Genomic DNA, 72,089 nt, shown 5'->3' with positions numbered 1-72,089 from the left:
TGTAATAGTTAATATTTAATCTTTCAAAGCTCCAAATATTTTTTGGTGTTAAATACTTAAAAAGCCATTTGACTGGTTTTACTAACATATATCAAAAAGTGCTGTTGCATAATGTTAAATACTCAAAATCCATTTTACTGGTTATACTAACATATACAAAAGCTGTGTGATTGGTTGATATAAAAAATGACAAATCAATACTAAGACTCTAAATTAATATCCATTACCTAAGCTATACGTACCTTTTATATAAGTAGACGTATACTTTGGGTAATGAATATTTATTTCATAAATTCTAAAAGAAAGTTTATATGAAAAAAAAAATTCAAAGCGGAATGGTTCTGGTCATTGGAAAATTCAATAACAAGCAGCCCGCCCAGAGCCACTGCCAATGGCGTAGCCAGGAATTGTTCGGTGAGTGGGCTAAGTTAAAATTATTACTTTGAAATCAAATTTTTAATCATTTGTTGCGTATATGAAGTTATATAACTTGAAAGTAATAATTTGATTTTCACTAGGGTCTAGTGGTATTTCTCTTCACTTGTAAGTGGCAGGTCTCAGGTTCGATTTTCACTAAAGACGAGTTCGAACCATATTATTGCCAGCCCATTGTGGATGGAAGTTTTAATTTATTACTATTAAATTATAATAAAGGTTAAAGTGATGAGTTTATTTAACATTTATTAGCTCTTATTTTCCTTAAAAGTAGCCTTAAGATTCAAAATTTTCATTTGCTAAGCAGAATATGACAATTAAAATAAAATAGCCCAAAAGATTAATATTTTGAAACTTAAAGATTCAAAACACTCCCTATGCTATAGCCTAGGGGAGCCTTGTACTTAGCTCCGCCAGTGGCCACTGCAAACTATACCCCTGTTTAGGGCCTAAATTTGATGGGGGCACAAAATTTTTTTGCAGTAAGTATATAAGTATATAAAAAAAATTTGCAATCACTACAGTGCCCTTACATCTTCTATTTGTCTAATCGTCTTCCATTATTCACAGGTCACGGCACGACCTCCAACTCCCAAGTCCAAATTGTCGTGTCATGGTCGTTCATCGTTGCAACCCAACCTAGACGCTAGGTCCATTTCCTTTTTCGTCAGGTGGGGTCTCATCCACCCAAACCCAATGATATGCCTCCGCCTTCAACCCTCCACAACTCTGCCTATTCAATACTCTTTCTCCCAGGTCTCAGCGCCGCCACCTCTTTTCGATTTCAATATGCTCACCTTTTTCACCTTAATTTTGATTAGAATTCAGGCTCAAATGGTCATGATTGGACCCAAAATAAGCATCGGGCCTGAAAAGAGGGCCCAAAAGCATGCTGAAAGGAAGGCCAAGGCCCACGTGAGGACCCAAGAAGGTGCTAGGCCATCAAGGCTGAAGACAAGTGCCCAGCCCAGAAGTTAAATATCGAGCTAATGTGGCAAAGTCGGCAGCAAACCTACAGTTAGTTATAGGGGTGATTACAAGGAGAGTTGTAGAGAAGGGAAGGCATCTTTTAGGGGTAAAACCCTATAATTCCACAAGGGTTAAGTGTGAAACCACCACTTGCCTATCACATCAAGCAAGAGGGCCTTCATCCAGAAGGAAGGAGGTGCTATAAATACTACAACATAACACAAAGACAGGGACACTCAAATCAAAACTCTCTGTTATCCTTCTTACATTCCCCTTGCATCCTTAATCATTCCATTAGCTATAGCTCTGCTACAGCAGCCTCTTTGCAATATCAATTTACGTCTCAGCCACAACTAAGACCCCCTTCCCTCCTAGAAAATAGCCTAATCTCTATAACTAGCCAGAAGAGGTGCTTGAGAGGCAAGACTTTGAACCCGATGAGGTTTAGAATGTGCCTGAACTCATTTATTATTCTATATTGCATTAATTATACTCTTTTCCTATTTCATACTCACTTTATAGTTCATTTACTGCATTTAATATGGCTGGATCTATGCATTTACTGTCTGAAAAGCTTCATTTTGTCTCTATTTCATGCTTTCTCAATCATATCTAATTTAATGAAGGCATTCCCAATCAATCTTGAATAATTAATACTTGGTAAATAAAACTAGTAAAAGTCCTTGGTGTTAAGGCATAGAAAAGAACTTTCTACGGACTTAACTCGTCCATAACAGACCTTCGATAAAATAAGTCATCTTACTTGTGGCGTAAGCAACCAACCCAGCCATGCCCGAATGGCTTACAGTCTGCTAGTCCTAGCCAGTAGTGGCACGCTCAGCATTCAGTTCTGATAAAAAGCCTAAAGCCTAAATTAAAGGCTCTAGAAAGGCATCTTTCCTCAATTCACCATACACACAGGGGGAGTTGTGCGAGGCGCAAATCAGGGCGAACATGTCCTTTTCCCTTTCATCTCCAATTTACAAATCTGAGACTCAGACAATTAAACATAAGATGGCTGCAAGACTGCAAAACCCGAGTGGCGACTGTAAATTGCAAAACCCCGCTTAGATGATCAACTACCTGTTTGATTGCACTTCAATAATACATCTATCTCTTATCTTTGAGTTTGATTTCGAATCTTTTTATCCGATAAGGACTTCATCATGTGATTTGATTTTCCTTTTTGCTTCATATGAATTATTTCGGTGGATGGCTTATTTTTGTTGAATCATTTGGTTATTGTATTCCACTTACTTCACCATTTAGGTACTGCTGCATACTGTGTAGCTACAACTGAGGCTATAGATCAAAAAATTTATCTTGCTTTCCCTGATCAAGTAAAAAAAATTTAATTGACAGATTGAGTGGAAGATTAGCTGCAAAAAAGAATTGTTACAAATAGTTTGAATAAAGAATTTAGGTAGAGACTAATTGCCTTTTCTTTTCATTCATATAAATTGATTACGCCTTTCCTTCTCTAAGAGGTGTAATAATGCCTCAACTTTGGTTGCAACATTATATTATAGGGCCAAACTGAATGAGCTTATAAGATATGCTAAGGTGAAAGCTGTTCAATTCCAAGTACTTTGTCCTCCAGTTGTATGTTTTTTCTTCAAGTAATATAAAATGCATGTGAGGGTCTAGCCCCTAGCTTCAACTCGGTTCCATCCCCTCTTTAAATATTTATTTTTAATATATTTCGTGTATTGAATAAGGCACATATTGAGCATTCGACCCGGGCATGAAAAAGCTCAAAACCTGATGTGAAATATTCTAACACTCAAATTAAAACCCTATGATTGTAGTATATGTAAGTGGGGATCGTTTTAGGCCGGGGATTAGAAGGGTTGCTAATCTACACAAATTAAACTTTAAAACACTAAATTAGACTCAAAAACACAAAACTAGACACTTAAGACTTAAAACAAACTCAAACTACTCAAAATAGCACAACTAAGTCAAATTGACTCAAAACCGACTCTAAGGAGTTATTTGGACGAATTTAAGACTATCAAGACTCAAAACACTAAATTGAACAGATTTAGACACTTTTCTAACTAATCTAACACACTTAATTAAAAGGGGGATTGATTTGGACGAAATTAATTAAACTAAACAGATTGCAAAACAAAGTAAATTAGATATGAAATTGGGTGATTTGAATGGTAAAAACTTAGCCAGAGGATCCTTCTCCACACATGAACATATGCAACATAAATCGATTTCCAGTATTGTTTCCTTAAACCATGAATGACAATGCCCCAAATCAATTGTCAATGCACTAATTAACTTTCAGATTTCCCTAAATTCATTGAATTGAATGGACAACGCATCGCAACCAAATTATTCTTCTCAAGTTCCCTATATGAACAACATGATAGAGATACATATCAAAGATCATTAAGTTCTTTGAAAATCATAAGCATTGACAAGGCATTCGTAACTATGAATTGTATGATACTCTTGCCCAGAATTTACTTAACACGATTGTGACTAGCAATCTACACTACTTTTAATTATAAGTTCATAACGATTAGGTGAAATTCCCTTATAATTTAGCATCAAATTCATGCATGTAAACTAAGTATGCATCCTTAATCAACACACAAGAATAAGTTCTCAATCAAACAGATAAGTAAATCACATTCATGTTTTACGAAACAATAACTGAAAGTAATCAATTCATACAAAACATATGTCCATGGCTTTGAATTCACCTCTAACTAAAAAGGAATTAGTTCCACAAGTTCATAACAATTGAAAAGCAACAGAAAATAAACATGGAAACAAAACAAAGGAAGAAAGAACTCTTAGAACTCCAATGGTTGCAGGTGGCTTGCGGCACAGGTCCTCCTCTTCCAATGGAAGCCATGGTAAAGCTCATTCTTCTCCAAAGTTGCGGCAAAGGGTGTTAATTGGTGTTTTTGCGGCGGAAAGGGGGTGTAGAATTATATAGGGGGGTGGTGGTCGAAATTATGGCTAAAAACATATATTTATAGGCTATGGTTTGGCCGAATTTCTGGAGGAAAAGGCTTAGGGTTTTTGCACAAGGCTTGGCCCAATCCAAGGGGGGAAATAACTAGGGGTTTTGGCAGATTTTTAGGGTTTCTAGAAAGGTTTGAGGTGCCACTTTTGTAGGGCTTCTAGAAAGAGTGTGTTATGGCTGATTTCTGACCTTTTAAAAGGGTTTGGGGCGCCACCTTTCTAGGGCTTCTAGAAAGGTGGGTGCGGCACGTGTATAAGAGAAGATATAGACCTTCTATAAGGGTTTTAGGTCCCCTTGTAGCTGATTACTCATCTTCCAAGTCTTGAATTAATTTCTCCATCTCTTTAGCACATTCATCGCTTCATTTGATCTTCAAAAACGTCTATTCCTTGTGCTCCACATGCATGCAATCCATTTTAGCCCAAAATTGCTCTAAAATGCTTCAAAATGCACTTTCTTGCCAACTTTGCCAATTAGACCTACAAACAAACAAAAATAGCTTAAATCACTATAATAAACACAAACTAACTATGAAAATGCAAGAAAACAAGCTAACTAAGTCACATAAATATGCTCCTATCAAGACCGACTCTAATAACTAAAACTATAAACAAGCATGCACTGCGTTTTCTTTAATATCTCATATGAAATGGACATTGGACAAGAGAGCAACCATTCCATGCAGGTCTGAATAAATACTGTAAACATTGAAATTTCGTCAATTAATAGTTCAAAGTTTAATCACTTGACTAAGCCAATTCATGGGCCCACAAAATACACTTGGCTCATGACAAAGTAAGTAATTGGGAATGACATAGATTGACATCTAAGACTTCCTTTGAACAAATCAAATCAAGTAAAAAAAAGAGCAAATTAAACCTATTTGAGTCTGATTTAATTAATGACTAAATTAAATTAATTATTCTAAATTAAATTAAATTAAATACAAGAGGGGACAAATTAACTCTAATTTGATCAAATTATAACAATTGGAGTTTAATTTCCTAAATTAAAGATTCTAATTTAATTAAGAGATAAATTAAATGATTAACTAAAATTAGAAAACCAATCCCACAAATCACAGGATTCAGATTGGAGATTCTAAACTAAGACCAAATCCCTTGCCTACAAATACAAGGCTCATTCTAAAAAAAGAAAAAAAAAGAAAGAAAGCAAGTTAAAACCCTTGGAGAAAACCATAATGTTATCTGGCCAAGGTAAACACCAAACACTCAAACACTCGTGTTCTTCGTCAAGCTCGTGGATAATCAACAAGCACAACAAATACACGTTCTAGTTCATCCACAATAAATTCAAAAACTACCCAACATGTGAGACTTCTCGTGTTCCCTTTTTATCCAAGATCAAGCTTTGACAACTCTTGAAGAAAATACAAACCCGATTCAAGATCAAGTGTCCATCACCCTTGAATTGGATTCTACTTTTGGAGATCGGATCAGACGAATATCCTTGTACAAGAATAGCTCCATAGAGATTGTAACCCTAAATTCATTAATACAAAATATTATTTTGTTCATGTATTCTTCTACCATTTGTTGCAGGAATTTTCGTGTTTACAAATACAAAGCCTTTTTCATGAAGTAGTTCATGGATATTAAAAAAAAAAATTAGCAGATAATTACTTTTGTTCTTTTGTCGAAAGCAGATAATTACTTGCTTTGATAATCATTTTCTTTTTAGTTTTGAGTTAATTTTAAGATTTTAGCTTTCAGCTTTAAATTTTCATTTTTTGAAAAACTTAAAGTAATTATCAAACAAATTTTTAGCTTAAAAAAAATTGTTATCAAGCGTAAGTTGTAAAGCCTGAGAGTGCTCTGAACAATCTTTCGTGGCTTTCCACCTTGGTAAGCTCCAATCGTCATACACCGACTTCACCCTAACATGAGGAAGTACAAAGTATGTGCTTACACTCAGGAAGAGTTCTATATGTATACATGATGTTGTGAAGGGTCGCAATGAGATTGGCCAACATCATATTATTTTGAGGGATATGGAATTTGTCAAAATGTTGATTTAAAGACCTAGATCAAATGACTTTAAATCAATCAATTTATATTCGTTATGTAGTTGTTTACCCATATATTTGCAAAATGCTAACAAAAACTTGACAAAGAAGGAGGCTTTAGTTTCCATACTTGGTACTTCAATCTCATAGATTGTCTTGAAATGATTGTTTATGTACCCAAGTAGTCACATCCCCACCATCTTCTTATTGATAATGTATCATTGAAAGAATATGTTAGATATATCTAACATAATGAGGATAACACAACTAGATGTGCTTATTCCTTTGTTGAATGAATTATCATGTTATCTATTTATAATTCTTTTCGCTAATTAAATATTGTTAAGGTTATGGTTAGGTGATGTATTTCTAAGTCCCAAGTGATTTATGTAAATTAATCACAAAATATTTAATATAGGAGATTATAAATGCACCATATAAGTATTATTACAAAAACATGTGAAAGAGATTCATTTAATGACACCTTCTAAGTAAGGATGTAAACCTCCTTCACATTAGGTCTGACAATTTATTGCACGACCTGTTAACTTGACACAAACAATACAAAACTAGCAGGTTTCATATCAACTCGTTAACGAGTCAGATCGTTCTTGGGCCACCGTTGCCAATGCTACAAATCGGTACCAGCACTGCTTGCCAGCGAGCTACAACCGCAAACGAGTCCTTGGCCATTCATGTAGTAAGCAATCGACCTGGTAAGGCCTATGCCGCCTGCTACTGGGGGGCAGGTGCATGATGATCATGGCAACCGACTACTTCACCAAATGGATAGAAGCAGAGCCCATGACTACCACGACTCAGACGGACATAGAGCGTTTCATATGGAGGAACATCATTTGCCAATTTGGCATCCCTCAGTCCATCGTCACCGACAACGGCCCTACACCAACATCTACAGCTGCGTAGGCTACGCGGGCCTGTCTACTTATAAAAAAAGTAGCACGCTTACCACTGGTCTATAAAGTGTAGAGGTTAGGGCGTGAACCAAAGAAACGAAGATAGAGAAAAACGAAGGAAACAAGTTTATTAAATTTTCTAGCAAAACTGATAAACAACTAGTAAATACCAAAGGAGTTCAAGCAAAAGCAACAAAGGAAAACAAAGAAAATCCTAAAGGCTACCTAGAAGACTACTCTTCAATAGCTTGGACATCTCACGACTACTCGGTCGCCACACCTTCAGCAGCCTTGATGTTCTCAACAGCGGCATCATCTGGCGCTTTACCCTCGGTTGCCCCAACCTGGGCACCAACTTCTCCAACTACTTCACCGATAGAAGACTCAAAAGTAAAGGCGAGCAAGTCTTCTGGAGAAATAGAGAAGGTCTCGAAGTCTTTACTGGAAAACTTAAAGTTAGACAGTCGCCCATAGAGATGATTTACATAATCCAGCTTGTAGAAATCGGCTTGACTCTAAGTAAGCGAAACCTCGAACCCAACCTTCTCACCCTTCAACTACTCATTTTCCTCAAGCAGGCAAGCACGAACCCGCTGCAACTCCTCAACTTCATTCTTCAGATTGTCGTTGATCTTCAAAGCACTTTGAAGCTCCAACACTTGAGACTCAAGCCTATCAACAACCTTTTTGAAGTGGATCACTTGGTTGTAAGCAGCGATCAGTTCTTCATCCTTTGCATAAGCAGCGGAGCAGAATTCAGAGATGGAATGCTCAAGATCTTGAATCTGAGGTGTAGTACCTTCAGGGTACGTCTTTAATACCAATTCATTATATGTTGTAGGCGCGGTGCTGCATCTTTACCAAAATCAATAGTGAAAGAGATGTCCTGTCAAAATACAATGGGCTAAGTACAACAAAGCGCAAAGTTGAACTTAGATATGAAATTTTGGATTCCATAACCTCTTCAAGGGTCTCATTTGCATATAATGTATGGATGATCATAGGTATACTCAAAGGTAACATATTCAGGGTGTAGTTCGACTAGTAGACCAAGGTACCATTAAAACAACGCTTGAACTTTAGGTCAAGGCATAAATGACTTTTCCTAAAATCATTCATCTCAAATTCCATCTTCAGGTGTGAGGCAGTTTTCTCAAGCTTATCCAGAGTCTTAGTGAGATGTATGTCAACGACATAAACTATAACTTTAGCAATTTGGAATAAGACTTCATAGGTTAACACACAAGGGCATAATTCATATCCCTGACTGATCAAATAATCACTTAGACGGGTATACCTTATCCGTCGAATTGTAAGTGAACGCCTCAAACAAGTTAAGAGGATACTCCGTGGTTTGGAACTATTTGAACCAGTCCATGTAATTCTTTGGGAACTTACATGTAAATCTCCGTATCTATATCCCTATGGAGAAACACTAACCACATTTCATAATGTTGCTATCAATCACAGGACGTTTGAGAGAAAACTTGCACCGTAAGGCATGCATCATATCGCACTATTTCATTTATCCCATAACGTTTCCTTTCCCACTTGTAATACAATGGGGTTACCTTTGACAGTGTAAGAACGATAGATCCAAAGCACACTTTGGTAAGGAATTTAACCTGGATTGTAACTTCGGTTGTCCAATTAGTTATAGGTTGTCACTTAATCAACGGAACACTGTTCGATATCGTCGCTTTTCATTTATGTCTGTAACTACCATATAAGTGAAAACATCATTGATGGTAATCTCATTTCAATTCCATTTAGGTCATCCAAACTAGTATACTGGACCAAGAACTTCATGTCTCGGGAGTAATCCGAATTAATCTCATGAGATGGAAATGATTTGAGACAGCGATCAAGTATGGATTCTTTTTGTGTTGTGTCTTCCTCTTCAAGGGAAATGAATCCAGTGAACCAAATGATATGTCGTGCTCCAGGCCAAGATAGAATGATTTGTTATCCACTGGTGTACCGAACCATCCAACAGGGGCGGCACACCCTCTAGGGATATTGATTCGACGTTCGTTAAGTAAGTCTATCTTTTCAGGCATATTTGCATCTGGTATATGATCTCGTCACTTTAGTTAGATCAGAGGAATGCATCTGGAACAACATTCTAAAAGCTAGAATTCATCGCACTTGCTTATCACATTTGAGTGGTATGGGGATCGAGATGAGACATAGTGGGCATCGTCCACGCAAATTCACAACGTTCTACATGAACAAGTGATCCGTCGTGCTTCAGGCCAAGACAGATTGATTGGCTATCCGTCAGTGTACCAGACTGTCTAACAGGGGCCTCCAAACCATCCAACAAGGGCTGCACACCCTCCAGGGATGTTGACTCGACGTCCGTTAAGCACATATATCCTTACAGGCATGTTTGCAGTTAGTATATGATCTCATCACTTTAGCTAGATCCGAGGAATACGTCTGGAGCAACATTCTGAAAGTTAGAATTCATCGCACTTGCTTATCACACTTGTGCGGTACGAGGATTGAGGTGAGGCATAGTGGGCATCGTCCACGTAAATTCGTGATGTTTTACTGGAACATTGACGTTCTTATCTCCCTATAATGGTGGGAAAACTGTCTCATTAAAGTGACAACCAGCAAATGAAAGGTAAAAAGATTGCATGCAAGGGCTCTAAGAGAGCTAGTGTGAAGGAGAATCATAATCGACAAAGATTCACATCCTTCTTTGATGATCCATATTGGTACATTGCGGCATCGCAACTTGGCACATGGAATGCACACCCAAATGCGTAAATACGAAAATCATCAGGTTTGTACCCAGTAAACAACTGTAACGTTATATAGGTTGGGTAATAATGGGCCTCAAGAGAGACCAACATAACTGTGTACAAGATTGCGTAGCCCTAGGCAGAAACTGAAAACTTGGTACGTTTACCAAAATTCGGGCGATGAATTAAATTGCGCTTTATGATCACTAGGCGAAGGTATTTGGGGTGAACATGGAATTCGATGTTCAATTATAAACCCAAAACACATGCAATACTTTATCAAAAAACTGTCAATATAAACTTTCTGGCATTATTGAGTCTCCCAGACCTTAAGGGATAAGTAGGGTGGTGAATCCTTAATCAGCTAGGGGGTTTAGCATGGACAAATATGTGACCAATTTGTCGATTCATCAACCAAAACCATAAGTATTTATATAGTCGACATTTTAGTTGGATTAGTCCACATATATTCCCTTGAATCCACTATGAATAAGGGTGATTTCGTATCTTTGCGAGAAATGATATAGAAAATCAATTTCCCTAATGAGCAGGCTTGGCAGAGTGTGCTTACAGGCACAAGATTCTTACAACGGGTAAGGAGATACGTTATAGCATCATTGTTCGACCTAAGCGTCCCAAAAGGTCATGCCAAAGCAAGTAAACTGCTCAATCACTAGGCTTCAGGCTGGCCACATGTGGTGTATTCCTAGTTGGGAGACAACTCATTGGCCCCAAATCAAAGCTTCAAACTCATGTTTTGAGCTGGTGCAAAGATATTTCACTCTATTTTCTTCAATGGTTTCATTTATGATCATTGTCATCTTGAATATCCTTCAAAACTCAACGACAGGGAGAATTTAAAGTCCCTTAAATGGTGCTTCAGTACCATTCATACAATGAGGAGCGTGCCAAGGTTGGATAGACTTGAAGTCGTTGTTAGATATGTGATTTAGGTGTAAAGTTAGTGTGTGTAGTACGCATTCATCTAGACAACTAACTTTCCCACATTCCTACCTAATCACATGTTTAATTGAATTGATCACATGTATAGAGAAACATGATTCAATTAACTCATATTCGAGGACAATATCAATAAGATTATCCATAAGTAAAACATACACCAAACTTGAATCCAAGAACAAGGAAAAATGTTCACAAAGTAAACCAAAGTTACTAGGGTGGATTTGGCCAACAAGGCCATTCATGTCAAAATTCTGCTCTTCCAACGATGTTCAGTGGAGCAAAATTAATCTCACATATTGACTACGAGAATGGTACTCCTCAACAACATTGGTAGGGGCACGAACAAGTGCATAACCAATGATTTATTCCATCAAGATGGAAATAGATTTGTAGGGTTAAGGTTTAGGAATATTATCCCTTATTCTTGAAGTTTTAGGTCTTAGGTACCAAGGATCATGCTTTGGGCATGATGCCACACCTTGGCAAGCCCTGATTCTACCATATGTTTGTGGTAGTAATCAGATCCAAGAATTTGGTAAACTTCCGCTTTCTACACTAGTTGCTTTAGGAACATGGAAGGACAAGAAAAGTATTCTCTACTTAAAATTTGATCGAATTTATAAACTTCATAATTGTACTCATTCATGGATGTAATCATGGTGTGCTTCAGGCAATGTCTTTCATGATTAGACAGTCCGTAAAAGCGAGCCAAAGAGCCATGGAATCCTTGTTTGGGAGGTACTTCCGTTTGAAATGCTTCGAGCATAAATCTTTGAATGAAGATCATGGCGGAGGCTTATTCATCTCTTCCATGCCATTGTTGGCGTCAATGGTTTCTCAGCTTCTTGATAGTCAAGTGGAGATTCACGTCTTGTAACCCACATTGTGGAAGCCATTCCAAAGATGCAAAGTGATATCCCAATTCTTGGCACACCAAATCAAGTACCAGATTATGTTGAAGTGTTCAAAGAACCTTGTTCACCAAGAAGAATGAGTCAAGAAAAAGAAGTGGCTAGAGAATGTCAAGATTTCATCAAAGAAGACATATTTGAAACAACAAAGCCCAAAGAAGTTGAGATTGATGACACGAGACAAATCACACCCATCATAGTAAATCTGGCCAAATTCAAAGTCCCGGAAATGTTCAAAAATGTGGTGTTTGTCATTGAGTTTGTGTCGGAAAAAGAAAGTAAGCCATCTTCTCCAATTTTAATTTTAATTTATACTAACATGTTTCTGATTTTGATGATTCAGGCACCCACTCTTGAATTTAAACCATTGCCGAATCATTTCAAGTATCACCTCCCATTAAAAGATAAATTCCATGCTTTGGAGCCGAGGGGAATTTAAAGGAAAGATTCGTCCGGCTAAAGACGATAAATCAAGCGCTTCTTGGGAGGCAACCCAAGCATTCAACGAAGGGAGACTTTGGAATCGCTAACCCAATCAGATTTGCATTCTTACACCCTTATCTTTACTGCTTTCATTTTGTTTTGTTTAGTTAGTTATGTTATTTGGTTGATTTCTGTGAGTTTGTGTTATTTAGTTTAAGTGTGGGGGAAGGTTAAACAAAGTCTTTTTGCATTGATTTACATATTTTACATTGATTTAAAAAAAAAAAAACAAAAAACAAAAAAAACAAAAAAAAAAATAAAAAAACAAAACACACCTAAAAAAAAAAAAAACATTAAAAGTAAAAATATTTTACAATGATGTGTAAACTAATAGCTTTCATTGGTCAGGTGGTGCTTCAGTAGTCGGCGGAGCTTCAGCAGTCGGCGGGGCCACGGAATGAGGAGGTAGCGGAGGTTGATCAGTTAGAGCTTCACTACGCGGTGCTGCCCCAGAAGACGAAGGAAGATGCGGTTGGAACAAACCCACAAACCTCCGATGATCAAGTAAAATTTGACCATCAGTGTCTTGCAGCTGGTCAATTTTCCTCTTCATGTTTGTGGCATAATTGTGTGCAAGCTTGTGCAATTGTTTATTTTCATGCTTGAGTCCTCTAATTTCCTCTTTGAGACTCTGTATTTCAGCCGCCAACGATTCAACATGACGGGTTCGGGCAAATAGGCGTTGGGCCATGTTGGACACAGAACCCGCACACTGCACGCTAAGAGCCAGAGACTCCTTAACCGCCAATTCATCAGACCGTCTAGCGAGCAGTCTGTTATCTTTTGGGGTGACAAGGTTCCGGGCCACCACCGCAGCGGTCATGTCATTTTTCATCACCGAATCCCCAACGGTAAGAGGACCGGTAGGGGATATGAAAGATGGACGCCATATGTTGTCTGGTGAAGGCGGGGCTGCCTCTTCACCACGGTTCAAGTCAAAACGACGATCGGAAGGGCCAGACATTTTCAGAGGTGGTGAAGAAAGAAGAGAGGAGGACTGATCAAGATTAAACAAGTGCAAGAAGGGAGTGTTTACAGGAGGGAGCTCAAGTGTGTTGTGGAACAAAATTAGCGCCTCTATAAAAAGAAGAAATCGAAGAGGCGCTCCTCAGAAATTGAAGAGGCGTCCTCTCGCAAATCGAAGAGTCGGGGCTCCGTTCTCAAACGCCTGATTCTTTTCTCAAAAGAGGCGTTTCATTTCTTAAAGGCTGGGCTTGCTCAGAAACCACGAGCCGAACCCCGGATTTCAAAAGATCAATTTGTCCAGACGTGTCGTCACTTGTCACACGCAAATTGCTTTGCGGAAATCTCGGGCAGTTTGTCTAAGCACCAATTCAGAAATCGAAGAGGGAAATTCAACAGTCAAAGACACGCTAGCTTTCTCAAAAGCTGGGCTTCAACCCACGGGCAAATCTTCTTTTCCAGATTTATCCGCACGTGTCACATGCTACCTCTACAATCGACGATGCTCAGAGCTCGAAGCGCCGATTCCAAATATCAATGAGGAATCTGCTTTGCGGAAATTACGGGCAGCTTTGTCAGAAAGCGCGTAATATGTACTATTCATCCATCCACCGGCTGCCGACAATGAGTGAGGGAATAGTTCCGGTTGTGAAGAAAAGTCCCATAAGTATCTACCTTCGCCTTCCACAGCAAAGGCACACCCTCTCAGCACTTCTTCCTCTCTGAAATGGCTTTCCAACCAACCCTCTCGAGTCACTCAGTGTTCCTCATTCCTTGGGATACTCCTGCGAACAACCCATTCAAAGCAAAAGTATTTCATATCATAAAGGTTGAAAGCAAGAGTATCTCATATCATGCATTCTCCATGTCCTTTTGTCTTTGTTCTAACCTGCAGGACATGGAGAAATTGCTCTCTAGTACTCGTCTTCCACTGCTGATGTACTTCCAAAGAAGCTGCCACATCTACCTGAAGAACAGATAAGGCAAGCGAAAATGATACCAGCAGCATGTGGAGACAACGTGCAAAAGAAACAAGCAGAGAAGAATGCAGCTTGCACAATCATCCCAGCGGAAGGAGTCTGAGATGAAGAACTAGAGAAGCTGCCACATCTGCTTGGAGAACAAATAAGGAATTGAGCCTGCACAATCAACTCGAGAGCAGAAGGAATCTGAGTTGAAGAACTCAAAGAGCTTCAACAACATCACCAAAGAGCAAAGCTTCGCCGTACAATATCATCAAATCATCACTTGCAAGTAAAAAGCTAAGTGTCATCCCGTTCAAGAGGAAAGCTGTGGAAAGTCAACAAGCACGACCAATGATCACTTATTAGTTCTATTCATTGTCTTTTATCGTGATTTTCAATTTTTCGTTTGTAATTTTTTTTTATATTTTCTTGTGTTACTTAACTGAATTATTTCTTTTCTTTGCAGGAACTTTTGGTTATTTTCGCCCTTGGAGTTGATTGCAGAATTTTCCCTTGGGGGTCATCGCTTGATTTTACTGCAAATTAGGGAAGTTTTCAGTCCCATTGTTTTATTTTGTTTCTTATTATTTATTTATTTTATTTTTATTTGCATTATAGTGTTTTCTGACATTGGGGACAATGTCCAGTTTAAGTTTGGGGGTAAAAAGTATAAAAAATGACCAAATTGAAATTTTTTGTACCTTCGACTATGAACTGGTTTCATTTGTTTCTGTGTTGTTGCTTTTTGTTTTCTTTAAAAAAAAAAAATTTAAAAAATTAAAAAATTAAAAAATTCGGAAAATTTAAAAATCCAAAAATATTGTCTTGTTCCCCTTATTGTTCTGAATAAGATTTTTGTTAGTTTCCCGACCCAATGATATAATTGGATCAAATTTGAACCATGATCATCAAGAACTTAGTTAACATGTGTTTTGTGAAATTCCTAATTCTCTTGTTAGTTTTGTACATGTTTGACCATCTTTGAAAAACCAAATGCACATAGCCTTGTTAATGTGAAACTAAAGCATGACTTAAAGCTTTATATGTGAATTTAGTGACCATATACATCCTATGTGAGTTTTTGAGCCTATTGAAAGTGTGTGCATTTTTCATACACTCCTATTCTTTCATGTGTGATGAACTTATGTGAGATACATCTCTAGAACTTGCGTAACAATCTTTCGAAATGTTTGTCATTGATTGCATGAACTTGGAAATGATAGAGGCATTAGGTTTACCACTATGGCCCAAATAACCATGTTTCCCAAATAAAAATGATATCATTAGATTGCCAATTTGAGTCGTGTTTGTTGAGCCTTTTATTTCTTATCACCAGATATGTCTACCCTTATACCTCAAACATTTTTCCTTAACCTTTCCAAGCGAGCAATGCGAGATTGTCTTATGAGAAACGTTTGTGAAATACTATGAAGATGTTTGGCAAAAGAATAAGTGTGGGGGTATTTCATGTTTGTGATTTAAAAAAAAAAAAAAAAAAAAAAAAAAAAAAAAAAAAAGAGAAAAGAAAAAGAAAAAAAAGAAAGATTGTAAAAAAAAATATATATATATATATATAAAAAGTTTTTAAAGTTTCAGTTTAAGAGTATGGTTAGGAGGTGCTAGAAGAATTGCTGGAAAGCTTGAGTTCTTATAAATCTAAACAAAAGAATTGCTTGCAATGTAGCTTGGAACTTGTGTTTTCCTATTCTTTCGTTTCAATAACCCTATCCCTAAGCCTCATTACATCCAATAAAAGTCTTCTTGATTTAAGTTTTGCAATTATGACTGTGGAGAAGTGATCTTTATGCAAGCTTATGGTAGAAATTTCACATTTGTTTCTTTGAGCGAAACACATTAAAACTAAACACATATGTGATTGAGTGCATATCCCGTGAGAAGGTTACTAGTTTGCATATGATGATTTTAAAAATAAAAACTTGAAATTGCATTAGCATGGCTATCTCACACACTACACTTCAAGGATATTCAAAGATTACTGCTAATATTTGAATAAGGAAGATGAACTTGGATTAGTTTGTTGGTGTTAGCTATGGTTCTTGATGATTTGTTTTCTCGAATGAAATTCTATGAAGGTCACATAGGGGGAAACTAATGTTTTTTTTATGTTAGTTCTTTCTCATGTTTTCTTTGTTTTGCTCGAGGACTAGCAAAAGCTAAGTATGGGGGTATTTGATCGGATCATATTTATATATTTTTACTTCAAATTCACTCGTCTTTTCTTAGTTAGTTCCTTATATTTTTGAGCTATTTACGTTATTTTTGTGTTTATAGGATTTGTTTATGCAAAGAAAATAAAAATGGCACAAATGAGTTTTAAATAATAAATTCATCGAAAATTGCTTTAGTCGTTCTCATTCTGTCATGGGTTATTGGTAGAATTATGTCACGGATTATAGGTCATGGAAGTTAGGCTAAAATTATTAGGTATGCATTAGAAATTATATGGCATTAGAAATTATATGATATATCTAAAATTTAAGTGTTTTGCAGTTGGTGAGTAAGAGAAGAAACAAAAAGAAATAAGCCTTTGCAGCTAGTGGAAAACGAGTGGATACCAGCTAGAAGAATAAGTGCAGCATGGTAGGTGAGGCGTGAAGAAAAGGATCCAAGGACGTGCAGCTGATGAGAGAGCAGCGGGCGGACAGCTAAGTGAGAGACAGCAGAGGGGGCTGTCTTTACAGCAGGGTGAGAACGGGGGGAGATAGGGGGAGCGGGAGAAGTCAGTAGGGGGGATAGAATAGAGGTTGCCTTTGGGCAGCGTGAGGAGGGCAGGCGCGGAACAGAAAACTAATTGGGGGAGAGGACGGAGAGACGAGGCAAGTCAGTATGGGATAGAGAAAGGGTCCAGACGAGGTGCTGCCTTTGGGCAGCGAGAGGGGTTGACGCGGGTAGACTGACGGAAAGGAAAATATAAGAAGGTCGTGAAGAAAAGAATTGGGGAGACAGTGCGCCAGGAGACTGTCAGCGAGACAGTCAGAGGAAGGATAGAAACCGAGAGGTGAGCACGGGGTGCTGTCTTGCAGCCTTGACTGACAGCAGAATAAAAGAAGAGGTGGGAAGGCGTAGCGAGAAGGAACGGGGAGCAGAGACGTGTAGATAGGCGTTGCCTTTGGGCAGCGAGAGGGCAGCTCAGTGGAAACGCAGACAGAGATCTTTTCCTCTTTCGGTTAAATCTTTCCAAACTTATATTTTATTTCTGTTTTAATAATGTGTAACTAAATTTATCTTGGCTAGAGGTTAATTCAAAGCCATGAATATATTTGTAATATGAATTGATTACCTTCAGTTGTGATTTCTGAGTTGTGATTTAATTTGCTTAACTGCTTGATTGATAACTTATTTTTGTATGTCGATTAAGGATGCATACTTAATTTACATGCATGAATTTGATGCTAGAATATAAGGGAGTTTCACCTAATCGTTATGAACTTATATTCACAAGTAGTGAAGGTTGCTAGTCACAATCACGTTAAGTAAATTCTTGGCATAAGTTTCATGCAAATCATAGTAACGAGTGCCTCGTCAATGCTTATGTTTTTCTTAGAACTTAATGATTCTTGCTTGTATCTCTATTATGCAATTCATGTAGGGAACTTGTAGGGAATGTTTTGGGTTGTCGTATGCAATCATCCAACCCAATAACTTGTGGAAAAACTGAGGGTTAATTAGTGCAATTCACGGTTAATTTGGGGCGTTGAGATTTACAATTTATTGAAAGAACAACTGAAAATCAATTTAGGTTGCATATGTGTCATGTATGGAGAAGAACCCTCTAGCTAGTCTGTCACCTATCCTTTCACCTTAATTTCATGCTTTTGTCAATTCTGTAATTTATTTAAGTTTAATTTACTTCTCGTCAAAACCAAACCCCCACCCCATTATTAAATTATATTATTTAGTTAGTTTTCATTGTTGTTAGTCTTTTAATTCAATTTCCGTCCATTTCAATTCCTAGTGTTTAATTTGATTGTTTTCATTATTTTGAGTCATTCTAAGTGTGTTTCGAGTTATTAGAGTTTTTAGCCTAGTTTTGTGTCCTTGAGTCTTGTTTAATATTTTTAAATTAATTTAGAATAGATTAGCAATCCCTCCTAATCCCCGGCCTAGAACGATACCCTACTTACATCTATACTACAATTGTCAAAAGAGGGTTTAATTTGTGTGTCAAGTAATTCTCGCATCATCCAACAACATATGGGTTACTGGTGATTGGGCCATGGGTGCGAGGTGAGAGCCCAGAAAACGGTTGCGGGCCGTGCTGGTGGATGGTCTAGGGTTACAGGCCCAAAATCGAACCAAACCTAGGCCAAAGAAGCCAGGTTGTCCTTGCTTGCTACTAGCCAAATGAGCTGCAATCATGGGCAGATGTCAAAATGACATCGTCCTAGTATCTTGCTTGACGTTGCTGGGCTTTAGGCCAGCGTCAAGGTCCACAGCGGTGGTGCGGCTGCTGTGCCGCACTGTTCCCAAAAAAAATTTGAAGTTTTTCGACATCCCTAGGGTTTAGGAAACCCTAAATTGCTTCTAATTTATGTATATACTTTGACTTTCAAATTCCACATAGCATAATTGCTTATTGCATGAATAAATATATATTGACAAAATATATGAAAGATATACAATATATATATCAGAAAGAAAATATAAACATAGGGGGTTCATGCATCATGGGGAATGTTTTCATCCTTCAAGGTCGTTTCATATATCTTACCTTATTTTAAACGTACCTGATTGGCAAAAAACAACAAAAGCCTATGAATTTGTAGAAGTTCCTTCGCAGAAAGCCGCAATTGCATCTCCAATGAGTTGTATCACGTTCAACAAAGAAAAATTAAATTGAATCAATAGCATGTAGATCAATTCAAAATAATAAATTAATCATAAAAAGTGATTAAAACGCAATACTCCCCTAATTGAAGAATAAATTCTCTTGTTAGCACCGAATCAAGAGCGTGCTGATAACGTGTTGTAGGCATAATTTACTGAACAATTATGGAGGCCGTATAGAGAGAGAGGGTGCAGCATAGAGAGAAAAAGAGAGAGATGTGTAATTGTGGGTAAATTCTATTCCACACCATTGTGCCTTTATTTATAGTAGTAGGGAAGGTTAATTCCTTACTCTTTTAGGATTTCAACTCTTAATAGGTAATCAACTCGTAACAGAAATATAAGAGATATTCCAAGATATACTAGGATTTACACAATCACATTCCTAATCTAATATGATTGCAACAAAAAATCCAAAAAAAAAAAAAGTTGCGGTGACATCTTCTCTTCCCTACATCCCCAATCCCCAACTCATCGCCACCTTTATCACAACCCTCGCCACCCCCAATGCTTAGATGGCCATGCGGCCACGCCACACCTTTTCCCTTCTCGTTGTGAGTTCATGCATGGGTTTTGGATAGTCTACTAGTTTATGGCGACAGGGCAAGGAGAATGGGGACGGGATTTTGCCAAAGTCGAAGCTCCTCAGTTAGGAATTGGTGGGATTAGGGAGAAGAGTGATGGGTCTATAAACTGGTCATGGAATTGGGGAGGTGAAACTGTGACGGGAATTTGGGTTGACCAAAAAAGCATGAAGATAGATCCCTGATGAATCTATTTCCAAGAACTCAATTCCGACCTCCAAGTTGAGAATCCAATTCCGGGAAATTAAGGAATTGTATTTCAGATTTTGGGTGGGTCTGACGTCATTGTTGATTCCCTGTTATTTGGTAAAATCTTGAATGGCTTGGAATTTGTGTAAAATTCCATTTCCTACACTTTCATTCCGGTTTGGTAAACATGACCAGAGAAAGCTACGGGAGAGAGTTTGAGAGGTGAGAAAGAGATGTTAGTGGGATGTGAAGGATGATGTTTGATGGAATTGATGGATGACAAGAGTATAATGAGTCAGAATGAGGTGGCAAGAGAGAAAATAGTGTATTTTAAAAAAAAACTAATAAAAATAACTTGAAAACTTTGAGTTTTAACAATAAGGACAAAATAAAAGGTGATGTGAATAGTACCAAGATTGATTTTTTTAGTGTAAAAATGTGATTTTTCATTAAATTGAATAATACCGGGAGCTTTTTATTAAAGTTCTCATTTAAAAAATGGAAAAGAAATGATGTCTGATGGATGATGGCACAAAATTATGGGTTTTCAAAATCTCCACTTACCCAACAACTTCTGCAAATTATAAACTAAAAATTGGGCATGTTGGAGGATAGAGGAGCCCCCTGCTGTTTGCTCATGAGCTTGTTCACTTTGAACCTTCTTATCGCACGCCTAGAACAGCGTTGTCTCGTCGGCGCAGCAGAAGACGCCAGCACATCTCCAAGCACCTCCACATCATCAGAATCAACCATCGCCATTTGATCTGGAGTTTGGCCGTGACGTTAGAAATCGAAGTCAAAGTTGAATCAGAAAGATTTTGGGAATTAGGGTTTTTCATGCTGGGTTTGCTCAATTTTTCTGAAAATTGAAAGATTTTGGGGATTAGGGTTAAAGGTCGGAATAGTGGGGAGAGAGAAGGGAGGGGAGGTGAAGATGGTGGAGGAGAGGGAAGAGATCGGGTATGGGATCAGTGTCGGGAGAGTGGAAGATCAAGAGTGGAGAGGAGCATTGGAGAAATCATTTGTGCCTCTGCTTCCCAATTCATGTATGCACCGGAGAGAAAAAAAAAAAGAGGAAAAATCAAAAGGTGGGAAAAATCAAAAGGTGGGAGTGGAGGACTGAGGTCGGGATGAGAATAGTTTTTAATTTTTTTAATTCTTTTAATATCCACGTGGCAACCATTATTGTTCACATGGTACCACATCACCAGTTAACAACTAATTTAACAGCAAACTTAACAACAAAAATTAAAATGTCTCAAAATTGTGACTTTATGTACCAGTCTGGGATGAAAAAAATTTGATGTACTAAATGTAGGAAAACAAGAAATTTTAGGATAGTAAACTAAGATTAACCGAAAAAAAAAAAAATTAACACACCAAAGAGCAAGTACTTCACCAAACTTCGTCTACCATTGTAAATGCCATGTCAGTCCTTTCTGACTAATCTACAAAACACATGCATCTATACAGCTAGCTTGAAGACCCCCTCTCATAAAAGCCGATAAATTGGTTCAGATACAATTTATTGCATTCAGCTGAACCAATCTCCCCCATCCATTTCTCTGTTTCTTGTTGTTAGTTATCACATTCACCAAAAGCCACTTCAGTTCTTATGTTTTAACTAGCTTGCTTGCTTAGTTGGGCAAAAGGGTCGATGGCTTTCGTAGTGAAGGTTGAGGAATCGAGGCCAGCTGCCGACGAGAGGCCATCCGCTGGGCCGGTGTATCGGAGCATTTACGCTAAAGATGGTCTCATGGAGTTGCCGGAGGGGTTGGAATCTCCTTGGCAGTTTTTAAGGTACTTGCTTTTGTTTCGTTTCATGTTAAAATTTGATGTGCGTTATGGGATCAAAGTAATGCACTTGAGATTGAGTGTCACATTTTTCTTCTGAAGGCAGTTGTAGTGAAAAAATGGACAGATAAGTTAACTTTCACAGAAAAATGTAGAGGAAATCATCTTAAAAAAGTATAAAAAAAGTGGCCCATGCAGGTCTCAAACCTGCGACCTTCGCGTTATTAGCACCACGCTCTAACCAGCTGAGCTAATAGGCCATATAATAGGCTGCAATTATTAGTACTTACATGAAACTCTGGTCTTACTTGCAGTGTCTCTGCTAAGAAGTATCCAAACAACCCAATGCTTGGGCGGCGCGAAGTCACAGACAAAAAGGTAAAGCTTCCATTTGAGCGAAAATAGCACCAACGCATTGAAACCCATGATCTAATCTTTCCGACTAAGATTACCAAAACCCAATTTTCAGTTTTTTTTTACTGGAAATGGCAGGTGGGTCCCTATGTGTGGCTTACGTACCAAGAAGTTTATGATTCTGCCATTCGAATTGGTTCAGCCATCAGAAGCCGGGGTGTTAATCCTGTAAGTCACATGCCAATTAAGTATATTTACTGTAGAGCTCAAACACTAGCTAGTTAGTATGTTAATACAATGCTAATTATGAATTTTATATGGTTTCATATGTTGATGTGATCCATAGTTTGCCTTTGGACTAATACTGTTACTCGAAGTTGACGTAAAAATGGCAGTGACAATTATTAAAAGAAAAGGAACCAAATTTAAGTTCGGTTTTATTTTTCTCCCTCAAAAATGTTTACAGGGGGATCGCTGCGGTATATATGGATCAAACTGCCCCCGGTGGCTTACTGCAATGGAGGTAATGCTGTATTTCCTGTCTTTGTGATTGGATGTGTTTATGCATTCCATGCCTTGAAATGCTTGTTAATATTGAGATCGAATTTTGCGACTGGTTGAGTAAATTTTCCTGATTTTGGTGACTGGATGTGACGTTCTGCCGTAATGCTAATATGTTTTGTTCATGTTTTATAGGCCTGTAATAGCCAAGCCATAACATATGTTCCACTCTATGACACGCTTGGTATGTTTTTCCTTCTCTTTCTTCAATAGAACTCGGTGTGTAAATCACCATGACTTTCTGAATACCTTTATATTTTCTTCGTTAATATCATTTCCATGGGCAATTAGACTTTGATGATGGTGGTTGAGTTTGATTAAATATAGCCGATTAACTTTTCACGGTTGTTCATCTTACAGGTGCAAATGCAGTTGAGTTCATCATCAATCATGCTGAAGTTTCAATAGCTTTTGTTCAAGACAACAAACTCCCTTCTGTAAGTTTGCTTTCTATCTATTTCCTTAAGTACAGATGTTCAAGGCTATCGATGTCATTTACTTTGGTACTAAAAGCATCCTAATCCAACTCCGTGGTACCAAAACATCAGATTTCAAAGACCATCTTACCGTTAATACTTTGACGACCGCCTTACTTAATTTCCCCATACATGTGGCTTTTGTTTGAATTTCAGTTTTTTATCTTGATTTCTTAACGACCTTGCTCATATGGTAATGCTTTGTGCAGGTTCTGTCATGCCTTCCAAATTGTTCTACCAATTTTAAAAGTAAGTCATGTTCTATTCCCTTAAAGAGTTGGAATTTGTGGTGCAACTGCTGCAGATTGTAGCTCAGTTATGCATTTTTCTTTTTGCAGCAATTGTCAGTTTTGAAAATGTTTCTAGCACTCAAAAGGAGGAAGCTGAGGGACTAGGGGTATCTTGTTTTTCTTGGGAGGAATTCTCTCAGTTGGTAAGTTGTTTATGCTGTCTTTCTAATGTAAATCCCTTTGCTGGTAAAGGATTCGCCAACTTCATTTTCAATAATGTAAAATGATCTCTTCACACCTTTTCTCAGGGAAATGCAGATTGTGAACTACCTCCGAAACGGAAGACTGACATTTGCACTATAATGTATACAAGTGGGACAACTGGAGAACCAAAAGGTGTAATTATTAGTAACAGAGCAATTCTGGCAGAAGTATTGTCTGTGGAGCAACTACTTTTTCTAACAGATAGAGTGGTAAACAACTGAGCACACTAGTTCCTGGCCTCTTTACGATATATCTCTGGAGTTTTCAAATTAGTGATTTTTCTGCCTCCCAAGGTTAAATTAGAAAAAAGGGAGGATAGCTCCTGCCACTTTTCATGCTTATTTTGGGTATAGAGTAGTTATATCATCACCAGGTTCTTCTCTGCTTACGCTTGGTCATGAAGTAACGTATACTGGCTGTATCTGATGTTTATGTTAGTAAAAGCAAATTATTTCTTTTGTTAAAGAATTGCTTCTCAAGTAAGTTTTTGGTGTTCTGTTTTCCCAATGCCAATATCAAGCACTTTCTGTTTCCTGCATCAATACATCGTGAATGAAGTTGTATTCTGAAATAAAAGTTCGGGCCATTATTTGTTGTCAAACCCACGTGGTGCCTGTTTAGTAATATCTTGCTAAGTCATTCATCCCGTATTTGAACCTAGACTGCTTCCCCTGCCCATCCCAATGCCACTCAAGGGTGCTCATATGCAGAAGCTTCTCTTTTCCGGGTTCTGTGACTGCAATATGAGATCAAAGTTATTTCCTTTTGCTAATCACAGTGATTGACACTAAAATACTCATCTCAAGAAATAAATTCTATTACAGTGTACAGAAGAAGATTCATATTTTTCCTTTCTTCCATTGGCCCATATATATGACCAAATAATGGAGAGCTATTGCATCTACAAAGGATCCTCAGTAGGCTTCTGGCGAGGAGTAAGTTTATAAGACTCATATCTTTCAAAGTTTTCTGATTTCTTAAATTTCTGTAACTTGTTTCTAATGTGATTTCTTTCTTGAGCTTGCAGGATATCAGATTTCTACTCGAGGACCTTCAGGAACTAAGGCCTACTATGTTTTGTGGGGTACCTAGAGTGTATGATCGCATATACTCTGGTAAAATATACGACATACTGATTCAGCCAAATTACCGTCTTTCGATTTTTCTTCTATTCTAAATAGTTGGCTTAAGCTTTGTGCTCACAGGTATTGTTAACAAAGTTTCATCTGGGGGTGTATTGAAGAAGACATTATTCCAATATGCTTATAACTAGTACGGTGACAATAAACTCCCCTCTTTCGTTTGCATTTGCATTCCTCCAATAAAACTAATGAAAGATTTCATTGACAGCAAGTTGGCAAACCTGGAAAAGGGTCTCCCACAAGAAAAAGCAGCACCTCTCTTGGACAAACTTGTCTTTGATAAGGTCTGTCGTTGCTTCCTTCACCATTCCATTCTGATATAGCTATTAACATTCAAACAAATTGTTACTTGTGGTAGATAAAACAAGTATTGGGGGGACGACTTCGTCTATTGTTGTCTGGTGCTGCACCCTTGCCTAGGCATGTGGAGGAATTTTTTAGGGTCACCAGCTGCAGCACTTTATCCCAAGGATATGGTATGGTTGATTGCATATCTGCTCTATAGCATCTAAGAATGATATAAAGATCGTATGAATGGTGCTGCTAGAATCTAATTGACTAATCGACGTAGGTTTTATGGTGACCTTATTTTTAACTGCAATGGAAAGAAAAAATCATTGACCTAAATGAGTTCAATCTCTTCTTAATGATGTTTTGAAAATTCAGTGATGCCAGCGTCTACTCATCCACAGTAGTTTATAAAAGTTCCCTTGAAAATGAAAATGAACCTTCCGTCAAGTTGCTAAACTCTTTTACATGTAGGCCTTACTGAAAGCTGTGGTGGCTGCTTCACGTCCATTAGCAATGTTTTTCCTATGATCGGAACTGTCGGTGTCCCTGTCACAACTATTGAAGCAAGGCTTGAGTCAGTGCCGGCAATGGGATACGATGCACTTTCCAGTGTACCCCGTGGAGAAATTTGCCTGAGAGGAACAACCTTGTTTTCTGGTTACCATAAGCGAGAAGATCTAACAGAGGAAGTCCTTATTGATGGGTGGTTTCATACAGGTAAATTCTTAAACGGTCGGCCATAAAGTAGTCACTTGATGCCCAAGCTTATGGCTTGCTGTGAAGATGTCAGCACTGGACATCTTAGAAATTCTTGTTGATCACTGTATTGCACTGAAAAGTTATGGTGATTTTGATTGCATTTCAGGTGACATTGGAGAATGGCAGGCAGATGGATCAATGAAAATCATAGATAGGAAAAAAAATATATATAAACTATCGCAAGGTGAATATGTTGCCGTGGAAAACATTGAAAGCAAATACTTGCAATGTCCTCTTATCACATCGGTATGTTGCTAGTTTGCTACAGCCAGTGCATGTTAAATTATTTCTATACATTAGAACTCACCCTCTATTTGCCTCAATATATGAGTTTGTATTTCTTGGTCTTTTTAATTTGTGAGACCTCCCTTGTGTTTGTTTTCTAAATTCGTTGATATATATCTTAAATTTCCTCTGGTCGACAGATTTGGGTTTATGGGAACAGCTTCGAGTCATTTCTTGTTGCTGTGGTGGTCCCTGACAGTAAGGCAATGGAGCATTGGGCAGCAGAGTATCACTTGACTGATGATTTCAAATCATTATGTCAAAACTCGAAGGCAAGAAAGTACATTTTGGATGAGCTTAATAGTACTGGTCAGAAACAGCATGTATGTTGATAATATTTCACCCAATTCCCTGTTGCCAATTCCATTACATATATGTCAGTACTCATCGAATTCGGAACACATTCCTGCAGCTTCGAGGTTTTGAGCTGTTAAAAGCAGTTCACTTGGAACCGAATCCCTTTGACATGGAGAGGGATCTCATAACTCCAACATTCAAACTGAAGAGACCACAGCTGCTTAAATATTACAAGGTATGCCACCTTGTCTCTCTTTCTCAAACATGTCATGACTGGTGGCACCTTGAAGTACAAGGGGCAAACCAGTTTTCCATACACAATCCGCTCCATAACTCTCTGTCAAGCTAATACTAACATATTTTCGGAATATCATCTGCAGGACTGTATCGATAAACTTTACAGTGAAGGAAAGGGAGCAAGGCCGTGACAGCATGTATACCATTTAGAAGAACTAGGTAGAATAGTGGCTATCTGCTACCCACAGAGACTCTGGACATGTCGGCTCCCCGTCTAAAGTTAGTTTGTGTGTATTCTAAACATAATATGAAAGTTCTGAATTGAGAAATCATATTGGTCGGAATTTCAGTTTGCGTCCAATATTGCACAAAGACGCAGAAATGCAATATGCATTTTAGAGCACCTTCAGTCCTTGACTATAGATATCAGATATTTGACGAGTGTGAGATGCTTCCTTCCCAAACCATATATATGTATGTGGAACTAGGGGTGAGTGGCTATTGGTTTGATTCGGTTTGAAACGAAAAATATAACAGAATCAATCAACCTTCAACATTTCGGTTTTGACAATTACCACCATCAAAACCAAACCAAACCAAATCATTGCTAACCGGTTTGATTTGGTCGGTTTAAACCTGTTCCAATACACCAACAGAAACTTTTATGCAACCAATCCAGCTGTTGTCTTTTTAGTTTTTCTCAACTTTCTAAACCCTCCACCGCCTACAACTTTTAACGAGGAAAATTTCTGCATCAAATCAAGTCTTTGAGCTGTGTACTAGGTACCATTTCCAACACTTTGAGCTAGCCTGCAGCTTTGTATCACGGTTGCAGCAAACAATATGGAGTCCATAAATTACCTCTTCACAGAGATATGAAGTATTTCTGAGCTTTAGAGATGAAGACACACACTACAACTTTACGGATCATTTGTACCACAATTTGGTTCAGAATGTTGGTATATGGTCCAGCCCATGATCAATGTTCTAGATTATTCTAGTAAGCAAGAGAGAAGGCTGGAGCTTGCTAGACAATTCTAGCATGTTATTAAGTTGATGGAAGAAGCTAGAGAGTACTAGCTTCCTTGGTTGCAAATGGAAAGATCTAGAAGCTACAATTATGTGGCTAGTCTAGAATTTTCTATACAAGAGGTTTGAAGAAGGAACTAGAAACTAGTAGAATGCCAAGCCCTCACCTATAAATATGGGTGTGATGTAACCAATCAAGAACCAAGTGTGAGTAGCAAAGGATCAAGTCCAAAGCTAGAGTTTCACTCCAAGAGTGAGAGTGAGCGTGTTCCACTACACATTGTGTGAGTGAAGTTTAGAGTGATAGAAAGTGTGTTATACTTTCTTGTATCCATCAAGCCTTGTCTTTGGCTTGGTAAGACTACTCTTGTTGTACTCATCTTTTTCATATAGTGAAGATTGATCCTTGTTTGGTGGACGTAGGCATAAATTGCCGAACCACATAAATTCTTGGTGTCCATTTTCTACTTTACCTTTGTGCATTCTCTATCTTGTAGTACCGACATTCCTAACACAGAAGGGGATCAAAACCTTCAGAGATGATAACGAGCTTCCAAGTGGAAAAGAAATATCGCCTGCGCTTCTCAAAGCAATTGAAGAGTCACGACATTTTGTGGTCGTATTTTCTGAAAGTTATGCATAATCAACGCGATGCTTGGATGTGGATGTGAGGATCCTTCAGTGTAAAGAGTATTCGAAGCAACAAGATGTCTGGCCATTTTCTACAAAGTGGATCCCTCTGAAGCATGGAATCAGATGGGCAGTTTTGGTCATGCACTTGCTGACCATGAATGTAACTTCAAAGGGGATATGGACAAGGTACAAAAATGGAGGAGAGTTCTCACAAAAGCTGCAAACTTGTCTGGTTCGCATTTTTCGGACAGGTATATATAGTTTCTAACACTATTATTTAGCTACCTTTTCTGGTTACATAACTTATTCAATCTGAGAGTGATTTGTAAACTATAAGAAATCCTATATACTAAAACTCAGCTTTCGAGGGCACTGTTGATGACCACTGGCCGGACGATTTTGCCCCTCTGTTTTCCATCTGTTTCCCTTGTTGTTTCCTCATCTGTACAGTCAAACGGCTGTTTTGTCCATTCAATCCACGTGTCGATCATCGATCGACCCTCCATTTTGACTGTACCTTCTAGATTTTTCTCTTGGTTTCCGCTGCTCTCTCAGGCCGTGTTTGGTACGCCGTATATAGTACCGGACAGGACTACTAATACAGAATCGAGTGTTTGGTGCTCTCTCATATTAAATTGGATCAGACTAATTTAATCCGATCAAGGTCTAAAACATCGCTGATATCGAAAATATCGGTAGTCCAAAAACACAGAAATTTCGATGGAAATATCGGGATATTATCGATATCGATAAAAATTGAATAAAAACCACGGAAATTATAAGAAAAACTTGGAAATTTTTATTGAAACTTTGCAGGATGTTTATTTAATCAATTATCTATTAGTTTATCACAAAAAATTGAAAGGAAATGCATTGCATAATGGATTTAACTGATTTAAGTTGATTATATAGCGAGCTGGCAAACATTGTGAGTGTAGAAAATATGTAGTAATTAATGAAAGAAGTTTAAACACACCATAATCATTTATATATAATGAATTAGTACAATATTTTACACTTTATATATTGCATGGTAAGATACATGAGTGACTTAGTAACACATAGAGTTCCTATGAGGTTCAAAATTTTCACTATCTTCATCATCTCTATGTGTAGAGTAAGTGTATTGTGAAGAGTAGTCATCAAATGATAAATCCCCAAAATAGTTTTGCATGTAATTGTTAACATGCCACCCATATGGATCCGAGATTGGTTGACGTTGTCCATAAGCAAAATCATTTGAAGATTGAGTCTCAGATTCTTTCCATGAGTCACTCGATTCCATCCTAACAGGAATGAGATATGAAGGGTAGGGAAATTGTTGGTTATGAGTACAACCATAGTTACTACTTCTCACTCCAACAGAGTCCGAAGTTATAGATAACGAGTCATCTTCTTGACTTGACAAAGTCCCCTTGCCTCTTTTTCTACGAGTATAGTCATTCCCTATGGCACCAATTCCTGGTCCTGCCTGCCTACTGCCATGGTCCTCATCCTGTGTTGCATGCGTGAAGTTTGCCTCACCAGTGATGCGTAAAATAACTAAACACACAAATTAAACCCTCTTGTTGACAATTGTAGTATGGATAAGTAGGGATCGTTCTTAAACCGGGGATTAGGAGGGATTGCTAAACACTCTAAACTGACTCAAATACGTAAAACAAAGTTTAAAACACTAAACTAGAATCAAAGAATGCAAAACAAAACTCTGAAACACTAAAACAAACCAAAAGACTCAAAACAACACAAAAACACTCAAAACTGCCTTAAAAACACTTTCTGGGCAGTTTTGAACTCTAACACAAACTTGGACGAATTTGGGTTATAACTTGAATCAAAACACTTAAAAACACTAACTAAATTGATTTCTAACTAATCTAACACTTTAAAATAATGGGGGATTTGGTTTTGACGAATTTGAGAATAAAGAAAACAGATTGTAACTAAAACAGATTTTTAAAACGAATTTGGATGAAACTATGGATAAAAAGATAGTTAGGAGGTTCTTCTCCACACATGACACACTTGCATACAAAACGATTTCCAGTTGCTTTTCAATAAGCTATGAATTCTCAACGCCCCAGATTAACCGTGAATTGCACTAATTAACCCTTAGATTTTCCAAAAGTTATTGAATTGGATGATTGCATACGACAACCCAAAGCATTCCCCACAAGTTCCCTACATGAATTGCATAATAGAGATACAAGTAAGAATCATTAAGTTCTATGAAAATCATAAGCATTGACGAAGCATTCGTTACTATGAATTGCATGAAACTTATGCCAAGAATTTACTTAAAGCGATTGTGACTAGCAACCTTCACTACTTGTGAATATAAGTTCGTAACGATTAGGTGAAACTCCCTTATATTCTAGCATCAAATTCATGCATGAAAATTAAGCGTGCACTCTCAACCAACATACACAAATCAGTTTTTATACGAACGGATAAGTAAATTGAATTCACAACTTATAAAACACAACTGGATGTAATCAAATCATATTGCAAGCATGAACATGGTTTCGAATCATCCCCTAACTAAGAGGGGTTTAGTTCCTCATACTCACAAAACAAAGATTATTGAATTGAAACATTGAAAACAAAAGAAAGATTACACTTAGAAACGCTCCAACAATCCAACGTCTTGAATGGCAAGCACGTCCAAGGGTCTCCTTCTTTCTTCTTTGCTGCGACACAAGGGTGTTTGGTGATGATTTGTGGTGAATTGTGGTGGTGGATGGATGTAGGCAGGTTATGGTGAAGGATGGAATGTGGAATGGCTAATAAGAAGAGCCCTCAGAACTTGCGACAAAGGGTGGTATATATAGGCTAAGGCACGGTTTTGATGTGTTTTAGGGAAAGAAATAACTTAGCTATCTTATCCTATAATTAAAAGTCAGAAATCAATGGAAAATATGCAAGAAAGGTGCAGGAATTAAAGAGAATAGGAAAGGGAAATTCGGCAAAAATTGTAGGACAGATTTAGGAATGTGTTTTGAGGCACAAAATAGGTAAGAATCCTCTCCCCTTGTGCAGCAAGAATTGAAACAAAAGGGAATGTAATTTTGGGTCAGAAATAGGTAAGAAAGAGTCAGAAATTAAAGAGAAATAGGTAACAAAGATGTGGCACAATATAGGAAAGGTACTTAAGGTCAGAAATTAAAAGGGAAAGAGGATGTATGGTGCAGCAAGGGACAAGGGAGAAAGGGAAAGGTGTTTTTGGTTCAGAAATTAGGGAAACATGGCAAGGGAAATTGTTGCACAAGAGGAGACAAGGATGAAGCACAAAGGGGACAAGGCGCCACCTTTGTAGGAGGTGCTGAAATTGTGTCTTCTAAGCTTCCAAACTGACTTCTAACATCCTTTAGGCCTTCAATTTCGTCAATCAATATTACTCCAAGCATAAGATATTCAATTCATGCCCAAAACTGCTCCAAAAGGCTCCAAAATGCATCTTTTTGCATACTTTGTCCTTAGAACCTGAAATTGCACGAAAATGACTTTAAACACTAAAATAACTAAGGAAAACAACATAAATGCCAAGAAACAAGCTAACTAGGTCGCATAAATATGCTCCTATCAACCAGTGAAGGGGCTCATAAATCCGGAAAGTGGTCCAACATAATTTCCATATCCACCACTACCTCCAGCTCCACTATATCCTTCATCATTCCCACCTCCGGTGGTAAGTGAGTCTCCTGATCTTGTACTAGAGCTATCATTAGTATCAGCAGGATCTTGTGGTTGTGTAGGATTGGAAGAATGTGGAATTCCAGTGTTTCTTGGTCTTGGGCGCAAAAGTTCTTCGAAAGAGTCAACGCTGCTAGATCCCACCTCCTCCTCTAATACTCTTTCTACATTTATCCTTTCATTACGTGCTTCTTCAGCAACTCTTAGAGCTGGGTTGCCTTCATCATCTAAATGAAGAGATCTAATCCATTGATAAAGTTGGTTACCCTTTGTATCATCATCTTCAACAACAATATCAAACACATCTAGTGGGTCACCACGGTCGACATGATCTATTTTTGCTTCCTTATCTCGAATTTGAAGCTTCATGTTGTAGTAACAATAAACTAATTTTTCCAACCTACTATGAGCCAACCTATTTCTTTGCTTTGTGTGTATGAGTGCAAATGTACTCCAATTTCTTTGATTGCTAACTTTCTCATAGTTAGTGCATCAGTCTCATACATGATCCACCATTCAGCTAGAATGAAAAACAATGTTGATAAGCCTAATAACTCCAACAAATTCTATATAAACTGATAGTGAAATATGTTTACACTCACTAGGAGACATTTTTGTTCGAGCAACAACTAATGTTGGTTCTCCAAAAGTTCTTCTTGCATCTTTAAACCATGTTAGCTGAATTCAATAAATCGTGTTAGTTTAATCCAACAATGTAATTATTATAATTTAAGTAATTGTGTACCTCATTTCCAAATTGACCAACTGCTAGTGATGCAGGGTCAAATTTAGAGTATACATTATGTACCACACGTATAAGGGTACCATCATCTCCAAGACCAGGTCTATATTGGTATCGAGGATTCAAATAATATACTATTCAAAGAAACACATACTCTAATAAGAGAAATAATACTTATGCAACTAAAGAAATGAATTGTAAATTATGACATAATTTATATATGCTGCATGCAAATCGTGGTATAATGTTTTATACCATCAGTCATCAATTATCTTTATGACCCATCTTGCACCATGTTTTCTTTCCAAGTCCTCCTTCACTACATGCATCAACTCATATATTGCCCCCATAGTAGGATACACTTCTGTGTCAACGATTTGTAAAACTTTGTAAAGAGGTTCAAACAGTTGGCACACATGTTCTGATTGAGTCCAAAAAGCATGATCAAGCACTATACTTTCCACCATACGACCTGCATTTGAGCGGCTGAAATTGTGGTTGGCCCAATCATCACTGGTGAATAGTTGCTTCAACCTTGCTTTCTTCTTAAGTAGGCTGTCTAATGCAATATAGTTGGTGGCGAATCGAGTGGTAGCTAGACGAATAATTTCTCCTTTGCAAAATTCACGCATCTTGGCCAACAACCAACCGTGATTGTAAATATAATTTGTGATCGTTCTAGCTCTTTTTACGACATTAGCAATATTCTCTCTCTTCACCATTGCCTCAAACATGAGATCAATACAATGTGCTGCACATGATGTCCAAAACACATTATGATGCTTCAATAACTTTTTTTCAGCTTTGACAAATGCAGAACCGTTGTCAGTCACAACTTGGACAACATTATGCTCTCCCACCTCCATGATTACATCCTTCAATAATTTGTATATATACTTGTAGTTCTTTATATGGTCTGAAGCATCAACGGACTTCAAACAAATTATCTTTCCCTTGGAGTATACCATGAAGTTTATGATAGACAATCTGGTTAGGCCAGTTCATCTGTCACACATGATTGTGCAACCATTAGTTTCCCACTTTGACCTCAAGTTGTTAACATACTCGCCAATGTCTTTATACTCCATTTCCAAATATTTGTTTCTTACCTCATAGGGAGTGGGAGGTTGTACTCCAACACCGGCTTGTTGACATCCCAATACCATATTTTTGAAATAATATGATGATGCCTTCTCAGCAGGGACATTTTCATAGATAAAGAACTTGCTAATTAGACGCCCCATTCCCTCCTTCACATTACCTCCAGTGACATAACTCCAAACACTCTTTTGACGTGCTTTGGATGACTTATATAAACTTGGGGCTATTAGTGGTGTTGGTTGTGATTTTCTAATACTTGCTCCTCGTCTCATTTGTGCACCACCACTTGTCCCGGAACCTTGTGCTCTATTAGGAATTTTGTGATGGTGTTCTCTTTCCCATGTTGACTGTTTGGAGGCACGTAATGCTTGTTTGAAATTGCGTCATTCTTCAGGTCCTATGTCATCATCACATTCGTTCTCATCGTCATCACCATCACTGTCAATCGCTTGGCCAATGACTTCTCCTCGTAGCCCAGCTCGAATATTTTCCATTCCATGTGTTTTCTTTTCCTTTTGGTGTTTTTTATTTTTTAATAATGTGGTGATGAATGCCTTCACTTCTGGGGGGACATTATCGCATTGTGATCGGATGATATTTATATATATTTTTACTTCGAATTCACTCGTCTTTTCTTAGTTAGTTCCTTATATTTTTAATCTATTTACGTTATTTTTATGTTTTTAGGATTTGTTATGCAAAGAAAATAAAAATAGCACAAATGAGTTTTAAATAATAAACAGAAAGAATATTGGTTTTATTTTTGGATTGGGTTTTATTTTGGTTTATTTTGATTTATTGTGTTTGTAGGAGAAGAAAGTGGAAAGCACTGAGAAATTAAATAGAAAAACGTGGGACGGACAGACTGCAAAGGGAATAAGTGGCAGGTCCAAAGCTAGGCGTGAAAGCTGCTTTGCAGCTGGTCAGCAGATGGGATGGAATAAAAATATGAAGTGATAACAGGAAAGAAAAAGAGAAACAAATAAAATAAAGGAAAGAAAGATAGCAAGGCAGAAACGTGAAAGCAGGTGGGGGCTGACGTGGAGAAAAGGGACGGTCAGAATTGATGCAAGAATAAAATCAAGAAGTACCTGCTTGGTTGTCGAGGGAGGCAGCTCGAGCTTCATTTTTGGTGGAGGGAGGAAAATAATAAAAGGAGGAAAAGAGGTCAGAAGACAGGGGGGTCTTGGAGCGGGAGAAGGGAGCTGCCCTTTGGGCAGCTCGCAGAAGGTCAGCTCGCAGAGGCAGGAGAGGAGATAGACACGGGGAGAAGGGAGACTGACGGGCACAGTGAGAAGAAAATTAGAGGCTTCACTCCATTTCTCTCGGTTAAATCTTTTCAAACTTCTATTTTATTTCTGTTTTTAATAATGTGTAATTAAATTTATTTTGGCTAGAGGTTAATTCAAAGCCATGAATATATTTGTAATATGAATTGATTACCTTCGGTTGTGATTTCATAAGTTGTGATTTCAATTTACTTATCCGTTCGTATAAAAACTGATTTGTGTATGTTGGTTGAGAGTGCACGCTTAATTTACATGCATGAATTTGATGCTAGAATATAAGTGAATTTCACCTAATCGTTATGAACTTATTTTCACAAGTAGTAAAGGTTGCTAGTCACAATCACGTTAAGTAAATTCTTGGCAAGAGTATCATGCTTTTCATAGTTACGAATGCCTCGTCAATGCTTATAGTTTTCACAAAGTTTAATGATCTTTGATTGTATCTCTATTGTGCTTTTCACGTAGGGGACTTTTGAAGAATGTTTTGAATTGTTGTATGCGTTTTCCCGTCCAATTCAATAACTTAAGGAAAACTTGAAGATTAAAAAAAGTGCTGTTCACGGTTAATCTGGAGTATTGAGATTCACAATTTATTGAAAGAACAACTGAAAATCAATTTAGATTGCATATGTGTCATGTGTGGAGAAGAACCCTCTAGCTAGTCCGTCATTTATCATTTTACCTTAATTTTATGTTTTTATCAATTCTGTAATTTAATTAAGTTTATTTTACTTTTCATCAAAACCAAACACCCATCCATTATTAAATTATATTATTTAGTTAGTTTTCTTTGTTTTTAGTCTTTTAATTCAATTTCCGTCCATTTCAATTCCTAGTGTCTAATTTGATTGTTTTCATTATTTTGAGTCATTTTAAGTGTGTTTCGAGTTATTAGAGTTTTTAGCCTAGTTTTGAGTCCTTGAGTCTTGTTTAATATTTTTAAATTAATTTAGAATAGATTAGCAATCCCTCATAATCCCCGGCCTAGAACGATACCCTACTTACATCTATACTACAATTGTCAAAAAGAGGGTTTAATTTGTGTGTCAAGTAATTTACGCATCAAATTTTGGCGCCGTTGCCGGGGATTAGCAACTTTGCTAATCCCTTTATTTTTGTTTTTGTTTATGTTTATATTGGTGTTTGTGTATTTTACTTTTGATATTTGATTTATTTTTCTTTCTTTGATTTTAGGTTCAAATGGAGCCGAGGGAAATTTAAAGGAAAGATGCGTCCGGCTAAAGACGTTAAATCAAGCGCTTCTTGGGAGGCAACCCAAGCATTCAACGAAGGGAGACTTTGGAATCGCTAACCCAATCAGCTTTGCATTCTTCCAACCTTATCTTTACTGCTTTCATTTTGCTTTGTTTAGTTAGTTGTGTTATTTGGTTGATTTCTGTGAGTTTGTGTTATTTAGTTTAAGTGTGGGGGAAGGTTAACCAAAGTCTCTTTACATTAATTTACATATAAAAAAAATATAAAAAAATTAAAAATTAAAAAAAAAAAACATAAAAAAAAATTAAAAAATTTTAAAAAAAAAAAAAATACAAAAAAAAAAAAAATTAAAAAAGTACAAATATTTTACAATGATGTAAACTAATAGTATTCATTGGTCGGGTGGTGCTTCAGTAGTAGGCGGGGCTTCAGCAGTCGGCGGGGCCACAGAAGGAGGAGGCAGCAGAGGTTGATCAGTTGGAGCTTCACTACGCGGTGCCGCTCCAGAAGACGAAGGCAGATGCTGTTGGAACAAACCCACAAACCTTCGATGATCAAGTAAAATTTGACCATCAGTGTCCTGCATCTGGTCAATCTTCCTCTTCATGCTGGTGGCATAGTTGTGTGCAAGCTTATGTAATTGTTTATTTTCATGCTTGAGTCCTCTAATCTCCTCTTTGAGACTCTGTATTTCAGCCACCAACGATTCAACGTGACGGGTTCGAGCAAATAGGCGTTGGGCCATGTTGGACACAGAACCCGCACACTGCACGCTAAGAGCCAGAGACTCCTTAACCGCCAATTCATCAGACCGCGTAGCGAGCAGTCTGTTATCTCTGGGGGTGACAAGGTTCCGGGCCACCACCGCAGCAGTCATGTCATTTTTCATCATCGAATCCCCCACGGTAAGAGGACCGGTAGGGGATATGAAGGATGGGCGCCATATATTGTCTGGTGAAGGCGGAGCTGCCTCTTCACCAATGTTCAAGTCAAAACGACGATCGGAAGGGCCAGACATTTTTCAGAGGTGGTGAAGAAAGAAGAGAGTCGGAATGATCAAGATTAAACAAGTGCAAGAAGGGAGTGTTTACAGGAGGGTGCTCAAGTGTGTTGTGGAACAAAATTAACGCCTCTATAAAAAGAAGAAATCAAAGAGGCGCTCCTCAGAGAAGCGTCCTCTCGCAAATCGAAGAGTCGGGGCTCCTTTCTCAAACGCCTGATTCTTTTCTCAAAAGAGGAGTTTCCTTTCTCAAAAGCCGGATTCTTTTCTCAAAAGAGGCATTTCATTTCTCAAAAAATGGGCTTGCTCAGAAACCACGAGCCGAACCCCGGATTTCAAAAGATCAATTTGTCCAGACGTGTCGTCACTCGTCACATGCAACTGGCAGCTTTGCGAAAATTACGGGCAGCTTTGTCAGAAAGCGCGTAATTTGTACTATTCATCCATCCACCGGCTGCCGACAATGAGTGAGAGAATAGTTCCGGTTGTGAAGAAAAGCCCTATAAGTTTCTACCTTCGCCTTCCACAGCAAAGGCACACCCTCTCAGCACTTCTTCATCTTTGAAATGGCCTTCCAACAAACCCTCTCGAGTCACTCTGTATTCCTCATTCCCTGGGATACCCTTGCTAACAACCCATCCAGAGCAAAAGTATTTCATATCATAAAGGTTGAAAGCAAGAGTATCTCATATCATGCTTTCTCCCTGTCCTTTCTCCAGCCAGCACTTGCTCTCGAGTACTCATCATCTTGTGTTTCCTCTTCGTCTCTTACGTATAAGGGAAGTGAAGATGATACCTCGAAGCATGTGGAGACAACGTGCTGATTCATCCTCAGCTAGGGACAAGGAGAAAGAGAGCAAGAGGTGGGCACTTGGAAAGATTGAAGAAAGAAACAGACCAATACCTCTACCTCGTGCCTGCCCGCCATGCAGAGGAAACAAGCAGAGAAGAATGCAGCTTGCACAATCATCCCAGCAGAAGGAGTCTGAGATGAAGAACTAGAGAAGCTGCCACATCTGCTTGGAGAACAAATAAGGAACTGCAACATTCCCAAAGAGCAAAGCCTTGCAGTACAATAGCATAAAATCATCACTTGCAAGTAAAAAGCTAAGTGTCACCCCGTTCAAGAGGAAAGCTGTGGAAAGTCAACAAGCACGACCAATGATTACTTATTAGTTTTATTCATTATCTTTTATCGTAATTTTCAATTTTTCGTTTGCAATTTTTTTTAATTAATTTTCTTGCGTACTTAACTGAATTATTTCTTTTCTTTGCAGGAACTTTTGGTTCTTTCCACCCTTGAAGTTGATTGCAGAATTTTAGCTTGGGGGTCATCGCTTGATTTTACTGCAAATTAGGGAAGTTTTCAGTCCAATTGCGTTATTTTGTTTCTTATTATTTATTTATTTTATTTTATTTTTTTATTTGCATTATAGTGTTTTCTGACATTGGGGACAATGTCAAGTTTAAGTGTGGGGGTAGAAATCTCTAGAATTTCATTTGTTTCTGTGTTGTTGCTTTTTGTTTTCTTAATTAGTTTTAATTTGCTTTAAAAAAATAATAATAATAAAATTAAAAATTAAAAAAAAATTAAAAATTCAGAAAATTTAAAAATCCAAAAATATTGTCTTGTTTCCCTTATTGTTTTGAATTAGATTTTTGTTAGTTTCCGACCCAATGATATAATTAGATCAAATTTGAATCATGATTATCAAGAACTTAGTTAACATGTGTTTTGTGAAATTCCTAATTCCCTTGTTAGTTTTGTACATGTTTGATCATCTTTGAAAAACTAAATGCACATAGCCTTGTTGATGTGAAACTAAAGCATGACTTAAAGCTTCATATGTGAATTTAGTGACCATATATATCCTATGTGAGTTTTTGAGCCTATTGAAAGTGTGTGCATTTTTCATACACTCCTATTCTTTCATGTGTGATGAACTTATGTGAGATACATCTCTAGAACTTGCGTAACGATCTTTCGAAATGTTTGTCATTGATTGCATGAACTTGGGAATGATAGAGGCATTAGGTTTACCACTATGGCCCAAATAACCATGTTTCCCAAAGAAAAATGATATCATTAGATTGCCAATTTGAGCCGTCTTTGTTGAGCCTTTTATTTCTTATCACCAGATATGTTTACCCTTATGCCTGAAACATTTTTCCTTACCTTTCCAAGCAAGCTAGTGAGCAATGCGAGATTGTCTTATGAGAAACGTTTGTGAAGTACTATGAAGATGTTTAGCAAAAGATTAAGTGTGGGGGTATTTCATGTTTGTATTAAAAATAAAAAATAAAAATAAAAAAAATAAAAAAAAATAAAAAAAGAAAAAGAAAAAGAAAGATTGTGTACAAATGAAATAAAAGGTTGTGGTTGGAGGTGCTAGAAGAATTGCTGGAGAGCTTGAGTTCTTATAAATCTAAACAAAAGAATTGCTTGCAATATAGCTTGGAACTTGTGTTTTCCTATTCTTTCATTTCAATAACCCTATCCCTAAGCCTCATTACATCCAATAAAAGTCCTCTTGATTTAAGTTTTGCAATTATGACTGTGGAGAAGTGATCTTTATGCAAGCTTATGGTAGAAATTTCACATTTGTTTCTTTGAGCGAAACACATTAAAACTAAACACATGTGTGATTGAGTGCATATCCCGTGAGAAGGTCACTAGTTTGCATATGATGATTTTAAAAATAAAAACTTGAAATTGCATTAGCATGGCTATATCACACACTACACTTCAAGGATGATTCAAAGATTACTGCTAATATTTGAATTAGGAAGATGAACTTGGATTAGTTCCTTGATATGGTTCTTGATGATTTGTTTTCTTAAATGAAATTCTATGAGGGTCAGATAGGGAGAAACTAATGTTTTTCTTGTTACTTCTTGTTCTTGTTTTCTTTGTTTTGCTCGAGGACTAGCAAAAGTTAAGTGTGGGGGTATTTGATCGGATGATATTTATATATATTTTTACTTCGAATTCACTCGTCTTTTCTTAGTTAGTTCCTTATATTTTTAATCTATTTACGTTATTTTTATGTTTTTAGGATTTGTTATGCAAAGAAAATAAAAATAGCACAAATGAGTTTTAAATAATAAACAGAAAGAATATTGGTTTTATTTTTGGATTGGGTTTTATTTTGGTTTATTTTGATTTATTGTGTTTGTAGGAGAAGAAAGTGGAAAGCACTGAGAAATTAAATAGAAAAACGTGGGACGGACAGACTGCAAAGGGAATAAGTGGCAGGTCCAAAGCTAGGCGTGAAAGCTGCTTTGCAGCTGGTCAGCAGATGGGATGGAATAAAAATATGAAGTGAAAACAGGAAAGAAAAAGAGAAACAAATAAAATAAAGGAAAGAAAGATAGCAAGGCAGAAACGTGAAAGCAGGTGGGGGCTGACGTGGAGAAAAGGGACGGTCAGAATTGATGCAAGAATAAAATCAAGAAGTACCTGCTTGGTTGTCGAGGGAGGCAGCTCGAGCTTCATTTTTGGTGGAGGGAGGAAAATAATAAAAGGAGGAAAAGAGGTCAGAAGACAGGGGGGTCTTGGAGCGGGAGAAGGGAGCTGCCCTTTGGGCAGCTCGCAGAAGGTCAGCTCGCAGAGGCAGGAGAGGAGATAGACACGGGGAGAAGGGAGACTGACGGGCACAGTGAGAAGAAAATTAGAGGCTTCACTCCATTTCTCTCGGTTAAATCTTTTCAAACTTCTATTTTATTTCTGTTTTTAATAATGTGTAATTAAATTTATTTTGGCTAGAGGTTAATTCAAAGCCATGAATATATTTGTAATATGAATTGATTACCTTCGGTTGTGATTTATAAGTTGTGAATTCAATTTACTTATCCGTTCGTATAAAAACTGATTTGTGTATGTTGGTTGAGAGTGCACGCTTAATTTACATGCATGAATTTGATGCTAGAATATAAGTGAATTTCACCTAATCGTTATGAACTTATTTTCACAAGTAGTAAAGGTTGCTAGTCACAATCACGTTAAGTAAATTCTTGGCAAGAGTATCATGCTTTTCATAGTTACGAATGCCTCGTCAATGCTTATAGCTTTCACAAAGTTTAATGATCTTTGATTGTATCTCTATTGTGCTTTTCACGTAGGGGACTTTTGAAGAATGTTTTGAATTGTTGTATGCGTTTTCCCGTCCAATTCAATAACTTAAGGAAAACTTGAAGATTAAAAAAGTGCTGTTCACGGTTAATTTGGGGCGTTGAAATTCACAATTTATTAAAAGAACAACTGGAAATCATTTTGTATGCAAGTATAACATGTGTGGAGAAGAACCCTCTAGCTAGTCCGTCATTTATCATTTTACCTTAATTTTATGTTTTTATCAATTCTGTAATTTAATTAAGTTTAATTTACTTTTCATCAAAACCAAACCCCCCCCCCCATTATTAAATTATATTATTTAGTTAGTGTTCATTGTTGTTAGTCTTTTAATTCAATTTCCGTCCATTTTAGTTCCTAGTGTCTAATTTGATTGTTTTCATTATTTTGAGTCATTCTAAGTGTGTTTCGAGTTATTAGAGTTTTTAGCCTAGTTTTGTGTCCTTGAGTCTTGTTTAATATTTTTAAATTAATTTAGAATAGATTAGCAATCCCTCCTAATCCCCGGCCTAGAACGATACCCTACTTACATCTATACTACAATTGTCAAAAGAGGGTTTAATTTGTGTGTCAAGTAATTTTTCACCCTGGAGTATCGAGATTCACAATTTATTGAAAGAACAACTGAAAATCAATTTAGATTGCATATGTGTCATGTGTGGAGAAGAACCCTCTAGCTAGTCCGTCATTTATCATTTTACCTTAATTTTATGTTTTTATCAATTCTGTAATTTAATTAAGTTTATTTTACTTTTCATCAAAACCAAACACCCATCCATTATTAAATTATATTATTTAGTTAGTTTTCTTTGTTTTTAGTCTTTTAATTCAATTTCCGTCCATTTCAATTCCTAGTGTCTAATTTGATTGTTTTCATTATTTTGAGTCATTTTAAGTGTGTTTCGAGTTATTAGATTTTTTAGCCTAGTTTTGAGTCCTTGAGTCTTGTTTAATATTTTTAAATTAATTTAGAATAGATTAGCAATCCCTCCTAATCCCCGGCCTAGAACGATACCCTACTTACATCTATACTACAATTGTCAAAAAGAGGGTTTAATTTGTGTGTCAAGTAATTTACGCATCACATTGTTAGACATTATTTCTTGGATCTAATCCACTAAGATGGTACTTAAGTCATGTCACTCCGCCACTCTTCATTACCCCACCACAATATTTGCAAATTGTGCCATGTTTGTTTCCGTTTATTGGGTCTCTATGTTCCCAAGCTGGATCACGTTTAGTAACTCCACTAGACATCTTAAACGTATCTATATTTATTTTTCATGGAAATTAGGCAATTATTTATTTGGCCAAAAAATATAGTAGTGATGACGGTTATATAAGAGAACCTAAATAATAAAGTTATTCTATAGAAGAATTAAATAAGAAGTAAAGAAAATGATTGTAAGAATTTAAGTAATTATAAAAATAATATGGAATAATAAAACCTAATATTAATGAATAATAATCCAATTTGATAATAAAATAATCCTAATATTAAACATATTAATGAATAATAATCCAATTTGATAATAATCCAATTTAATAATAATCCAATTTAATGAATAATCCAATTTAATGAATAATAATCCAATTTGATAATAAAAAAACCTAATATTAATGAATAATAATCCAATTTGATAATAAAACTTAATATTAATAAAATAATAAATAACATTAAACAAATTAAAATTATCCTAGGGAATAATTATACAACATTACTTAATTACTTCAAAAAATTAACATGCAAGTATTATTTGGTTCTTAGATCACATGTACGGGTCCACACAAATTTTGTTGTTGTTGTATAAATTACAATAATATAAATATAGGTTTGTAAACTTCACTTAAATATGGAACCCTTTGTGTTGAAACTCTGAAAGGGCTAAGGGAAGAAGAAGAAACGAAAATGTGTAATAGAGGTGTGATGATCTGATACTCCGAATGTGAAAGAGTTGGAAGTGGCACATGGTTTTGAGTATGAAACCAACCACCACTACTTTTTGTCTTGTCAAAAGTTGTCAAAAGTTGGCCCGTTTGAGGGATTTATATATTTTATATATATATATATATATATTATATTATGTAACTTATCATAACACGCACACACACCACCACCACACACACACACTGACACACACACACTGACACACACATTGAATTATTATGTTTATTTTATCGATATTATCCAGATATTATCCCGATATTACCGATATTATCGATATTATCCCGATATATTGACGAAAATAAGGTGGATACGTGTGAAAATATCCCCCTCTCAAAAAACGATATTATCGGTGAAATATCGCCGATAATATCGATATTTAAGACCTTGAATCCGATCCACTTATTTTATACAGCGTATACCCTCTTAGTAAGCCAGTCCAAAATGGGCGTATTAATTAGTCAACTCCCTTTCTTATCTCACGCGCAAATTGGGCACTCTCTCTCCCCTTCCTTGCCGTTTGTTCCGTCTCCTTCTCTCGCCGGCTGTGTTCTCCCAGTCTCTTCTGGCAAGCTTTGTTCTCTCCATCTCCTATGGCAAGCTTTGTTCTCTCCATCTCCTCCCCTTTGTTATCTGATAACACCCACAGAGAGACAACTCACACCACCACCACAAAAATTCGAAACGATTTCATCTGGGTTTTAGAACCTTGATTGGGAATCAATAATAGGATTTGAAAATTCGAAAAGATTTCATCTGGGTTTTACTATTCAGGAAGATTTCTTCTGGTTTTAAGATTTGATATGGGTTTTTAATTTCTTTAATTTCTAGGTTTTAAGATTTCATCTGCTTGACGGTGTTTTCAAGCCTCTTTGGGCCAAGAACAGGTAAGGAAATGAGTGACAGAGGGATTTGGGATCTGGGTCAAGAACAGGTAAGGAAATGAGGGTGTTTGTGAGGGTGGTGAGACAGAGGAATCTGGTATTTTGGGAAGAGATAGATTTCAATTTTTTTTTAATTTATTTTTAGTAATCTAATTTAAACAGGAGACAAATATGAAGTGAAATATCAAAAGCTAAAAATGCCAAACAAAATTTTGTTATTTTTTCAATTAGATTCATTTGATGGTTGTGAATTTATTAATTTTAATCTGATTTAAATAGGGGACAAATATGAAGTGAAATATCAAAGTTACTTTGAATTCCTGATTCAGTATCAAATATAGTATAAATAATACGATTATTAGTTTAATACTACACTAAACATCTGACTAATTTAGTCAGCCAATGATTATGTATTCTATCCGACAGAAAATGTCAGTACAATCCGTGGTGCTAATCAAGGCCTGACAGATCTCTCTTCTGTTGTTCTCAACTTGGTCTTTCTCACTCTCAGTTGATGTTGCCTCACCGATTCATGCTGGCTTCGCACCCGTCAAACCATAGAAACGATCATCGATCAACCCTCTGTTTCGACTGTATCCTCTTGATTTTTGTCTTGTTTTCTGCTGCTCTCTCACATATCTCTCTTCTGTTGTTCTCGAACTCGCCCTCTCTCTCTCAGTTTCCGCCGCCTCACTTGACAAACCAGATTGCTCTCTCGCTGAAAAATAGTGAAATTGGTCTCGATTTGAAGGAAAGTTGAAGCCCATAAAAGATGGCGTTTCCTACTGCCAATCTGGTGCGGGTAATTCCCTGCTTTGAATATTATGTGTTTAGGAGTGTAAATTTGGATTTATAAATGGGTTTTTGGTTCAAATTTTGTTATTATGTTTTTGGAGATTTTTTTGTAGTTTCGGATTCCAGGTCATGGTGTTTTATTCGGTTTTGTTTTCAGCTCTAAGAGATCGTGGTTTTTCGGATTTGGGAGTTTGAATTTATAAACGTGGATTTGTGTTTGTTTGCCCAGATGCTATTTCAGAGCTGGAGGAGCCATTGTTCCCCTTTCGTAAAAGTTTACATGAACACTTCCACTGGAAAATCTCAAGTATGTATTATGTAGCTATACTATTCTCTCCAATTCTACTTTTCGTTGTCCGTATGTTCGAATATGAAAGAACATAAATGAATCTCCAAGCTGAAGGGGTCAGGCACACGGCACTGACCCAAAGATTCTGAAATATTTAGGAAGTGGAAGAAATAAATATTTGAGGTCTGAGCTGATATAATCGTATGAAAAAAGTTGATTTTTTAAATTTCTTGGTTTGCGGTGTTTTAATTTTTTGACTTTTTATGCAGGTAAAGGAAGAACCCAAAAGATGTATGTTCACCGAAGGACATGATAGGAGTGCCCTTCATTGGGTTAGAGGGGTTTGTGAATAAAAATCATTACCCTCTTTCTTTTTTTTAATTAAAATAAATAAATTAGGCTTTAATTTTTACTGTTGTTTAAGTGTTGTGTTTTTAGGAATTTAGGATTTGGGTTTGTGTGTCACTTTTCATGTGTGCTTCAAAGTAATAAAATTTGGGATGTGTTATCTACACACCATTTTTTACTTCATACACACTTCTTAATTTGTAGCCGTCAGATCGACTGAATTAAAGAAGATCAAATAGTAAAAATTAACAAAAGGTGTGTGAGAAGTAAAAAGGGGTGTGTGAATAGCACACTCCTAAAATTTTGTTCTGAATTAGATATTTATTTATTGAAATTTTTCTTTACTGTTCAGTAATTGGTGGAGTTACAAAGATCCGAGATTTTTCTGGCCAATTCCAGTTGGTGTCGTTATTATGAATTAGTTGACTTTGATGAGACAACAAGCCGAAATACGGTATGTTGTTTTGATCCTAATTATTTGTACTAATATTTGTTTGATTTTTTTCCTTCCGAATTATGAATTAGACAACAAAAATAGTGATTTGTGTGTGTTTGTTGATTTTTTTTGGACAAATCTTGATAAGCATTTTATAAGAAAATTTGAAGTTAGATATGAGTAAAATAGTGGAATTGTAAAGTGCAATGAGTTTCCAATAAATGCATTAGTAAGGATTACTTTTTGCTGAATGTTTCTTTCTAGATATAGATTATACGCGCCCGGGAATTGGATACAGTTTGAACTGATTTAGTAATGTGAGTACCTTTGTCGCTCCAATTTAATAATGTGATTCAATAATGCCATGTTGATTTAGGCTATTGTACTAATATGTGAATACCTTTGTCACACATTTTAATAAGAGTGAAAAATAATGTGAGTACCATTGTCATTCAGAGGCTGTTGAATCATTAATTGAAATATGCTAGATGTAATCCTCAAACATCATTTTTCACTTAGACTAAGATGTGTGCCTACCTTATATAAAACTCTTGGAAATCGAAAAATCCTAACAAACCCAGGGTCTTTATACCTCAAATGTCCAACTCAAATTCAATTCCTTTTAAGCTAAGCATCATGAGTTGGATTGTGTTTAAATATATTGAAATTTGCATTTGTCATCATGACGAAATTGTTCTTTTCTATTTAGCTTCCTCTTTCTCCACCAACAAATATCACATATTGGTCATGGTAAAAAATGACATGGGTTATAAGAGTTTGAAACCAACTAACAAAAGAAGAAGTGAAATAATGATTTAATTGACTGCAAAGTAAAATTTCTGCAGTTATAACAAGGCTAATTTCCTCTTCAATCTATCTTTTACAAAATTGTTCAATATTAGGATGGAACTGGCAACAAGTGGGATGCCTACTCGAGATGTAAGAAATGACTTATGTAAGTTCTTTTTCCTTTTGGGTAATGTTTCATGGTTTTGTGTATATCGTTTAACTATTTAAGTTTTAGATTTTTTTTTTCTTTGAAACAAATGATTGTTTGGCATATGGGTTATTTTATTTGTAGTTGAAGTTCTAGGTTTTTAATAGATATGGTTTTTTAATTGAAATGAAAAATGATAATTTATCTGTTATCCTTGCTGATTATGTGAATTTTGAATTTATTGCATGTAAAAACTAACAATTTGATTGGGTGGCTATTTGCTCAGTAGTCGAAGTGCTACAATTTTTTGAGTACATGCTGTATTTTGAACAAATCTTTGTGTGTATATAGAGTTGTCAACAACTACTATATGTTTTATGTAAATAGTTTTCACATATCTCAATGCTTACAACACATTTAATCCCTTATTCTAATGGTTATATTTCATACTTATAATCAGGCAAAGGTTCCAAAAGGTGTCGCAGTGTTTCCAGAAGGCTTTCAATGAGGTACTTCTGCTTAAAAATCTCATAATTGTTTTCATTTTGGCTACTTCGTTGTGGATCTTAATGCATGTTTGATCATTACTTAATGCCTTTTGGGTAGTTTGTGAGATTTGATTGTTTATGCTTAAGTTGTGTATTTAATGAATTATCGGGGTGTCTGATGTATCTTAATATCATGTTGTTGATGCTAATTAAGGACTAAATTAATCTTTATGATATGTTTGAATTTCTTGATTGAATGAACTTCAAAATATGTTTTGATGCAATTAGAAGAAAAAAAAAGGTAGAGAGATTGACTGCATAATTTGTAATTTGGGTTTAGTGACCTTGTGACACACCCTGACCCGGAATGTCTGCTAGGACTCCGAATCGAGCTGCGTTGCCCGACACCTGGAAGGTGACGAAGCCATAAAGTGTGATGTTGTGGAAAAATGTGAATAAATTTAAACATAAGAGTGCCTAAATACCAGAGTGCGCTGGTGAGCGGGAAAGAACCCACTTCACACGTGACGTTAGAGCATAAGTAAGTACAGTAGAGGATTAAGAATTGTACCCTCGAAAGAATCTCCAATACTAAGAATCGCCACAAATCTTCGACGATAAGAAAACACATCTAATAAAACCTGGAGGGTGAAAACAAAACAAGGGTGAGTGGCCCTGGAGATAAAATTTTAATAGAAACCATATAAAACATTATAACCCCTCGTTACAATACATGTATAGTTTCCAGAAAATCATACCACGTATCAATGTGAAATCAAGAGTATATCAACTGTAAATCCATAATTATACTACAACACAGCATCTGATAAGAGCATATTTATGCAACTGAGTTAGCTTGTTCTCATGCATTTATGTTGTTATTTCTTAGTTAATTATGCATTTTAACTATTTTCGTGTGTTTGTAGGTCCATAGGCTTTATAAAGCACTAAGATGCATTTTGGTGCGTTTTGGAGCAGTTTTGGACTTGGAATGAATAGCACATGCATGGAGCAAGGTGGATGGACGAAATTGAAGACTAAAGAGGCTAGGAATGTGTTAAAGAGAAATAAGAATTAATGTGAAAAGGACAAAGAGCTCAGCCACAAAGAGGTGTCACTCCATCATTCACCTTTTCATCATTGTCGTGCACCACCATTGCACTCCCTTTGGATTCCTATGTCGTCCATCATCATCCATGTTCCATCCATTGACTCATTTGTTGCATCATTTCACTTCCTTTCCTTTGTCTACCATGTGCACAATATCTTTTCACGTCCTTGCACTCATTGATTCACCACTTACTCACATTTCCACCCATGCCATGCATAATCACCATTGTCCCCTCCATCATTTCAGATTTCATGCATTATTACATTGAATCATTGCACTCAATTGCTACACCATTCTTTGTTCCCTCCATCATTTCAAATTTCATGCATTATTACATTGCATCATTGCACTCAATTGCTACACCACTCCATGTTCCCCTCCATTGCCATGCACTTCCTCTATAAAAGGAAGTGTGTAACATAAATTTAGTTCATACTTAGTTAGATCATTCATTCTCATTTCAACACAACCTTCATTCAAACACATCCATTCATCTTCACATCCATTCCTCCATACAAACAAACCTTCAAACACTTACCAACACCTTGTGCCGTAGCAAAGGAAGGGAAGGAAAGTGCTTGGATGTGCTTGCTGTTCAACTTGGATCGTTTGAGCGTTTAAGTGTTTCTTTCTTTTGTTTCTAATGTTTAAATTCATTTCCTTTCGTTTTGTTGTAAATATGAGTGGCTAAACCCCTCTTGGCTAGGGGTGATTTCAAAGCCATGATTATGTGTGCAATATAATTTGATAAATTCCAGTTATAAACTCTTAAATCGTGAATGCAATTAGCTTAATTATTTGATTGATAACTTATTTGTATTTGTTAATTAAGGGTCGACACTTAATTGGCATGCATAAATCCGTTGCTAGAATATAAGGAAGTTTCACATAATCGTTACAAACTTATATTCACATGTAGTGAATGTCGCTTATAAACGATCGTGTTAAGTTCAATTCCTAGCATGAGTGACATGATGTCATAGTTGCAAGTGCTTTGTCAATACTTATGATTTTCATTAAACGTAATGATCTTTGATTGTATCTCTATTATGATGTCATTTAGGGAACTTTTGAAGAATGTTTTGGGTTGTCGAATGATGTCATCCAATCCAATAAAACAAGGAAAATCTAAGAGTTAATTAGTGATGTCACGGTTAATTTGGAGCATTGTCATTCGTAATTCAATGAAGTAGTAACTGGAAATTAAGTTATTTGCATACATGTCATGTGTGGAGAAAAAGCCTCTAGCTATCCAATCCATCATCTTATTTCTCAAATTTGTTTTGCAATCTGTCTAGTTTTTCATACTTGTTTGTTTGTTTCAACTTCATCCAAAACTCAATCTCCCTTTACTTTAGAGTGTCTAATTAGCTAGAATCTGTTTTAATTTGTGTTTTTAAATGTTTTGAATCAAGTAAAAGTCAATTTTCGTCCAAAGTCATTCCTAGTGTCTAGTTTAAGTTTATTTAGTTGTTTTAAGTTATTTTGAGTATTTTAAGTTTTCTTTGAGTCTGGTGAGTCTTGTTAAGTATTTTAAAGTTTAGTTTTATGTTTTTGAGTCAGTTTAGAGGTTATTAGCAAGCCCTCCTAATCCCCGGTCCAGAACGATCCCTACTTATACTTATACAACAATTGTCAAAAGAGGGTTAAATTTGTGTGTTAAGTTAATTTTCGCATCAAGTTTTTGGCGCCGTTGTCGGGGATTAGCAACTTTGCTAATCCCTTGTTATTTCTTTTTATTTATTTTCATGTGTTTTTGTTCCTAGTTGATGACTTTACTTGTTTTCTTGTTTTAGGTGGTTTATGACTCGAAGTTCTCAACCTGTTCATAAGCACATCCTTGACTTTGACGACGATTTTGAACGAACTTTGAGACCAGCAAGGAATCAACAAGAACCCCAACCACTTCAACGGCTCAGATTTTTGAAGAAGTACAAGACATGGCAGCGGACAATCGAACAATCAAGGAGCTTTCTGCTTCGGGATTGGACAATGCCGCACCACTTTGCATTCAATACCTTGTGGCTGCCCAAGGAAAGACCGATGACTTCGAATTAAAGTTCAGTTTATTGCACCATATTCCTAAGTTCCATGGGTTGTCTATGGAAGATCCTAATAAACATTTGAAGGAGTTTGAGGTTGTTTGTTCGAGCAGGACCCCTGTGAATGTTGATGGGAGCATTTTGAAAATGAAGGCTTTTCCCTTTTCTCTCTTGGAAAAGGCTAAAGATTGGTTGTATGAACTAGACCCCGAAAATATCACATCATGGGAGAGTATAAAACGGGCATTTTTTGAGAAGTTTTTCCCAACGTCTCGAGTCATTCTACTACGTAAAAGGATTAGTGGCATTCAGCAAAACCAAGGTGAATCATTTCCCACTTACTATGAACGTTTTAAAACCCTTATTACTTCATATCCACAACATCAAATGAAGGAGGAGCTTCTTCTTCAATATTTCTACAAAGGGCTTTTACCAATAGAACGTCAGATGCTAGATGCCTCAGCGGGAGGAGCTTTGGTGGACAAAACACCTATGGCTGCCAGGACCTTAATTGCTAACCGTGCGTTGAATGCTCAATAATATGAAGGCGTTGGTCAAAGGGATATCCCACGCCAGCAACATGTTAATGAGGTAAGTGCTATTTCCGAACTTCAAAATCAAATGGCTAATCTTTCTACTCTTTTTTCGCAGGTGGTTGAAATATCAAAGGTACAAAGTGTAGCTGCTTGTGGCGTGTGCTCAATGCAAGGACATCTCACGGATAAGTGCCCTCAATTGATCGAGAATGGAGGGTGGGAATCTGCCAATGCCGTAGATTTTCAAGGCCACAATCAGCAACATAATGACCCCTACTCCAACATTTACAATCCAGGGTGGAGAGATTATCCAAATTTCAAGTAGAGAGAACCACAACAATCTGCCCAACAAGGAGGATTTCGGCCACAACCCCCTGGGATGTATCAAAGGCCATATGTACCCACTCAAGTTCAACCACAATCTACCCAAACCAATTCAGCTACATCCATGGATAATGATCAAATTGTTCAATTACTAACTTCTTTAGTGCAGGGGCAGCAAAATCAAAATAAAACAATGCTCAATCAAGCTAAGGAGGTGGATGAATTGAAGAAAAAAATGGGCCAAATGGCGGAGTTCATGGGGCAAATCAAAGAGCAAGGCAAACTGCCTAGCACAACCGTTGTGAATCCAAGGGGAGGATTTGAATCTGTAAAGGCCATTACCTTGAGAAGTGGAAAAGAAGTTGGAACGGACCCCCAACCATTAAAATTTGCCAAAACGGATGACAAGAAGCTGGAACAAGAGGAGGATGTCCAACACACACCCACTGTAAGGAAGGAAACAACCTTGCCATGCACTCTTACACTTCCTAATCCATCCAATGTGTCCACCACAGGTAAGAAAGGTTCCAATTTGGTTAATTCTAACGTTATTCCACCAAATACACCTTTCCCTCGCAGATTCATACAAACACAGAATGAAGAAAGTGAAAAAGACATCCTTGAAACATTCAGAAAAGTACAAGTCAATATTCCACTCTTAGATGCCATCAAACAAATCCTGAAGTACGCTAAGTTTTTAAAGAAGCTTTGCACAACAAGGAATCGGATTCGGGAGAAAGAGGTGGTACATGTGAATGAGAATGTCTCTGCAATGTTGCAAAGGAAGCTGCCACCCAAATGCAAAGATCCAGGTAGTTTCACTATCCCTTGTGTTATTGGAAATACGAGGTTTGAACATGCTATGCTAGATCTAAGTGCATCAATTAATGTCATGCCATATTCTATTTATGCATCTATGAATTTAAGAGAGCTTAAACATGATGGTGTTGTTATTCAACTAGCCAATCGATCTAATGCCTACCCGAAAGGAGTTTTGGAGGATGTTTTGGTGCAGGTAGACCATTTGATTTTTCCTGCAGATTTCTATATGCTTGACATGGAGGATGCAGCCCACTCTCTACCACCATCAATCTTACTTGGACGACCTTTCATGAAAACAGCTCAAACTAAGATTGATATGGCCAAGGGAGCATTAACAATGGCATTTGGTGGTGATATGATTCACTTTAAAATTCCTGAATCTAATGTGAATCTTACTGATGTTCGTTCTTGTTTTGCCATTGATGTAGTTGAAAACATAGGACAAGAACCTTCAACACCAACCAAGAAGGATGAATTTCCAACCACTAACGAAGAGGAAATTGGAGTGGAGCACAAAGAACATACCACTAACCTCCAAATGCATAATCTAGGCGAAAGCACATTTGGAAAATCTGTTTACAGTGTTGTCACTTCATTGCAACACATTGGTAAACCACCTATTCCAATTTCGATTCCCATTTCAACTAATAGGTTGTTACCTTGTATGGTGCAGGTCTCCAATCAAATCCAAGCTAGTGGGAATGATTACATTGACTTAAGGATGCTCAACGCCCCAATCAGGAAGGATTACTATCCCCTTCCATTCATAGAGCCAATGTATGAGTATTTTGAGGAGCATGCCGTAGATGACATATCACTCCATGCCGTGGGCCCTATTCAAGCTTAAATGGAAGTTTCGTCCGGCTAGAAGACGTTAAAGCAAGCGCTTCTTGGGAGGCAACCCATGTATTAAAAAAAATGAAGATCTTTGAATCGCTCCACAATCAGTTTTGCGTTTCTAAAAACCTTCCCTTTTCTGCATTTTTATTTTGCCATGATTGTCATTTTTATTTGTTGCTTGTTTAATTGTTTTTGGTGTGTGTTTATTTTTTAAACATTGACAGATATGCAAGGTACTTTTACATTAAAATTCGTGAAAATGAACAAGAGGCAGAAAAATACAAGAGATAGCCTTCACAAAGGCTGCTTAGGAGAAGTCTCAGTAGTCGGCAGAGCCTCAGCAGTCGGCAAAGCCACAGAAGGAGGAGGTATCGGAGGTTGATCATTTGGAGCTTCACTACGCGATACAGCCCAGAAGACAAAGGAAAATGCTGTTGGAACAAACCCACAAACCTCTGATGATCAAGTAAAATCTGACCATCAGATTCCTGCATCTGGTCAATCTTCCTCTTCATGCTTGTAGCATAGTTGTGTGCAAGCCTATGCAACTGTTTATTCTCATGCTTGAGCCCTCTAATCTCCTGTTTGAGACTCATCACTTCAGCCGCCAATGATTCAACTTGACGGGTTCGAGCAAATAGACATTGGGCCATATTGGACACATAACCTGCACACTGCACACTGAGAGCCAGAGAATCCTTAATAGCCAACTCATCAAATCGTTTGGAAAGTAGTCTGTTATCTTTGGAAGTGACAAGGTTCTGGGCCACCACCGCAGCGGTCATATCATTTTTCATCACCGAATGCCCAACGGTAAGAGGACTAGTAGGGGATATGAAGGATGGGTGCCATATGTTGTCTGGAGAAGGCATGGATGCCTCTTCACCAAGGTTCAAGTCAAAATGACAGTCGGAGGGGCCAGACATTTTCAAAGGTGTTGAAGAAAGAAGAGGTCGAACAAATCGAGATCGTAGAAGTGCAATGAAGGGAGTTTTTACAGGCGGAAATTCAAGTGTGCTTTGAAACGAACTGCGTGCCTCTATAAAAATCAGCACTCGACGGGATTTCAGGGATCAAAGAGTCGAGCTCAGAAATCGAAGAAGCCAATTCAAAAATCGAAGTGGCGCTAGCTTTCTCAAAAGCTAGGGTTGCTCAGAAACCACGGGCCAATCTTCTTTTTAAGATTTGTCCGCACTAGTCACATGCAACCTCTGCACTCGATGGAGCTCAGAACTCGAAGAGGCAAGCTCAGAAATCGGAGATGCATCTGCTTTTCCAGACGTGTTAGCATCTGTCACATGCACACTCAGCTTTGCGGAAATAACGGGCAGTTTGTCGAAGCGCCGATTCCAAATATCGAAGAGGCACTTGCTTTTCCAGACGTGTCAATGCCTGTCACATGCACACTCAGCCTTGCAGAAATTACGGGTAATCTGTCGAAGATTTCTTATGAAGTAGAAGGCACGTGCAGTTTACTGTTAAATTATCCAACGGTTGCCGACAAGAGTGAAAGAATAGTACCGGTTATTAATTCCTTTAAATGTCAACCTTCACCCTCCATTGCAAGGCAGACATACATAACCTTTCTTCATCTCTAAGAATGCCTTCCCAACGAAGCCTCTCGAGTCACTCAGTGTTCCTTATTCCTTGGTGTATCTCTGCAAACAACTTATCCAAAGCAAAAGTATTTCATATCATGAAGGTTGAAATCAAGAGTATCTCATATCATGCTTTCTCCCTGTCCTTCTCCTTGTCGTTGTTTTCATCTGCGGGACAAGGAGAAAGAGAGCAATCAGCCAGCACTTGATATCAATTTTCCAATCTGGAACCGACTGCCTGGAACCCCTTCCTGATTACTTACCTAGCCTTGCTCTCGAGTACTCATCTTCAACATCTTATGCTTCTTCTTCGTCTACCACATCTGCTTGGGGAACAGATAAGGGAAGTGAAAATGATACCTCGAAGCATGTAGAGACAATGTGCTAATTCATCCTCAGCTATGGACAAGGAGAAAGAAAGCAAATGGTGGGCACTTAGAAAGATTGAAGAAAGAAACAGATCATCACCTCTACCTCGTGCCTGCTTGTCGTGCAGAAGAAACAAGCAGAGAAGAATGTAGACTGCACAACCAAGGAACTCTAATATTCCTCACTCAGAATTCCAAACCAGTTCGAGATCAAAGCTGTGGAAAGTCAACAAGATCATCTATCTCCAAAACCAGATTTGCGTTCTTAAACTCTACTCTGTTTGGTTTTTACTTTACTATACTTGTCATGTTTATTCGTTGTTTGTCTGTTTGCATGTTTTTGTGTGAGTTTATACTTGAAGCATTGATGACAATGTTTGATTTAAGTGTGGGGGGGGGGGTAACCAAGTTGTTTTGCATAAAATTCGTAGGAGTTTATTACCCATTACTTCTAGTGTTGTTCCTTGCTGTTTGTAAGTATTTTTAAGCTGTTTTGGAGTGTTTTGACATAAAAATCCGAAAATCTCATAAAAATTTGAAAAATTGTTTTGAAAAACCTAAAAAGAGTTGTTTTTGTGTGTTTATTTGTGTCTTAGGGTACCTTCCAACACAATGATGAGGATTTGGTTTTTAATTACATGACTGTTAAAGAGAGTTATAAACATGGATGAAAATTTGATTTACTCTCTGGTGTATGCTTGGTTATGGTTATAATTTATGAATTCACATGCAATCATAAAGGAAAAATTAGTTTTTGTAACATGCTTGAAGGAAGGAACTCAAATGAACGCTACAACCTTGTGAGACTTGAGCCTAAACATTTTTTTGGAGAGTTAATAATCTGTGCATCATTGTTTTCTAAAGTCGTTGCATGATCTCATTATTCTTTGCTTGGTTGCTACTTAGAAGGCGTTTCATCATTTAGTTCCAAATGCTAGAACTCATGCCTATTTCATTCAAAGCATGCTATTGATTTGCATAACACATATTCAAGATGAAGTTGTGTACTGACCACCAAAGCCAAATTGCCGTGCCCCTATTTCATTATGTGTTTAAGTTTAACCCCATTGAGCCTTGTTAAGCCTATGTTCTTTGTTAATCCACACTATCCTTACCTAGCCTAGTTTTAGGACCATCCATACCCTTGTTCTTGAAGCATAGTAAAGCATGACTTAAAATGAAATCCTTTTTATCAATGTATTGCAGAAACCAAGTGTGGGGGAAGTGATTCTTGTGTGTGTATGTGTGGCAAAGTCCTTAATAAGGCACGGGTAGAAAAAAATAAAAAAAAAGAGTGAAAAGAAAAAAGTTTGTTAAAAAAGGGTCCAAAACATTGAATTCGGCCCTAAGTGTTGCATGAATCTTCCCTTTGTATTTAAAAGTTGATTCTGCATTCGAAAGTGAATTCCAAGTGTCTATTTCATTGCTTTGCTTACTATCGCTTTAAGAACGTTTGTTATTCCTATCCTTTCTTTATTAGCCATTACCCTTAAGCCCTGTTACAACCCTTGATTTCAATCTTGAGTGTTGTGTGTTTCAATTTGTAGAGTTCGAAATTGGTATGAGCATATGGTGTCACTAGTTCTCGCATCTAAGTAGTAGCATTCCATTCATGAGATCATATCTAAACATGCTTAATAACTCCAGAAAATTGCTTTCTTTGTTATAACATATGTGAGTCCTAGTCTTTTGTGTTTACATGAATCTTCTCACATATACTAGTGTAGGGTATGTAGTCAGAAAATGTGTGTGAAAATAGAGAGGATCTTGTAAGAAATTAAGCAAATTCTCTAAGGCATGTTACTACATTCAAAACATCGTTTTAATTGGTTAATTGTGAACTAGTAAGTGGTGACCGTGATTAAGTATGTGCTCAAGTGTAAAGATGACCAAAATCTGTTGGAATGATGATTTTTAACATGTCATGTTTCATTAAAAATCCCTGAGGCAAATATTGGAAGATCTAGATTGTGTTTTGTTTGTTTTGTTTGTTTTGTTTTGCTCGAGGACTAGCAAAAGCTAAGTGTGGGGGAATTTGATAAGAGCATATTTATGCAACTGAGTTAGCTTGTTCTCATGCATTTATGTTGTTATTTCTTAGTTAATTATGTATTTTAAGCTATTTTTGTGTGTTTGTAGGTCCATAGGCCTTACAAAGCAATAAGATGCATTTTGGAGCAATTTTGGGCTTGGAATGAATAGCACATGAATGAAGCAAGGTGGATGGACAAAATTGAAGACTAAAGAGGCTAGGAATGTGTTAAAGAGAAAGAAGAATTAATGTAAAAAGGACAAAGAGCTCAGCCATAAAGGGGTGTCACTCCATCATTCACCTTTCCATCATTGCCGTTGTTGACTCTAAAAACTACCAAGCCTACATGGCGCGCAGGCCGAGTAATCTATAAGCTAACTACGTCCTTTGATGAATGCAGGGCGTGCCAACTCATCGGCCAAGCTCGGCCGAGGAGTAAATTTGTTGATGCTGCATTGGGTGCGCGGCTGACTTTTGCGTCTTGCGATTGCGACCGAGGAAGGAACACGCTCGGCCTCTTAGGTTTTCGAACCTGAAGACAAGGCTACTATTCTTACGAAGTTCACGAATCGCCGTCGTCGGATTCGGTCACAGTGATGCTATTCGTCAGAGTAAACTCACGCCGAGTCGACACCAAAGTGTAAGGGAACAAATACTCAAAGCGAATATAAGTCTTAATAGTGAACGTGGTTCGACCATCTGAATGCCGAACTCTAAATCCCCCTTGAGAGTATCCAATCATAAAATAACTCGGCGTGCAATGCGCTGAGCTCAGTAAACTGTAACACCTCACTTCGCCGAGAAGGCTAATGAGATGACATCAATCAATAAGGATTCGGAAATCCTTTTCAACCGAGAATTGGATAGGCAACCAACTGTCCTCGCCGCAGTGTTGTTGATTCTAACAGAAGATGCTGTGAGATCGGCTGATTCTACGGTAACAGAGCTATCTATGCAGACTTAAGATATCATCGGTTACTTTCACAGTGCTGTTGATGCCAACGGAAGGTGTGTCAGCGAAAAGAGAAAATAAAAATCTCAAAGTTGTTGAGAGAGTTTGCGCAGGGCAGTTGTGTGTTGAATTGGAGGCCTCTTGAACGTTGCACAATCACTCCTACTTATTGATAGGAGCATATTTATGCGCCTTAGTTAGCTAGTTCTTATGCATTTTCGTTATGTTTTCTTCGTTAAAGTAGTCTTTTGAGATACTTTCATGTGTTTTCAGGCTTAAAGGGCATATGACATAAAATGATGCAAATTGGAGCCTTTTGGAGCAAAATGGAGCTTAGATTGGAAAGTACATGCTTGGAGCACAAGGAATGGACGAGTTTGAAGGTCAAGGGAGCTTAAGAAATTAAGAAATGAAAGTGAAGAACAAAGAAGTCGGAATTGGCAACTAAAGTTTCTAAAGTTGGAAGTTTCTATTCTTGGAGGTTTCCATTTTCGAGAGTTTCTATTCTTGGCTTTGGGCTTCTAGATGACCCATCCTTACCTTCTTGGACATTGCCGCACCATAAGCCCAATCCCTTTCAGATTTGGACCCTTTGCCGCACCTAAACCCTAGCCCATTTCCAAATCTGATTTCCCTAATCCTATGCTGCACCTAGGGTTTTAAATACCTGATTTCCTTGCCTTGCAAGGCATTCTAGAAGGCCCATCTCTAACCCTAATCTGATTGCTAGGGTTTGAAGTGCCTATATATACTCCTTAAAACCCTTTTGGCCGAACTACCACCTCCCATATCATCCATTCACTCCAGAAAATCATTCTAAACCCTTGCCGCAACCACCAATCCCATTCTCCCTAGTTCTAAGTCCTTGCCGTGCCTCCCTAGTCCTTTTAACCCTTCTACCCTCTTCCATAACCATCCATCCACCACAGCCGTGTCTTCCCACAACCTTCACCACCTTGTGCAGCCACCAAAGGAGGAGAAAGAAGGAGTGTCGTGCAGTCCAAAGGAAGGAGAAGCCTTGCACATGCAATCTGCCATTAGTGGAGTGTTTGGAGTTCTTTCTTTCTTTGTTTCTGTTTTCATGTTTAATTTAACTTGCCTTTCAATTATGTTAGACATGTGGAACTAATTTCTTTTTAGTTAGAGGTGAATTTGAAGCCATGGACATATGTTTTATATGATTTGATTTCTTCCAATTATGATTTCAGAAATTGTGAATGTGATTTACTTATCTATTTGATTGATAACTTGTTTATGTATGTGGGTTGAGGGTCGACACTTAATTTGCATGCCTAAACTTGATGCTAGGATATAAGGGAATTTCACCTAATCGTTATTAACTTATATTCATAAGTAGTGACAGTCGCTAGTCACGATTGCGTTAAGTAAATCCTAGGCAAGAGTAACATGCGTATCCCATAGTTATGAATGCCTCGTCAATGCTTATGATGTCCATTGAACTTAATGATCTTTGATATGTGTCTCTATCATGCGTATTCCATAGTTAGGGTCCTTGATAAGAATAATTTGGTTGTAATGCGTATTCCATTCAATTCAATGAATCTAGGGAAATCTGAGAATTAATTGGTGCAATCTAGTTAATTTGGGGCATTGTCATTCATGGTTTGTTGAAAGAGTAATTGGAGATTGAGTTGTATGCATATGTTCATGTGTGGATAAGGAACCCTCTAACTAGTTTCTCACCATTCTATTTAATCACAATCTGTTTTGCTTTACATTTGTTTTTAAAGTTTGAGTTTTAAAGTTTTAATTTCGTCAAAATCATTCCCCCATTTCTTTTAAAGTGTTAGATTAGTTAGAAATCCATTTAGTTGTGTTTTTAAGTGTTTTGAGTCAAGTCATAGTCCAAATTCGTCCAAACTAGTGTTAGGTACTCAAAACTGCCCAGAAAGTGGTTTTAAGGCAGTTTTGAGCCTTTTAGTTGCTGTTTTGAGTTTTTAGTTTGTTTAGGTGTTTTAAACCCTAGTTTTGCATTAATTGAGTCTAGTTTAGTGTTCTACATTATATTTTTATGTTCTTGAGTCAGTTTTACATTGATTAGCATCCCTAGTTAATCCCCGGTTAGAACGATCCCTATTTGCTCATATACTACAATTGTCATCCATAGGGTTTAATTTGTGTGTCAATTCAATTTTCACATCACTTATAGAGACATGCATGCTTAACGTGGCTTAATCTCCAAAGAATTGTATTTGACCTTTGGCATGACTTGTGCAGATTAATCTCCCACTAGTCCTTATCTTAAATTAGGTCAATACCAATTTGATGGGATCAGAACCTTCATAATTGTACGCGGTTATCCAACCGAATCAAACCATGCTTTATTCAAAATCTCCACATCCTTGGTCGTAGGATTTGATGGAATCAAACCATCAATTTGCATCAAAATCTCCACATCATCTTGGCCGTAGGATTTGATGGAATCAAACCATCAATGCATGCGTGTTTATCCCCTGAAGACTGCTAATTATTAGCATATAATTCTTATGCCAACAATTATCTCAATCTAGGATACGTGTGGCTCCATTATTTTTGATGGTTATCAGGGATTTCATCTTAGTATTAACCCGCGCATAGAAGAAGATCATGCACCTCGACAATTCTAGTCACACCCATCACGCTACTCCAATCTGATAACAAGAATTCCAAGTCTATTTGAACTATAATGCTTGTTTGGAGATAATTATTTTCATAAGAAAATGTCGAGATAAACCATTATTAAAAAATAAATATTATGATAAGAAAAACCATAACATTATCCTTTAATAACACAATTATCCTCACTTCTCCATCCAACGGTCGGGAACTATGCTCACTTAACGGCCTCGATCGCTTGGGCCGATGGTGTAAAATTGGGTCCAAACATTGCCCCCCAGTTTTCTTGAGCTTCAGCTCGTAAGCCGAATGGTTAAGGAAATTATACTTTTTGAACATTCCACAGATCCACTGCACCCGAGCATTCATAAAACCGAGACATTGAAACCAACTCATTTACCACAAAGGGACAATGCGTCGGACAAGCAAACCTTTTTAATACATGACTCGGCAAAAATTTGACGGACCTGCTGAGTCCAGTGAGAAAAATACCCCAAATACCTCGACAAACTGTTGGATGCTGACTTTGAAACTGTGGGCGTGCAGTTTTATAGGACACTGCTTGTTAATTTCATCACTAAACTGGGGTGAGGGATTAAATTGTTAGAAAAAGCTTGCCACATAGAATGTTTTTGGCAAGGTAGACAATGAAGGAAAAATTTTGTCCTAGCTAAGAACAAGTATGAACATTTGAATACACATGCAAGCTATCAACACTTTAAAGTAGGCATGCATCCAAAAACAATTCATAAAACCCATGACTTTCAAAGCCTAGTATATGGTGAACCAAAATAAACTCTTTAACAAAATTAAAGAGAAGTAAAGATTTAGTGATTCTTTACCCTTGAAGCTCATCCTTGTTTACACAAGGGATTCACCCAAGTGGAGGGCCTTCAAGTCACCTCCAAGCTCCTTGAATCCTCCTTGTGTTTTCCTCCCTTTAGTGCTCCTTTGATGATTAGAGGAAAAAGGATTTGTTCTCCAAAAACATCAAAAACTTGATGTCTCTAAGTCTCTTCACCAAGGTTGTATATTGTGAAGATGATATGGATGACTTAGAGAGATTTTAGATGCTAGTAAAAATCCTCTAAGTGGCCGGCCTCTATGTAGAAAAAGAGAGAAAATGTTTCACCCAATTTCTATTAGAAAACCCTAATGAGAAAATTGCTATAAAGTTCCTTTTATAACATTTTCTTTGGTGAGTGGCAAACTTGTAATTAAGCAAGCTTGCCCATTCACCCTAATGGCCGGCCTCTCCTTGTTATTGGGCTAATTTGCCCATTTTGTTTTAGTTGTCATACAACTTAAACATAATGGGCCTTGTGGACCAAAACACTTTTGGGCCCCGAAACCCAAAACCAACATATAAGCCCAATACGAACCTTTCGTATAATTAATTAACTAATTAATTAATCTTGACCATTCTTCAATTAAACCATTTAATTGCTTATCCATTTCATATAATTTCTTCACTAACATCCTTATGTGGTGTGCGATCCATTAGGTTCCAATTAGCGAGGCAGTGGGCGATGTTACTCTTAACGATCGATTGTGAATTGAAACCACATTTCAATTCTCCCTTAAGATTAGTGCTTGCTAATCTTCAGGGCTTCCACAAACCATGAGTGACACCTAGCAGCATATCATGGTTACCCAAGCTAAGTAGAATTGGTTGGAGAACCTATCCAGTTACAACTACAATGCAATACGGTCCTTCTCTAATACAATACTCTTAATCACATTGTTTAAGTGATAGTTTGTTTCATGTCTACTATCCAATGTGATACTTTCCTATATGACTCCTTTGAATATGATTTGGAACAAACTTCCTAAGTCATATTCATATGCTTTGGCCAAAGACTTTAGAATCATATCTTAGAGTATTCTCCTTCCACCATGGAAGGTTAGAGATCCCTTGTTGTGCATTCATATGCCTACATGACTAGATAGCTTGACCCCAACAATGCCGTGGACAATCCGAAGGAATGCCATTGACATGATCAAAGATCAAGGACCTAACCATTAGACATCTATGATGCCTCAGGTCAAAGGACTACTTTGCATATTGCAACTTTAGAGTTCATACATGACATGTATGTTCGAACTCTCTTTTGATCGACGTTCAGTGTACTCGATTACTCTTTCGAGCACCTATGTGTTTGTCTCAGTGACCAACACCAAATGACTTGAGACTAGTTCATACTCACGTTTGAGTCAACATAACACATACTAACCTTAGCGGATTGTCAATGCCCAATTGGCAATCCTATGGCTAGGAACGTTTTAGGAATGAACATAAGAGAGAGGTCTCGATAATCTAACTCATTAGATCACTTCTCTCTTAGAACAAATACATTCCTTGGATTCCCTTATTGCTTAAACACATGATACAATAAATAGTGATTAACAATAAGCTTTGCCCTTCATTAAACATATAAAAGTTTAATACAATAAGTATTCCAAAAAGCTATTACATCAAATGAGTGGCTTTGTGGGCATACTTCCAACAGACAATTTAAAGCAAATCCCTCAAGGTGCAGATTGTCTTCGGGGCCCACCCTCAGTGACCTCATTTATATATATATATATATATATATATATATATATATATATATATTGGCCGAGACATACATATGCAACTCTGGCCGAGGTCTTTGTATGGTCGAGGCCGAGACCTTTGTAGAATGGTCGAGGCCGAGACCGAAACCAAGAAACATCTAAGCCAACTGCCACACTTCTTTCATTTGGCCATTTTGGCTGATTCTCATTTATATATATATATTCGGCCAAAAACTCTACTCCTTTTCGACCAACTCCTTCTCGACTAATTTTTTTTTTTTTTTTTTTTTTTTTTTGCTTTGCCGCCAACCTTTCGAATGCCATTCACCCCATGGAAATATTAAAACCACTCTGCTTTGTTCGGTCATCTAAAAAACCTTTGGATATGATAGGAGCATATTTATGCGACTTAGTATGTTTGTTTTCGTGCATTTATGTTCTTAGTTCTTAGTTATGTTAGTAGTTTAAGCCATTTTTGTGTGTTTGTAGGTTCTTTAGGCCAAGGATGCAAGAAGGTGCATTTTGGAGCACTTTGGAGCATTTTTGGGCTAAGATTGGATGGTGCAAACATGGAGACATGAGGATGGACGTTTTGGGCTTTTGTGTGTGCAAGTGTGTGTGTGTAATTGCAAGGATAAACACATGCAAAGAAGCCCACATGCAAAGTGAAAGGGACATACACGGCAAAGGGGAAGGAAATGGTGTGTTTTGTGGTTGAAATGATGAAGCAAGTGTGTGCAAATGCAAAGGGGATCTAAACATGGACAGCACATGTCATGTGCAAAGGAGAAACAAAGATGACAACACACACATGCAAAGAAGAAAACAGCAAGAAAGGCATGTGCAAAAGAGAAACATGGACAACCAACAAATTCGTCAAAACTGCCTGTGCAGATTAGCTGACTTTGGAAGCATGTTACGAACAGCTCCGAATGAATGAGAGAATGAGCCTTATATGCTTGGAAAGCTACGGATGTCTATTTTCTGGAGAAATTTACAGATTGTTAATATCATTTTTCTAGAAGACGTTATGGGCATTTTAACACTGAAAGGTTTAGAAACGGGCTAAGCAGATTTGGCTAATAAAAGGCACTTGTTTTGTGTTTTGCTTTGTCATCAACACTCAGCAACAAATGGGGTTATGGGAATTTGATAGGAGCATATTTATGCGACTTAGTATGTTTGTTTTCGTGCATTTATGTTCTTAGTTCTTAGTTATGTTAGTAGTTTAAGCCATTTTTGTGTGTTTGTAGGTTCTTTAGGCCAAGGATGCAAGAAGGTGCAGGATACTACTGAACCCAACGTACAATGCGGCCAAGCTCAACAACATATACTGGGTAGCTTGGCCTATGCGTCGGTAATATGAAACCAACTCTACCACCGAAGAACATCATCGAACAGCAAAACCTTTTCAATACACGACTCGGCATAGATTTGACGGACTTGCCGAGCTCGGTGAGAAGAATAACATAAATACGTCGACAATTAGAAACCTTTTAGACCACTCCACTTCATTTGGTGAAACTTGACCGCCAAGCTTGGTGGGCATCCTCAATAGTATCATAGCAAGCACACCCATGCCATGGGTAGGACGCCAGTGCAGAGTCTTGTTCAAATACCTCGGTGCCATGCAAAATTCCTTGGGCCGAGTGTTAGTTACATAGTCACCATTTTAAACACGTCTCGGCCTTCACCATGGCACCCTTTTTCCAATTGCAATCATCGTTTCCAGCATGCATGATTTCATCAAATAACAACTTCATTATCTCGGCTATTAAAACTTGGAATAAAGAGATATATTATTTGCCCCCCTATTTTCTTATGCATCGGCTTAATTAGCCAGATGATTAAGAAAATAATTTATTTAATTTAATTAATTAATTAATTTTTTTATTTTTAAAAACAGAAGAAAACAAAAGTGGCCGTACTATAAAGTGGAGGAGGCCAACGATGTTTTATTCCAAGCCGAAGTCTTTTTGTATCAAAACTTTCACTTTGAATTTTTGCAAGGCCGAATAAAATAATATCTCCAAATATGTTTGGCTTGATGAAAGATTTTTTATCGGCCGCCGAATGTGTTGAACAATTATTATGCCTCCCAGGCATAATAATTTTGTCAATTTTGACTTGCAGCTTAAATAACATAGCCGAACGAGATTTCTCCATCGGCTTTATCACCAATAATCATATCAATTAGCGTGATTTTTTCGGCTAGGCCTATGTCTCGGCCCTGTTCGTCATTGGAACATTCCTCTGACGAATCATATTCTGAGTCAATTTTTGTATTTGGCTCAAGAACTTGAACTTTTTCTTCTAAGCCTACCAAACTTTCAGTCTTGACCGAAAAAATAGGTGGCCTTTGTTCTTGAGCCAAATTAACAATTTTCTTAAGCCAAATATTGGTTGTGGCCGAAGTGGAAATTTTCCCCCCGGCCTCTTGCCTTTCAGAAATTCTTCTCAATCTCTCGATAAGTTGTTTTTGCTTCTTTAATAGGCGATGACACTCATCCCATGAAGCCTGATCGAGATAGATCATGCGAACTTCATAGTTTTAGCACTGCGTCCCATTGGGCGTGCCAAGATGTTGACCCTAAAAACTACCAAGCCTACGTGGCGCGCAGGCCGAGTAATCTATAAGCTAACTACGTCATTCGGTGAATGCGGGGCATGCCAACTCGTCGGCCGAGCTCGGCCGAGGAGTAAATTTGTTGATGTTGAGTTGGGTGTGCAGCTGACTTCTACGTCTTGCGATTACGACCGAGGAAGGAACACGTCTCGACCTCTTGGGTTCTCGAACCTGAAGACAAGGCTACTATTCTTACGAAGTTCACGAATCACCGTCGTCAGATTCGGTCACAGTGATGTTATTCGTCAGAGTAAACTTACGCCGAATCGACACCAAAGTGTAAGGGCACAAATACTCAAAGCGAATATAAGTCTTAATAGTGAACGTGGTTCGGCTGTCTGAATGCCGAACTCTAAATCCCACTTGAGAGTATCCAATCATAAAATAACTCGGCGTGCAATGCGCCGAGCTCAGTAAAATGTAACACCTCACTTCGTCGAGAAGGCTAATGACATGACCTCAATCAATAAGGATTCGGAAATCCTTTTCGACCGAGACTTGGATAGGTAACCAACCGTCCTCGTCGCAGTGCTGTTGATGCCAACGCAAGATGCTGCGAGATCGGCTAATTCTACGACGACAGAGCTATCTATGCTGACTTAAGATATCACCAGTTGCTTTCACAGTGCTGTTGATGCCAACGGAAGGTGTGTCAGCGAAAAGAGAAAATAAAAATCTCAAAGTTGTTGAGAGAGTTTGCGCAGGGCAGTTGTGTGTTGAATTGGAGGCCCCTTGAACGTTGCACAATCACTTCTACTTATAGAGACATGCATGCTTGATGTGGCTTAATCTCCAAAGAATTGTATTTGACCTTTGGCATGACTTGTGCAGATTAATCTCCCACTAGTCCTTATCTTAAATTAGGTCAATACCAATTTGATGGGATCAGAACCATCATAATTGTACGCAGTTATCCAACCGAATCAAACCATGCTTTATTCAAAATCTCCACATCCTTGGCCGTAGGATTTCATGGAATCAAACCATCGATTTGCATCAAAATCTCCACATCATCTTGGCCGTAGGATTTGATGGAATCAAACCATCAATGCATGCGTGTTTATCCCCTGAAGACTATGCTAATTATTAGCATATAATTCTTATGCCAACAATTATCTCAATCTAGGATACGTGTGGCTCCATTATTTTTGGTGGTTATCAGGGATTTCATCTTGGTATTATCCCGCGCATAGAAGAAGATCATGCACCTCGACAATTCTAGTCACACCCATCACGCTACTCCAATCTGATAACAAGAATTCCAAGTCTATTCGAACTATGCTGCTTGTTTGGAGATAATTATTTTCATAAGAAAATGTCGAGATAAACCATTCTTAAAAAATAAATATTATGATAAGAAAAACCATAACATTATCCTTTAATAACAAAATTATCCTCACTTCTCCATCCAACGGTCGGGAACCATGCTCACTTAACGGCCTCGATCGCTTGGGCCGATGGTGTAAAATTGGGTCCAAACAGCCGTGCACCACCATTGCATTCCCTTTGGATTCCTATGTCATGCATCATCATCCGGTTCCCTCCATTGACTCATTTGTTGCATCATTCCACTTCCTTTCCTTTGTCTACCATGTGCACAATATCCTTTCACGTTCTTGCACTCATTGATTCACCACTTACTCACATTTCCACCCATGCCATGCATAATCACCCTTGTCCCCTCCATCATTTCAGATTTCATGCATCATTACATAGAATCATTTCACTCAATTGCTACACCATTCCTTGTTCCCTCAATCATTTTAGATTCATGCATCATTACATTGAATCATTGCACTCAATTGCTACACCATTCCTGTTCCCTCAATCATTTCAGATTTCATTCATCATTACATTGAATTATTGCACTCAATTGCTACACCATTCTTTGTTCCCTCCATCATTTCAAATTTCATGCATTATTACATTGCATCATTGCACTCAATTACTACACCACTCCATGTTCCCCTCCATTGCCATGCACTTCCTCTATAAAAGGAAGTGTGTGTAACATAAATTTAGTTCATACTTAGTTAGATGATTCACTCTCATTTCAACACAACCTTCATCCAAACACATCCATTCCTCCATACAAACAAACCTTCAAACACTCACCAACACCTTGTGCTGTAGCAAAGGAAGGGAAGGAAAGTGCTTGGATGTGCTTGCTGTCCAACTTGGATCGTTGGAGCGTTTAGGTGTTTTCTTTCTTTTGTTTCTAATGTTTAAATTCATTTCCTTTCGTTTTGTTGTAAATATGAGTGGTTAAACCCCTCTTGGCTATGGGTGATTTCAACGCCATGATTATGTGTGCAATATAATTTGATAAATTCCAGTTATGAACTCTTGAATCATGAATGCAATTGGCTTAACTATTTGATTGATAACTTATTTGTATTTGTTAATTAAGGGTCGACACTTAATTGGCATGCATAAATCCGTTGCTAGAATATAAGGAAGTTTCACATAATTGTTACAAACTTATATTCACATGTAGTGAAGGTCGCTTATAAACGATCACGTTAAGTTCAATTCCTAGCATGAGTGACATGATGTCATAGTTGCAAGTGCTTTGTCAATGCTTATGATTTTCATTAAAAGTAATGATCTTTGATTGTATCTCTATTATGATGTCATGTAGGGAACTTTTGAAGAATGTTTTGGGTTGTCGAATGATGTCATGCAATCCAGTAAAACAAGGAAAATCTGAGAGTTAATTAGTGATGTCACGGTTAATTTGGAGCATTGTCATTCGTAATTCAATGAAGTAGTAACTGGAAATTAAGTTATTGGCATACATGTCATGTGTGGAGAAAAAGCCTCTAGCTATCCCATCCATCATCTTATTTCTCAAATTTGTTTTACAATCTGTCTAGTTTTTCATACTTGTTTGTTTGTTTCAACTTCGTCCAAAACTCAATCCCCCTTTACTTTAGAGTGTCTAATTAGCTAGAATCTGTTTTAATTTGTGTTTTTAAATGTTTTGATTCAAGTAAAAGTCAATTTTCGTCCAAAGTCATTCCTAGTGTCTAGTTTAAGTTTATTTAGTTGTTTTGAGTATTTTAAGTTTGCTTTGAGTCTTGTGAGTCTTGTTAAGTATTTTTAAGTTTAGTTTTATGATTTTGAGTCAGTTTAGAGGTTATTAGCAAGCCCTCCTAATCCCCGGTCCAGAACGATCCCTACTTATACTTATACTACAATTGTCAAAAGAGGGTTAAATTTGTGTGTTAAGTTAATTTTTGCATCAGCAACTCATTAGCAATATCAATAATCATGTGATTAATAACCCACACTAGCACGTAAGTCGAAGTCACTCATGGTGACCTGTAAGACTGCACCCTGATCAATCAACGCTAGCATATAAGTCGGAGTCACCTATTGTGACCTATACGACTGATAGGAGCATATTTATGCGACTCAGTTAGTTTATTTTCTTGCATTTATGTTAGTAGTTCATAGTTATTTTAGTATTTTAAGCTATTTTCGTGTGTTTATAGGTCCAAAGGGCTAAAGTAGCAAGAAGGTGCATTTTGGAGCTTTTTGGGCTTGGAATGGATAGCACATGCTTGGAGCAAGGTGATTGGACGAAATTGAATATCTAAAGAAGCTAGGAATGTGCCAAGGAAGACAAGGAAACCATCAAGAAAGAGGAAAGACTAGTCAAACTTGCCTTATCTTGTCCTTACCTTTCTTAATCCTAAATTACCAAGGATTCAGTGACAAGAAGGGTTCCTAAATACTTTGGGACACTTAATTATATGTTTCTAGAAGACCTAATCCTACCCTAAGGTGGTGCCATGCCTTTTCCCTTTCCTAAACCCTTTGCCGCACCGTATTTCCTTTTCCCTTTGGATTTTGACTTTGACTTAGTCTTTTCCTAGCAGATTTAGAGTTATAAATCCTAAAACAATAATAAAAACTTACTTAACCTTTTTCCTTTATTTCTGCCACTCCTTAGCCTTTATTCCCTAGGGTTTTTACATACTCTACTATATATATTACCCTCTGCCGCAGCCTTCCAATCATCCATTCACTACCATTTACACTTTCAGCCATTCTTCCATACAAATCACCACTCAAACCTTCACCTAACCCTTGTGCCGTAACAAAGAGAAGAAGGAGGACCCTTGGAGTGCTTGCTATTCAAGTTTGGATTGCTGGATCATTTTTAGGTGTAATCTATCTTTTGATTTCAATGTTTAAGTTTATTTATCTTAGTTTTGTGAACATGAGGAGGTAAACCCCTTTTAGCTAGGGGAATTTCGAAACCATGTACATATTTGCATTATGAATTGATTAATTCCAATTGTGATTTCATAAAATGTGAATTCAATTTGCTTAACTGTTTTATTCAAAACTTATTCTTGTATGTTGATTAAGGAGGCCTACTTAGTTTGCATGTTTGAATCTGATGCTAGAATATAAGGGAGTTTTACATAATCGTTACAAACTTATATTCACAAGTAGTGAAGGTCACTGGTCATGATCACGTTAAGTTAAATTCCTAGCATGAGTATCATGATGTCATAGTTATGAATGCTTTGTCAATGCTTATGATTTTCATAGAGCTTAAAGATCTTTGATTGTATCTCTATTATGATGTGCATGTAGGGGACTATTGAAGAATAATTTGGGTTGATGATGTGTATCCCATCTAATTCAATGATTTAAGGAAAATCTGAGGGTTAATTAGTGATGGCACGGTAAATCTGGGGCATTGTCATTCATGGTTTATCGAAAAAGCAACTGGTGATCAATTTGTATGCAAGTGTGTCATGTGTGGAGAAGGACCCTCTAGCTAGCCCATCATCTATTTAATTCACCAAATTCGTCCAACTTTGTTTGAGTCTTTAATTCACTTGTTTTCACTTTAATTTCGTCCAAAAGGACACATATGCATAATATCCATACCCATATGCATAAAATCCAAAAGGACACATTATATATAAACCATTGGCTCTGATACCACTTGAAGGGAAAAATTATGAGATTCTAGCATGGGATTTCATAATGACTATCATGCATATACAAATCAAATTTAATATACGAAAGCAGCGGAAGCATTTATAACATATTATCAAAGCTATAGTCATGCAAATCCCCTTCAAGGTTCATAGGTTTATATATAATTCATCAAAACAATTTTTAGAATCAAGAACAAAGTGAAGGTTAGTCTTATACCTCTTGATCTAGACTTGAGACCAAGGATGGACCACCTCCAAGCCCTTTGCTCCTTGAAATCCTTGAGCCTAGCTTCCCTCCTTGCCTCCTCCACTTTGATAGAATGAGTGCTCCTAGGTTCTCTTCAAGTTTCCAAAGTAGGAAACCTCTAAAGATCCTCACCCACTAGTGTAGTGAGAAGGATGAAGGAATAACCAAAAGGGTGTAAGAGATGTTAGTAAAAACCCCCTTTGGTGGCCGGCCTTTGTGGTTCAAGATGGCTATTTTCTTTTGCCTCTTTTGTTGTTCAAAACTCACAAAAACCCTAATGAACAATATCTTATAAAGTTGCTTATATAGACAAAAAGAAAACCTAGTCAACACTTGACTAAATATCTCTCCAAAACCCACATAATATGGCCGGCCCTCTTGTGTTGTTTTTGGGCTTTGGGCTTTTATTATTTCAAGTCATCCAATGCTTGAATAAAAGCCCAATGGGTTTAGGCCCAATGTGCCTAATTAAACCCGAACGTTTCTTTAAGCCCAAAACGATCTTTATCGCTTTTATGATTTTTCTAGACTTTTCTAAATTAATCACAACACATAATTAATCTAATTAATTGTTTCCATCATCCATTAGTTACTCACTACAATAGTGTTGTGGTGAACAATCTTTTAGGTTCTAATTAGCAAGGCAGTGAGGTGATTGACATTAATCCAATTGCTTATATTTAATTCAATCACTTAGTGAATTAAAACCTCATTTTAATTCACCTTTCTTCTTTGACGACTACATCTAATCATCTAGAAGAACTCACAAGCTATGAGTGACATCTAACCATATGTCATAGCTACCCAAGCT

The 72,089-nt window shown here is 37.3% G+C and overlaps 1 protein-coding gene, 2 long non-coding RNA genes and 1 other non-coding gene across 10 annotated transcripts; 3 read left to right on the top strand and 1 right to left on the bottom strand.

The window, feature by feature from the left end:
- Positions 1-21,529: 21,529 nt before the first annotated feature.
- Positions 21,530-27,088, top strand: LOC126623467 (probable CoA ligase CCL6). 2 transcript variants are annotated; one of them, XM_050292379.1, is made up of 19 exons: positions 21,530-21,795; positions 22,104-22,167; positions 22,282-22,371; positions 22,610-22,666; positions 22,840-22,888; positions 23,065-23,141; positions 23,390-23,429; positions 23,519-23,613; positions 23,719-23,883; positions 24,499-24,609; positions 24,702-24,789; positions 24,880-24,946; positions 25,025-25,100; positions 25,175-25,292; positions 25,579-25,824; positions 25,973-26,112; positions 26,292-26,423; positions 26,564-26,683; positions 26,829-27,088. In XM_050292379.1, exons 1-19 carry the CDS (start codon positions 21,653-21,655, stop codon positions 26,874-26,876), a joined length of 1,926 nt encoding a protein of 641 aa, XP_050148336.1. In that variant the 5' UTR covers positions 21,530-21,652; the 3' UTR covers positions 26,877-27,088. The 2 variants fall into 2 exon arrangements, with proteins under 2 accessions (XP_050148336.1, XP_050148335.1); XM_050292378.1 differs by having other exon boundaries at positions 21,532-21,795; positions 26,292-26,474.
- TRNAI-AAU (transfer RNA isoleucine (anticodon AAU)) lies at positions 21,976-22,049 on the bottom strand. Its single transcript has one exon. It is a non-coding gene; the product is annotated as a tRNA-Ile (tRNA).
- Positions 27,089-43,948: 16,860 nt separating the features above from the next.
- LOC126623470 (uncharacterized) lies at positions 43,949-46,989 on the top strand. 6 transcript variants are annotated; one of them, XR_007623763.1, is made up of 3 exons: positions 43,961-44,351; positions 44,399-45,150; positions 45,373-46,989. It is a non-coding gene; the product is annotated as an uncharacterized LOC126623470 (long non-coding RNA). The 6 variants fall into 6 exon arrangements; XR_007623765.1 differs by having other exon boundaries at positions 43,962-45,150; positions 45,373-46,234; positions 46,481-46,989; XR_007623764.1 differs by having other exon boundaries at positions 43,965-45,150; positions 45,373-45,615; positions 45,702-46,989.
- A 106-nt stretch (positions 46,990-47,095) lies between these two features.
- LOC126623472 (uncharacterized) lies at positions 47,096-50,566 on the top strand. Its single transcript, XR_007623767.1, has 4 exons — positions 47,096-47,171; positions 47,614-47,662; positions 48,568-48,752; positions 50,549-50,566. It is a non-coding gene; the product is annotated as an uncharacterized LOC126623472 (long non-coding RNA).
- The last annotated feature ends 21,523 nt before the right edge of the window (positions 50,567-72,089 follow it).

This window comes from Malus sylvestris, chromosome 5 (assembly GCF_916048215.2).
Source record: "Malus sylvestris chromosome 5, drMalSylv7.2, whole genome shotgun sequence".
NCBI classification, from domain to species: Eukaryota; Viridiplantae; Streptophyta; class Magnoliopsida; order Rosales; family Rosaceae; genus Malus; species Malus sylvestris.
The sequence above is the reverse complement of the archived record's forward strand: the minus strand, read 5'-3'. Positions and strand labels throughout refer to the sequence as shown.

What these genes read in the sequence shown, in the direction of transcription:
- LOC126623467 (XM_050292378.1), top strand. Translation starts at nt 21,653, where the DNA reads ATGGCTTTCGTAGTGAAGGTTGAGGAATCGAGGCCAGCTGCCGACGAG. An exon ending in GCGAAGTCACAGACAAAAAG is followed by an intron (nt 22,168 to 22,281) that starts GTAAAGCTTCCA and finishes TGGAAATGGCAG; the next exon opens with GTGGGTCCCTATGTGTGGCT. An exon ending in GAAGCCGGGGTGTTAATCCT is followed by an intron (nt 22,372 to 22,609) that starts GTAAGTCACATG and finishes AAATGTTTACAG; the next exon opens with GGGGATCGCTGCGGTATATA.